This window comes from Mercenaria mercenaria, unplaced genomic scaffold (genome assembly GCF_021730395.1).
Source record: "Mercenaria mercenaria strain notata unplaced genomic scaffold, MADL_Memer_1 contig_4156, whole genome shotgun sequence".
NCBI lineage: Eukaryota > Metazoa > Mollusca > Bivalvia > Venerida > Veneridae > Mercenaria > Mercenaria mercenaria.
Window position 1 is genome coordinate 1 of NW_026462364.1, and position 61,863 is coordinate 61,863.

At 35.7% G+C, this 61,863-nt stretch overlaps 1 protein-coding gene across 1 annotated transcript; it reads right to left on the reverse strand.

Annotated features, from left to right (window-relative positions):
- Positions 1-4,481: 4,481 nt before the first annotated feature.
- LOC128553663 (uncharacterized) lies at positions 4,482-39,522 on the reverse strand. Its single transcript, XM_053534837.1, has 2 exons — positions 39,393-39,522; positions 4,482-6,166 (listed from the first exon to the last, which is right to left on the reverse strand). Exon 2 carries the CDS (start codon positions 6,152-6,154, stop codon positions 4,580-4,582), a length of 1,575 nt encoding a protein of 524 aa, XP_053390812.1. The 5' UTR covers positions 6,155-6,166; positions 39,393-39,522; the 3' UTR covers positions 4,482-4,579.
- Positions 39,523-61,863: the final 22,341 nt, after the last annotated feature.

Genomic DNA, 61,863 nt, shown 5'->3' on the forward strand with positions numbered 1-61,863 from the left:
GATCCCTGGCAGCTACTCGGGAATTTTCAGAAACGCTTTTCAGTGTTTCCCACCCAACTAGAGGTGTACTGGTCAGGAACCCAGGCAATCTCTGCGTGTATCAGAGCTATACACCGGACACGTTAAAGAACCAGACTGTCTATTCGCAACAAGCTAGGCTAAGTTAGCCGGACAAGCCTGTATCTGATTTCTGATCTATCTGTCGTGGGGGCTTTGTCTCACTCTGTCCCTCTGGTCAGATCGCTCTGTGTCTGTACTAGTAGAGGATGAATTATGTGCCCTGTGTGGCTGCATTTGAACTATGTGTGATGCCGAAAAATTCTGGGATGTCGTGTGTATGTAGAACGAACGTTTCTGTGCAATTTTACTATTTTTATTTTATCCACAATAGTTCAAATTAACAAAAGGTATAAATTTGTAACAAAATAAGTAGTCAGCTTTTTGAACACTGGTTATCCAGTTAATATAATTAGATAAGAAATTTAGTGTCACTTTCAACGTCGGTTAACCGAACTAACAAGAAATTAAACATTAAAGTATAACACGCTTGTTCTGTGGAGTCCACTAACTGTCTTTTTACCTGAATGCTGCATTATTTCTTATCTTTTCAATTTAAGATCTTCAACCAATGAAATCACAGATTAATATCTTGACAACCAGTATATTCGAATTATGTAAATTATTCTTATACAGCCTTCTGTAGATCTTATCACATTTATGGTAGTGATCGAAGGAAGTCGCAAACAATGGAACAAAGACCTTGTTAGAAATTATCTACACTTCGCGCTCTTGCATTGCATAACAAATTATCTGCTTAATTGTCTACACATATTACAGAACCTAGCAACTTAAAAGTTTACAGCAGGACATATGTAATGAAATTGATCATGAAAAGGGCGCTATATAAATCTGGTATAATAATAACAATAATAATAATTTCGCAATAAGCATCTGACATTATGTATTTCGCGTTTAAAGACCCACCACAACCTAGTGACCTACTTTTTTCTCCCACTGAAACGTCATGAAAATCATTCTTATAATACATGTAATATATAGCTATACTACAAGTTTTTAGATGAACAATTTAGGCCCTTCCTGAATAGATGTGTTTTCACATCAGTCAGACTTATCTTCATCTGCAAACGTATTCAGTCAATCTCGTTTCAGCATAGTTTTAAAACATAGATGAATAACAATCTTACACTGTATAAGCAAAGAGTGATCGAAATTTAACTAAATACACTGATTACTGTACATATTGCTGAATACAGTTATTTTGTGGTGCGTCTTTAACATTTTAGCAATAATCATGGCGAACTGATGTTCTATAATAAGCTAATAGCCTGGCTCCCTGGCTGCATGGTTATTATTTTATATAAATACTGCAAGCAAAATAAGAAAATCTTTAGCCTCTAAAATAGCACATTTTATCTGATGGCTGAACCAGAAATGCAAAACTTTAACCAGAAGTTTTATGTTCAAAAGGGGGCATAATTTGACCAAAATGCATGTCAAAGTTATGGAACGTGATGCAATGAACTAGTTTTATAACCCAGAAGCTGCATTTATTCTGCAGATAGTAACTTGCACGCAAAACTTAAACCAGAGTTTTCTAAATCTAAAGGGGGCATAATCTGCCCAAAACACATGTCAGAGTTATGGGACTTGACCCAGTGAGGTTGGTAATTGATCTAGAAAAATAAAAAATAAGTTTTAAACATAATGTTATTATATGCCTTTAAGTAATAGCTAGCAAGTATGTACTTTCATGCAAAACTTTAACCAGGATTTTCTAAGTCCAAAAGGAGGCATAATTTGGCTAAATTGTAGGTCAGAGTTATGGGACTTGATGCTATCAGCTAATTTTATAACCCCGAAGACACATGTGAAGTTTCAATTCAATATCTTCATTAGTTTTTGAGATAGTAACTTGCATGTAAAACGTTAACCAGAATTTCTAAGTCCAAAAGGGGGCATAATTTGCTCAAAATACATGTCAGAGTTATGGGCTTGACCCAGTGAGGTTGGTATTTGATCTAGAAAAAGAAAAAAAGGTTTCAAAGCTATATGCCTTTTAGTAATTGCTGTACTGTACTTGCACACAAAACTTTAACCAGGTTTTTCTAAGTCCAAAAGGGGGCATAATTTGGCCAAAATGCAGATCAGAGTTATGAGACTTGATGCTATCAATTAGTTTTATAACCCCGAAGACACAGGTAAAGTTTCAATTCAATATTTGCATTAGTTTTGGCGATAGTAACTTGTAAAACTTTAACCAGGATAATCTGCTTAAAATACATGCCAGAGTTATCTTTTTTCCATTATTTATTCAATTTAGCTAAACTTTATGACAAAATGATAAAATTTCATTCAAACTTCTTTGTAAAGTGTGCTTCATCCCTGAACATTGCTTTAAGGGCCCTATTCTTTGACAGATCGGTGACCCTGGACTAGCAAAAATTATATTGGCTTTGCATTCATGTAACTGTAATATATATTTTACTTCATATTTTCCTTTGTATATCGACGCCCCAGAATAAGAAGGGCGTAAGTGTTAGTTACGCCCTTTTATGAATCATACATTTTTTCAAACTACACACCAAGGGGCATAATTCTGTAAAAAAAAATTTTTGTCACAAACTGCTGTGTTGACCAAATTCACCAATAACAAAAGGGCGTATGTGAAAAGTTTTTCAGAATCCCAGTAATAGAAGGGCGTATCTGCACTTAATTGTTATACCAGAAAAGTCAACTTACGCCCTTAGAATTAGAAGGGCGTATCTGTCATAGACAGTGTTTTTCATTTTGCCGAAAACTACGATTTTCCACTTACGCCCTTCTAATTCTGGGGCGTCGATATATTCTGTAAATACACTGGCTTTACACCTACAATTTTTTAGACTTTTAAGTATAGCTTCACCCATTTCTCTATTAAAGGTGTAGTTTATAATGATCTAATTCTTGAAAATAGATCACAAATCCTCTGTTAAATATGCACCCTTTTGTATGAGAGCACATTCCTGTTGCCTGATAAGCCATTACAAGCTGAGGGCAGGCCATAAATCTGTAAATTAGCTTCGGCTCATTAAATAGTGGCTAGCACATGAAACCCTTAGATAACATGTCACAGTGATAGCAGCTGATTATCACTAAAAGAAATTAATGGGAATTTGTCTCACAAATTTGTGAGACACTGTAAGCCAACTTTCACCAGTCCCTATGTTCGGAGCCAGGGGCAATAAAAAAAGTCAATGTAGAAACAACCTGCTGGAGTTACTTCCCTCTTAATGAATAATCATATATATATAGAACAAACATAGGGACGGGAGCCAGTCTAATAAGCTAAATGCTTATAGCCAAATGCTACAAGTGAATGCTAATTTCCAAACAATGAATTCTAATCTTGAAAGAACCAATTGCTATATTTATTTGTTGGTGCTTATTTAGGTGAAAAGCATCACGTCATAGTGCTGTGGAATCTTTAAATTGCCAATGACCTCAATGATATAACTTTTTTCTCTCAAAATTTAGGAACTATATTCGTATGGCTTATTCTCTCTTATAGAACATGTTCTTGCTTTATTTTAATCTATAAGAACATTATATGCCTAAAGATATTGAAGATTTACATTCTTATATGGAAGGTCAGTGCACCACGCTATGACAGCGTCCTGGGAACAGCAAAACCACTATTAGTATGTCTTAAACAAGATATGCAAGCTCCATAACTTCTGATTTCCACTCCTAAATTCCACTTTGTTTAGTTCTGCCCATTGTCTTCTCATTTAGGACAAATCCATTATTTTATCAGGGGACCATACGTCGCTTTTCATTAATTGCACGGATGTTCCATGTATACCGACGTATGAATACATTTGCGGATGTCTCTAAATTTTATTTCGGTACTTTCTGTTCGAACCAGGGCTACAGGGCATTTCCACTTCATGAACAGGTCCTGCAACATTTTTATTTATGTCATGTTGGGCGACCTTTGTTTTACCACTTTTTATATTTTAATAAAATCTACATAGGACCTATTAATTCCTATGTGCGATTTAATATCTTCTCTGTAGTCGTATAAAGTCGTACCTAGAAGTTAGTACGTATTAGAACTGTATGAGTTCGTAAGTCATTAGTACAATTTATGACGTCCTACGCTAGAGTTAGTTAAGTACAAGCTAAATGAAAACATAAATGCGCAATGATTATTGCTAAATTGAAATTACACCGAATTTTAATGCAGTTAGAGTAACAAACTGGAATCCTACCTCACAAGACAAAGAACGCCAGAAATGTGATCAATATTCTAGAATTTCATAACAACTGACATTTAAAGACATGCTTGTCACTCTTTCAACCGTTGTGATTTTAAACAATAGTCTGCCGCGAAAATAAACTCGGACATCATTAGTGATTGTAAAATGCGGCAAGTTTTGAGAAACCATGAAACTCATGGTTTGCTTCTTTAAATCTACTGTGAACTTACTTACCTTACTGACGTTTTCTGAGCATAGTGCAACATCATTCCATGCGTAGTAGACATCTCCGTTACCAACATCGGCATTCTTTGCAGCTGTCAATGCCATGCAAGCAAACGCCTTTTCCAACCCAACAGACATGCGATATCATCTGAATGTCTGGAGAAAATGTTACTTTTCGAACAAGTCACATTTCTCCATCTTTCTGATATGCCTTTCGTTCCTATACAACAATATTGTACGTCAATGGATTTATTGCTGGAGTAAGTAGGACTTACAACACAAAGCTGTCCACTAATGCCAATTATTGTTAGTAGAATTATTCCAATGATGGCTGGTACAGTTAGTAAAAGCACTCTAGAATATCCCAATATGCATCCTTTTAAAGTAAGAACAGTTTCTACAGTATCTATTTGCTGTTCGGTGAAAGGTATTTGTTTTTCTAAACCAGCGCGCATCATTTCTCTGGTTTGTTCTACATTTTCCGCCGTTTTGAGCAATATGGACAGTTTCATACCAACTGCCTCAGTAGAAAGGGAATCATCCGTAATTTCTACAGGTTGTCTTAACATTGTCTTTACAGACACACATTTAGTTCCGTCAAATTTTGCCAACAAACTTTTAAGAACTTCAGTGAGGCATTCTGCAATGCCCTCTTCCGCGTTCCGACACCGATGCACGTGATCAAATATAAGCGTTTTAATTGTATATGAAGGCAAATCGTACACAATTTTTGGACTCACTTTCTTTCCAATAAAAGCTATGGAACTTGTATGTGTGTTGTCAGGTCTTCTTATGAGCATCTTTAATGTTTCATTCGCGCCGTCGTTTCCGTTGAAAACATATTTCAGCAATCTGTACACCTTCCGATGATTCTCCGTCATTGCGTGTCTTACGAAGTTCTGTTCCGTCTCGGTGATTGTGATCTTGACCTCCGTTTTGTGTTTTGGATGATCGGCTTTGTAAACCTTTATAACAAGAGCACTTCCGGTCTCTAGAATCATTTCAATCCATTCGTTACAGCATACTTCTATTTCTTTTGGCAAACACGTTTCAAAATGCCACCTCGACGCTGCAGAAATATCGAGGTAAACAATCCGTTCGCGTAACGCTGCGGCTTCTTTAAATACAAGTTTAATTTTTGATGCTGGTCCATGCTGTCCGGATAAACTGAACTGTTCAAATACCTTATCGAGTTTAAGACTAAGTCCCGATATCACGTTTTTCAGCTCTTCATGAAACAGATCTGACAAGTCTGATGTTAGCTTTTGTAACAGTGTGTAGTCCTTAGCTGAATATTCTGTAAGGACAAATATAAAGTCGAACTCGTTAGGGTAACTGTTTTTCGTACCCTCATAAAAACTTCCTATTTGTAGAAGGTTTTCTTCGCTGCATTGTTCATTAAATTGAATCAGGTCTTTTTTATCAACTGCACTTATAAAATTTTGGTATGTATCGCTATTAAGAGCTCTTTGAATAACTTTTGAAACAAAGCTTTCAACATTATCTTTTACATGCAGAATTTCATTTTGTTGCACAGTAATAGCACATTTTTCTTGAAATATTTCTTCCCAGACCTGTTCTTTTAAATAACTTCTTTGCTGCGAAGCCAACAAGGGTGTAGCTTTGTCAACACTGACGTCGTCTTCAATAACGCAGATTGCTTCTGCCATTGGCCGGCAGGCCTGAAATATTTATAAAACTGTTTATTTTATTTTGAATATGTTTCAATGTATGTTTGCTTCATTTTCGCTAAACGTTTCGCGTGCGAGATAGATCCAGATGATCAGTTTAATACTTTTATCCGAATAAATAACCATATTGTGACTTTAAAGAAACAGGAAACAAAAAGGGTTATAACAGCCCTATATTGAACTCATCTGACCTTGACATTTTGACCTAGAGTATATAACATGACATGCTGTCTAATAAATATAACAATTGCGTTAAGTACGAAAATTATTCAGTCCGGAATATGACAAATATGGCCCTGATAAATGGTTAACATGTACACTTTAGAAGTCAGTGAAAGAACCAATTGTTTCTAGTATATCTCCGATATGACATGATATCTAATTTACCTGCCCAGTATCGCGTCTCAGCCCATACTGACTGAAACAGTACTAATAAGCACTAAACTCTAGTTCGGATATCATTAACCTATATCATATGTATGACAGCTAGCATTATAGCTCAATCTATTAACCACTGCACCACCGACTCCCTGAATCAACAGATATGACATTGAAAACAATGGACCGTCATGGTTAGAAATGCCTTAAAAAAGATTTTGAAAGTATCTTGGTCTGTTTCGTCCGGTACATACTAGTGTTCCTCTAGCTTGTATGTCTTTTGAAAAAGCCATAGAGAACATGCAAACTCATCATTAAGCTCAAATTAATCTGGCAAAATAAGCTTAAAATATGCGATGCTCATAGTTTTGGTAAATAGCGAACATATGCAAAGTTCAAGAACATATTTGAGTTTGAAAACTACCTTAATGTAATTGAAAATGGGAAAGGTTCGATCCTATTATGCAAAAATAGGATAAGTGTTCATAAACTGGAAATTGAAACAGATAGATACAGTAATACACCCTAGCAAATAGGAGATAATCTGAGGAAATAGAAGATGAACCGCGTGTGATTTTGTATCCGATATAGCGAAGCTGTGTAAAACTTTCAGTAACCTGCCATCTTTGCAGCAATTTATATTATTATTAAGCAATGATGATGAAGCAGTAATTAGTTTAACAACAAAATTTATTTATGCTTGTTTAAATGCAAGAAATGTGGGTGCGTAGTTTACAGAGAACAGATATGATACTGCTAAGAGCGAATTAAGCTAGTCATACTATTATATTTTCTGCCAGTATTACATGATACCTATTTCTGATTACAAAATAGTATCTACTGGCATGTCTGTTTGTTCATTATTGTTTATCATTACTTTTTTCTATTGATTTATAGTGTTAGCGATACCTTTTCTGGAACTTTATGTATATATCAAAATTGTCATGTTCGAGAGGGCCCGAAATTGGAAATAAAAGATATTCAATTATATTCTATGATATTCTATTGCAAAAAAAAAACGGTTCGTTTTTTTTTCCACATGTATACAGTACATTTTCGTACCGTTGCATGTAGGCGGGGATTACTTTTATTTACGCTATCCTGTAACTTTGGAACATGGTTTGGTTTTTTTTAAAACTCTCCAGCGGTGATTTTGCCACTAACGATTACAAGGTAGTACATCACTGTTTTATTTTATTTGTTCATTTCCTTTATCTTTACGTTTTGTTATACATTAATCGTTATCATATTAATACATACACTGCTACCACCTTTTCGTACGATTGCATGTAGGTGGGGATTATTTGCTACTACCTCTTCGTACCATTACATGTAGGTGATGATTATTTGCTACTACCTTTTCGTACCATTGCATGTAGATGGGGATTATTTGCTACCACCTCTTCGTACCATTACATGTAGGTGGGGATTATTTGCTACCACCTTTTCGTACCATTGCATGTAGGTGGGGAATATTTGCTACCACCTTTTCGTACCATTGCATGTAGGTGGGGATTATTTGATACCACCTTTTCGTACCATTGCATGTAGGTGGGGATTATTTGCTACAACCTTTTCGTACCATTGCATGTAGGTGAGGATTATTTGCTACTACCTTTTCGTACCATTGCATGCAGGTGGGGATTATTTACTACCACTTCTTCGTACCATTGCATGCAGGTGGGGATTATTTGCTACCACCTGTACGTACGATAGCATGCAGGTGGGGATTACTTGCTACCACCCTTTCGTACCATTGCATGTGGGTGTGGAATATTTGCTACCACCCTTTCGTACAATTGCATGTAGGTGGCGATTATTTGCTACCACCCTTTCGTACCATTGCATGTGGGTGTGGAATATTTGCTACCATCTTTTCATACCATTGCATGTAGGTGAGGATTATTTGCTACCACCCTTTCGTACCATTGCATGTGGGTGAGGAATATTTGCTACCACCCTTTCGTACGATTGCATGTGGGTGAGGATTATTTGCTACCACCTTTACGTACGATAGCATGCAGGTGGGGATTATTTGCTACCACCTTTTCGTACCATTGCATGTAGGTGATGATTATTTGCTACCACCTTTTCGTACCATTGCATGTAGGTGGAGATTATTTGCTACCACCTTTTCGTACCATTGCATGTAGGTGGAGATTATTTGCTACCACCTTTTCGTAGCACTGCATGTAAATGATGATTATTTGCTACCACCTTTTCGTACCATTGCATGTAGGTAGGGATAATTTGCTACCACCTTTTCGTACAATTGCATGTAGGTGAGGATTATTTGCTACCACCTTTTCGTACCATTGCATGTAGGCAGGGATTATTTGCTACCACCTTTTCGTACCATTGCATGTAGGTGAGGATTATTTGCTACCACCTTTTCGTACCATTGCATGTAGGTGGAGATTATTTGCTACCACCTTTTCGTACCACTGCATGTAAGTGATGATTATTTGCTACCACCTTTTCGTACCATTGCATGTAGGCAGGGATTATTTGCTACCACCTATTCGTACCATTGCATGTAGGTGAGGATTATTTGCTACCACCTTTTCGTACCATTGCATGTAGGCAGGGATTATTTGCTACCACCTTTTCGTACCATTGCATGTGGGTGAGGATTATTTGCTACCACCCTTTCGTATGATTGCATGTGGGTGGGGATTATTTGCTACCACCTTTACGTACGATAGCATGCAGGTGGGGATTATTTGCTACCACCTTTTCGTACCATTGCATGTAGGTGGGGATTATTTGCTACCACCTTTTCGTACCACTGCATGTAAGTGATGATTATTTGCTACCACCCTTTCGTATGATTGCATGTGGGTGGGGATTATTTGCTACCACCCTTTCGTACGATTGCATGCAGGTGGGGATTATTTGCTACCACTTCTTCGTACCATTGCATGTAGGTGAGGATTATTTGCTACCAATTTGACTAAAGTACTTGATCTGCTAAACGAAGATCTGAGAACGACCCATTCACATACGTCTTCTGTATATTTTGGATATCCAGTATTGCTATTTTTATTTTAACCAATCAGACGGCTTGTTCGAATGTTGAAGAGCAAGAAAAATATGCAGTAATTCCAGGGCTCGAACCCGTGACCCCTCACTTACAAAGCAAGTGGCATACCGACTGAGCTAACCGGCTATCTTACACATTACCACATAAGAATTGTAAATATCAAAAGTCAAGGCTACAGGTAGATTTGCAAAATGTTGTAAGTTAAGCTCTGACTGGCTAGCGAAAGGGTCGTCAGAACGAGGCTATAAATAGGTCGTTCTCAGATCCTATGCGTAACGTAATAGGAGATGTACTTTAGTCAGATTGATTTGCTACCACCTTTTCGTACGATTGCGTGTAGCTGGGGATTATGTGCTACCACCTTTACGTACCATTGCATGTAGGTGGCCTTTTGCGTACGATTGCATGTAGGTGAAGATTATTTGCTACATGATTATGGTTTGGAGAGGCTGCGTTCTTGGCACGTGGTATTTTTCTTTTGGGCATTTATCATTGTTTCATAACTCAACGAAAACCATGAAGCGCTAATTGTGCTCAACTGTGTATAATAAATTTCGGCAGTTAATCAGGATGGTTTGCCAATAAAATTATTGCTAATTTTGCTTTGAAAACATTAAATATATGCATACTTAATATAAATGTGACTTAAGTGGGCTGCTAAGACTTCAAATAAACCGAATTATAGATAGATAGATCTTTTATTCCTTCTTAAGAAGAGAAGCATGTACATTTTTGTAGATTCTAATAATACAAACATTATCACAATCACATGCATACAAGACGTAATATACACATTAATGGTGAATCTAACATACTTCAAAAGTAATAGTTATAATTTTGCATATATACAGTTATAGACAAAAATATCAAAGATTGGTTGATATAATAAAACCTGTCTATGAACAGATATAATATACCAGCATAATTGTTTATTGTGAAAATTAAAAAAATATAAGTATACATGATCATTTTAGTGATAGAAAATATAGTTCAATGTAACTGATGAAAATTAGATGCAAAGAAGTTTAATCCTTGGTCAAAACGAAAGTGAACAATATAGACAAATGGAAAAACAAGGAAGATCTAAGTATACTGTATTTCATCGAACTTTAAATGTATATTAATTCCCGTAAGATATGATCTTGCAAAATCAAAATGCAAGATCAACAGTAGGATAGTATGATGTAAATAGTAATTACAATATACTCTCATGTACTATATACAAATATGATTTATAACATTTGACACTTAACACTTTCTTTCGGATGTAATCAACTTAACGTGATATACATATACAGAACATGTTTGTGTAACTTATAAATTGTTTCATGCATTTATGCATTGAAGTATTCACGTAACAGTTGCTACAACCTCGGTCAATTATATATGCGATTTAAAATCAACGACGAGCGAAACAGAGTCTTTTCGCCATTGTATATAAGTGGCTTAATGTGGACTTGAAACATTTTCCTCTCTTAGTATCGTTCATTTCGAACGAAATGAGTCCTGACATCATTTCAATGATCTGTTCTCGTGGTTTCTTTGCACAGAAACGTATATAATTTACGTTTCTTCAATACTGGTGTAATGTTAGCCATAAACTATATTTTATACTATTTTTGCGAACAAAACATGAGCAGATGTTCAACAATAATTCAGTATCTAAACTGCATTCAACACAAATAATTGTATATTTTCTTGAATATAACATACTTATTAGAAGTACCACCTACAGTAAGGTAAGTGATCTCTGTACAACTGACTGAAGTACCAGAATTATTGTATTCTGTATCTGATAGAATTCATAAAGGATGCAAGCTGCGCAGACACAAAAATCTAAATTCAATTTCAGGCCAATTGATCTCTTAACTATTTCTTTCCAGATATTCTGTTTTGGAAACGTAGCGTCAATTCGGAAAAATAGATTATTGTCTTTTATGCAAACCTTTCACTTCCTAATAGCCCTGCATAACAGTAACTGCCCACGCAATATAATCAGTTCTGATTATGTGGTAGGTGTAGATATGAAAGTCCTAAAGTAATAAAAACAACACTTGTATGTAGGTATCCTGTGAATTTTGCAAATTAGTGTTTGTTTGTCAAATAAATAAACCTAAAGAAATGCTCTACTTCATGTTGTTTAAATGTTGTATTTAAAAGACTGTTTAACAGTAAAAATATCTTAAGTGCATCCAGTATATTTGAGAACCGAAACCCGTTCTTAACCATTACTACGATGTCGGCTGAAAATGCTATATCAGTTACAGTTAGGCAGAACATTGAGCCGTTTCTGTAAGGTTGTACTTCTGAACCATTGCCAAGCGGCAAATAAGACCATTGCCAGTCACACATACAAGACGCCTTTTAATTTCAGGCATGTGTGTAGTTGCCTACAGAAAAACTATTTATTGTAACTATTTATCATGAAAGATTTTTCTAATTCAAAAGATGGTTTTTGTGAAAAATGTTTTATTATTTTATTAATTGCAATGTTTCACTTTCCTTCAAAATGTGGCTTTATTAGTTGGAGGTAAACATTTTGTTTTCTTAAAATGTTAAATCATTTCACTTTGAATTCAACGAAAAGTAGCTCGATTTTCATGAACACAGATTTCAGCAGTCTGAACTTTCATGTGACCAGACTCTGTACATCTTTAGTTTACAAGTTACTACACTGTAATCAGGGCTATTTCTGATACTGCCCTTACTGAATTAAAAACATAAAAGACATGTTTTGAAAAAACTATTAATGATTATAAAGAGTATGTTTTGTACCTACTATGCACTATTTAGAGTTGCATTAGACTGAAAGTATGCATTTATTCAGTCTGGATGTATTTTTGTAAGTCTACTGTTCTATGCCATAATCCAACCTCCAGTAATTAAACATTATATATATTTCTATTTTACATCTACGAATTTTCTGTGTGTTACAATAATGAATACAAAATTCTGTATTCAACTTCCGTCGGATACAGAAATAAATATTGGCGTAATTATGGCGTCTCAACGTTCCATGCGACACAAAGTTCATCGTTTCAAACTTATTTGTCTAACATTATAGTCTATTTCGGCTTATAAAGGACTGAAAATAAAGATGTCTTGGGCTCTCGTGGGATCCAGGCCTGGCAAAATCCACTCGATCAGAATGCAACATTGCACACCAAGGTTCTGTTAAAATTTAGTAGGGAAATTTTATTAGGAGAAAGAAACATCAATAGGTTTAAAGCACGCTTCTATAATGAGAAACATTTAAGAATTCAACTTATCGAACTGTCTTTTTATTAATCAATTCCAAACATCTTTGTTTTTGAAGTTGTAGAAATACTTACATATAATCTTATATAAAAGATCAACATACAATTTTTACAAAATGTGAACGGAGGTAGTATACCTTAATATTTGTATGTGCGCATGCCCAACCGGAAGCTAACGTGAGGATTTACGACAACGTATGTATTTGGATAGACAGACCACCGCTAAATCCGACTGTTCTTTATTTCATATAAAATCCGCTTTCTTTATAACGGCTTTTCGAAATTTTCTAGCATATCAGATTTCCAGAGACTTATATCCCAAAAAAGAACTATATCGCTACTTTAGAAAAACATAAAGAAAAGGGGGTGTTAACTTTTATGTAAGAAAACTGCAGTTCGTGAAATAATACCCGCTGCATTTACTCCTTTTCACTTTTTTCAGTATCTCTTTTCGAGATATTGAATTCTTACGCCGCCATTTTTACCTAGCATGCGATAAGAACATGCCGATTTCGATAGAATGCTATGTGATACATAAGGAGACGCGGCAGAGTAAAAGAAAACACGATGCTATTGAGAAAGGGCACGATGAAAGAGTGAAAGTTTAGCACTTTTATATTTGGACTACTGCGACCAGACCAGCGGAAGTGTACATTTGATTTACCCTAGAAGTAGGTATGAATAAGTGTACACATAAATATTTATCAAGAATAAGATGAAAACTAAATTTTACTAAAATAGCTATTTGTTTTAATGGCGGCCATTTTGATAATCTTCTGAATTTATAATTTAGTATATATATATATATATATAAAGATCTCCAAGGATGAAATGTTACCGGTATTACAAAATCTATTTAATTTAATGCTAAATTCTGTCTGTATACCAGAATCCTGGTGTAAAGGTGTAATTTTCCCAATCTATAAGAATAAGAAAAAATGTGACATCAACAGCCCAGATATTTACTGTGGTATAACCATTTTGAGCTGTCTTGGTAAACTTTTCACTGGTACTGAATAATAGGCTTAATAACTTTTTAGAATTGTCCGGTCTTTTAAATGAAGAGCAAGCAGGTTTTCGTAACTTTTTCACAGATTTTATTTTCTATCTCTCTTAATGATCTAGTTGAACATATTTCAGGTAAATACAATGGTTTAGTTCTTTTGTCAAATGTCGTTAAAGATAAACTAAGTGATGACACGGTCGAAGTTTACTTAAAACTGTTTTTAGTTTAAACAGTATTTATTTCAGTCAATCAGGTACACATAACATAAACATCATTGTAACAAATACAGTTAGGATTAGGAAAAAAGTTACAAGGTAACTTATATGAATCCATATCCTAATACATACAAATAAATTTTTTGTTATGACAGGTTGCAACAAGATTAGTACTGTTAAATGATTAACGTCGTAGAAAAATTAACTTAGAAGAAAATTGAAGTAGAAACTGGTAAAAACTGAGTATTTTTCAACCTAATGTAGACGGATGAAAAAAATACGAAAATAGAAGAAAGTAATGTAAAATATATATATATTCAGCTACTCGGGGACCTCCACTCACCAACCGTTGTGACTCGGATCAAAACGACCTGTCGCAGCTATAAATTGCTGAGCTTTGATTATGACATGCTTATTTTGTTCAAAAGACAGATGCTCGTTCCCGAACAGAAGGTTGTCAATCGTAGCGGGACAAGGGAGGTTAGTCAAAAGATTTTGCCTTTGCTGGGTGTAGTTGGAACAGGATAAATAGAAATGACTAACTGTTTCGACTAAGCCGCAACTACACAAGGGAGAGTCAATTAGTGAACGCCGATGGAGATCAAAGTTTAATGAACTACAACCCAGTCTTAGGCGAGTATGAAGCATCTGGAGCTTGCGCTGACCAATTTTAAACAGAGCGTTGGGTTTCAGATTGCTTCTATCATTTAAAGCATTTTTGAAAGAATGGATGGTCGTTTGGTCTGTAATAGAAGCTGGTAAACTGTTCCATTCCCGTATAGCAGAGGGTAAGAAAGATGTTCTATAGAACTCTGTTCTACATTGTATCAACGGTAACCTTTGAGAGTGTCTAAGTTCAAACCTATGATCAACTCTGGGAGGAATCAAATTGCATAAGTAGCTCGGCACTAGTTCATTTTTCATTTTAAATAAAAGGGAAAGTTTATGTTTTCTACGTCTTTTAACTAAGGGCTCAATACTGGATTCGTGGTAAAGTTTATCTATGTTACAATATTTAGTTGCTCCCATTATTATTCTTAATGCTTCAATTTGAACGGACTCTAATTCTGATTTTAAGTAGTCGGAACAGTTGTCCCAGACGACATCGCCGTATTCAAGTAGAGGACGAATAAACGAGACATATAGTCGTTAAAGATTCTGTCTAGTTAAAAGGTATTTAAAGGAACGTAGAAGTGCAAGCCGTTGCCAGGCTTTATTGACTGTGTTTGTGATATGTGCATTCCACTTGCAGTCTTCCGACAATGTTAGACCTAGATGTTTGTGTGTACTTACAGGATTTAACAAGACATTATCAAAATATAGGTCAGGATGTACAGGTTTTGTCGTTTTTCTAGAGAAGGTGAGAGTCTCAGTTTTGGAAGGATTAAAAGTGACCAGCCAAGTCCTAGACCATTTCCGAACTGTCTCGAGATCTTGGTTTAAGGTTGCTGCCGGCGTAGCAGGATCATCGACAATAATGTACATACTAGTGTCGTCGGCAAACAACCTCACATTTGAACGTAAATTGAGAATAATGTCGTTTATGTAGACAAGAAATAGAGCAGGTCCGAGGATTGAGCCTTGAGGGACACCAGCATTGATGGATGACCAATCAGACGAGGTATTGGCAAATACCACTCTTTGCTTTCGAAGAGTGAGATACGATTTGAACCACTGAAGTAGGTTACCACAGACACCAATTGTGGACAATTTAAAAAGAAGACCTTTATGCCATACTCGGTCAAAGGCTTTGGAGATGTCGCAAAATACTACTCTTACTTCTTTACCGTCATCCATAGCCTTGCAAATGTCATTGTAGATATACACAAGCTGATTAATTGTGGAATCGCTACGTATAAATCCTGATTGATAACTACTGAGTATGTTATTTTGTGTAAGAAAATTGAAAAAATGTTTGTGTGTACATCGTTCCATAAGCTTCCCAACACAGCTAAGAAGAGATATTGGTCGGTAGTTTTGAGGGTCTGATGGATTAGACATTTTGTAAATTGGAGTAACATTTGCTGTCTTCCAGACTGAGGGAAAGTACGACTTGGTAATTAGTTTATTAAAAAATATAGCAAGCGGTGCAGCTAGGACGGAGGAGCCTTCCTTTAGAAGCCTTGGACTGACCATGTCCGGACCACAGGATTTAGATGGATTAATAGTCGATATTGCATCTGTAACATCTTGTTGTGAGATATGAATAGATGAAAGAATATGGGATGGTTGTTCTGGGCTAGCAGGTAGTGAGTGATTTCTGTCGTTAATGTCTGATTGTTCGCAGAAATACGAATTAAGAATATTGACCTTGTCTGTGTCTTCAGACGCTATCCTACCATTGTAAGACAATACAGGTAAAACAGTTGACTTGGATTTATTGGTAATTTTCTTAGAAAGTTTGAACCATGTTTTAGTATCAAAATTTTCTTGATTAATTTTCTCAATGATTTTATTTTTAAAGTCGCTTTTGGCTTTTCTTAGTTCTCGAATGGTTTCATTTCGTTTTTGCTTGAACTTATTCCAAGCTAATTCACTTTTAACTAACTTTGCCTTTCTGAATAGTCTGTTTCTCTGTCTGATTAGTTTTCGAATTCCGGAATGAAACCATGGTATATCTGCAGGACGAATAGTGACAATTTTAGAAGGGATTGTTTTAGAGGCAACATCAAGTATAGTATTGCTCAAGTCTTCGGCTACGGAATCTAAGTCATCGATATTTAAAAGGGTATCCCAGTCGACTTGGTCAAGTTCTTCTCGATAACTATCGAAGTCGGCCTGGTCGTATTTCCGTATTTTTCTTTTAAAAGCGGTGATTTTTGGTTTCTGAAATTTAAAAACTACAACGGTTGGACAATGGAATCTTGTGAGATCAGGTATAAAGGGATCTGCGGTGAAACTTGATATGACATGCTGCGGATTGTTTACAAATACAAGATCGATAAGAGATTGGGAGTTTTCAGTAAAATGGGTTGGCTCAGAAATTAGTTGCACAGAACTATATGAACTCATAAGTCTTGATATTTTGTTTTACTGGTCGTTTAGTACATTAATATTAAAGTCACCTGTGATAGCGACACTATTAGAACGAAAATGGGCTCTGTCTATGCTCTCTTCTAGGAGAGTCCAATATTCGTTGTTAGAATCGGGAGGTCGATAGAAGCCCCCAACAACTGTTTTTACTTCTTTATGCGGATGACATGTTTATATTTGCAGAAAATGAAAAAGATTTTCAGTCAGCGTTAAATGCTATGCATAGTTACTGTTTTATGTGGAAGTTAGAGATCAATACATCTAAAACTAAAATTCTAATGTTCAGTTACTGTTGGCGTACATTTATTAGCGCGGCAAAAATTTAGCGCAAACGCAATTTTTGGTGAAATATCTGATTCATGCGTGGACGTAAATTAGCGAGATCGATAATTTCCAATTTTAGCGCTGTCCGAGATAAGGCTCTCGGAGATTTACGGAGATCGGACATCTTTACAATAAATTGACCGAAAATAATTTTATGATCATAATTAATGATTCATAATTTTGATCATACGATTATAATTTATAAGTATTTACGTTCTTGTAGAATTAGACTAAGAGCACGTATAATCGAACGATGAAATGCTCAAGTACTGACTTTCCTTATCGTCACAATAGAATGAATATAGTTGAATACATGTACAAAAAGAGTGGAAACGGTTTTCATCTTCGTCCATAGTGATAGAGTTCGTTACTTCACAAAAAGGAAAGTTACAGCTTGTGTTTGATAGATATATTTTTAATAAGGACGACTTCAGAAGTCGTAAGGATAAAGTAGTAAAAACGTATTGGCGATGTATCATACAAGAATGTTCAGGTCGAGCTGTAACCATTGGGGAACTACCGAATACCGAAGATGCCCGAGGAACAAAACGCTACACCACCATAGAAGCCCTTAGAATTACCGATATCTAGTAAACAAACTGAAAAAAGAAAGCAAGAACTTACTCTGGAAGTAAATCATCTTAGCAATAAGCACGTTATTATTGTATTTTTCTTACACGCGATCTGTTTCAGGCCTGTACCACCATAAATAACCGAACATGAGCGAATATTTAAATTGATCATAAACATCAAATACATGGACGATCTTTTCTGAATACATAAAATTTAATAAGTATACTAACTGAATACATCTGCTGATAGATTTTACCTGTGAGATTCGTGTTCTAGGACTAAAAATAAAAAATTGCAAACTTTGCGCTAAACAAGCTATCAAAGAACAATAAGTGAAGGTAAAAAACAAAACTAAAAAGGTATATATATATATATAACTGCACTTGCAAAAAAGACTACGTCGATTATTATGAAATGAATACTTTCCTAGGAGATAAAAACGGGTGTTATTACGCCATGAAAAGGTCCAAATTTCTTGTAAGTTACTTCACTGCGGAAAATGGTTCCGTATACGGGAGTGTACGCATTCTGTATACTCCTTATATACGGGCGTATACGGGAACATTTTTCCCGTATATGGAACATTCCATATACAGGAATCCCGTATTCTTTAATTGGACATTGTATAAACCTATTCGTCGAAAATTTAAAAGACGTCAAACAAAGGTGGGAGGCATTGATCATCAGTGGCAGGCGGATTTAGCAGATTTACAGAGGTTAATGAAAGACAATGATCAGTTTCGTTATTTGTTGTGTGTCATTGATGTGTTTTCAAAATACGCTTGGGTTGTTCCAATTTATAATAAAACAGGTCAAACCTTGATTCAAGCGTTTGAGTCTATTTTGAAAACTTCAGGTCGATCCCCAAAATCCTTGCAAACTGACAAAGGATCTGAATTCAAAATTAAAAACTTTCAAAAGTTTTTAAAGTCCAAACATATTCATTTTTTCACTACAGAAAATCCTGAAACTAATGCAAGCATTGTTGAAAGACTTCAAAGAAGTTTGAAAAGTCGCATGTGGAAGTATTTCACACATGAAAAAACGCGACGTTACATCGATATTTTAGATGATTTGGTTCATGCCTACAATCATAGTTTTCATCGGAGTATTCAAACAACATCCGCATCGGTCACTGAAAAAGAACCTGAAGTATCACAACACTTGTACGGATCAAAAACAAAATTCAAACCTATCTTGGTCAAAGTGTATGATTTAGTTCGCATCAACAAAACAAAGCGAACTTTTGACAAAGGGTATCTCCCAAACTGGACCAAAGAATTATTCAAGGTCATTCACATTCGCCGTTCTTTACCACCAACTGTTCAGTTAGAAGATTTGGGTGGGGAAAAATTGAAGGACCCTTTTATTTGCCTGAAATTCAGACTATAAAAGACAAAGATATTTACGGAATTGAATCAGTCCTTGCTCGTCGCACAAGGAAAGTGGGTGGAAAAAAGATCAAAGAAATTAAAGTTCACTGGGAAGGTTATCCAAAGAAATTTGACAGTTGGATTCTAGAAAATCATTTGGTATAAAAGACACTACATATTAACAGGATGGCTCAGTCAGATTCGGCTAGCGTGGAGGTGGCAGACAATACTACGACGCTTTGTAAAACTCGTGAGCCAAAAAATCGCCTCACTTACATGTCACGGATTTTTGCCATTTACTTTGTGCTGGTGGTTTCCATCATTCAACTCTGTCTGAAATCTGAAGATAGGATTTGGTTAATTCTGCTCAGTAGCACACTTGGTTATATTTTACCCACCCCAGGTTTGAAATTCATAAAACAACCTACGTTGCAAAATCTAGCTATTGGTCACCAACGATGAATTCGTTTTACATAACGGTGCTCAGTGACAGCTCTATGAGCATGTTTTCTAACAATACCCAGAGTGAATTCAGGACAAAATTATCCAAACCCATTTATGTCAATAAAGATGATTATAAAATGGCTTTGGTGGAACTCATCATTCCTTCTCAAATTGTCAATGTGACAAAGGAGGGCTCTCAATTTCAAATTGTTACAACCCATGCTAAACTAGGCAAGGAATTTAGTAAATTTCCTTCCAGCAAGTGTAGGAAAATCAATGATCAGTACACGTTTCATTGCTGTATAAAATCTGGGGTATATTCTTCCCCAGAGCATCTCATTACTGAAATCGACAATACTATTCAATAAGAACTGGAAGACATTTTTCATAAAATGTCCATAGTGTTTCATATGGGTTATTCCCAATCAAGGAGACGTATCAAATTCAATACCGATACACAGCATGTGGGTATAAATTTCCATCCTAGTTTATTACTTAAGCTAGGGGGAAAAAGTCAACATCTGGGAGATGTTTATCCAGGGGATGAAAATCCTTTTCCTTACGGTGTGGATTTGAATGTGGGCACTGATCATTTATTCATTTATTCTGATCTGGCAGATTTTACTTTTCTGGGAGATATTGAGGCACCAATATTTCGTGTGGTTCCATTTGAACCGAGCAAGTTTTTGTCAATTTGCATTATGTCCCCATCTCCATATCCAGTTTTGATGAAATAGGTATAAATATAAGGGGTGACACTGGACAAACCGATCAGTTTGTTGGTGGCAAGTCTATGGTGAAGTTGCATTTTCGAAAGAAATCACGACTTAACTTATGATCACAATGTATCCCGTGTATCATGGTGTTCCTCGCCAATACGGTCATGGACTTGGGTCTATCTTTAAATAAGCTATCAAAACAACATCTCCTTTGGTGAAACCCATGGTTAGATCAGCACTTAGGGCCCTCAAACATGAAGGCCTGGGTGCAGTCAAGGATATTATGTTAGGAAGAAATCCAAGACAGGTGTTAAAGTTTCGTGGAGCAAGGGCGGTGAAGTCTGTTAGAAAAGCAGCAGCTTTATCCTTGGGAGAATCTTTGATCAAACCTATAAAAGGTTCAAAACCAAGGCGTCGTCGTCAGTACTCATTCCGACATCGTGAAAGAAGGGTGGTGGTGATACCACAACGTGGTCGTGGAAAAAAACGTTCACAAAGAAAATCTAGACCTCTCGATATTTTCGACTGAAAAATATGAAGCAACACGGTTCTTGCGAGTGTAGCAAAACGGAACTTGATGTTTCTGCTGTACCTCCAACAATGTCAGCCATGCAAGATGGACAATGGACGGAACATAACCCGATTTCAGCGCCCATCGAATTTATTATTCCTCCACAAACGGAAAAATGGACAGATTTGAATCAGTCCTTTTTGTACGTCAAATTCAAAGTGACTAAGGCTGATGGAACAGACCTGGAGGCTGGCACTGAAACTTCTGTGGTCAATATTTTTTTCCACAGTATGTTCAGTAGCATTGACCTGTATTTGAACAATAAACTGATTTCGACCAACACACACACCTATCCGTACAGAGCCTACATTGCAAATCTCTTATCCTACAACAAAGAATGTAAAACACACAACTGCGGGCGTTTGAACTCTGGGATAAAGATACATCCGGTCATATGCAGGCTAATACACGAGCTGGAGCTAATAGTGGATGTAAAGGTCGCAGAACTCGTATTGCCGAAAGCAAATCCTGTGAACTCATTGGAAGATTACATCTGGATTTATTCCTACAAGAGAAATACCTCCCAAATGGAATTGAAATACGCCTCAAGTTCAACAGAGCCTCACCCAACTTCTGTCTCATGGGCACAGCCGAAGGAAAAGTTGATATTCAGCAAGTGGGATTCAATGTGAGGACGGTTGATTTGCTTCCTGTGGTGGCCAACGATTTGAATCAGGCCATTAGCAAGCATAACATGAAGATCCCGATACGACACGCTGTAGTGAAAACATTCACGATCCCCGATGGACAGAGATCTAAAATTGATGGTCACTTGTTTCTTGGACAACTTCCAAAACAACTCATCATTGGTATGGTGAGAAATGCAGATATGAATGGAGACCCCGCCACCAACCCATTTGATTTCAGACATTTCCAATTGGCTAAACTAGAAGCCAGTATCGACGGGAAAACCATTCACAACAAAGCCTTCCAACCAGATTTTGAAAATGGAGAATGTTTGCGATCCTACATGTCACTCTACCAGGCAACAGGAGCTCTTGGACTCAACAGGTCGATAGGATTGACTATGACAGAATATAAAAGTGGATACACTCTCTGGGGATTTGATCTCACCGCAGATCAAGGCTGTGAGGAAGGTCAACTTCACCCTATAAAAACGGGGAACCTGAGGATAGATCTCCAGTTCGTCGCCTGAGTGGAACGATGCTCTATCTACCATTTTTTAAACGTGGTGAAAATCGCTTCCAAAGTTTAACTCTCGTCTAGTTTCTTTATTTCTGGGCGAAAACGATAATAAATATATCTACTTGTTCCTTGCGCTTAGTTCTTTCAGACTGTAAATGCTTTTAAATACATTTCGTTTTTACTTTTCTGCATTTCTACATTTTTCACTTCGGAGATAGAGCAAATATGACAAAAATAGAAAAAAATGTTAAAGGTGTATTGCTCTGTCGGGAGATAGAGCACTGTGAATTTACAAAATTGGACATAGAGCAAGATGGATTAAAAGGATGGTAGTGGTTTCGTCAAATCACCGGTTCGCCATACTTAATTTATATAGTAAGTGAGAAGTGGTTTCGTCATACTTATTGTTATAGTGTAATAATGATTGTTTGTTGGTCGTTTTATTGTTGATGTACTTTGTGTGGCAAACAAGTTGTTAATTATTTATACAGAAAATGAAAAGAAAAATAAATGATATAATTGCCGATCGATAATGTTTATTACAATTGTATATTGAAAAAAGAGCGAGAGCTCTTAAACAGTAATGACAGCCACTGTACTCATTTTGAAATTAAAGAAGGATTGGATCTGGTTTTTGTATCATCAAACTGATACAATATTATAGGCCATATTGCTTTCAAGATTTTCTTTGAGGAGGAGGACTCTAGGTGCATTATTTTTGGCACGCGCGGATACCTAGGTATATGACTTCCGTCGTGTCAACTGGATGGCTTACTCACATGAAAAAGCGAGGTTTAAAACAGTGGTGAGGGGCAGGTTTTCAAAGTCTGATTTGCCATTTTTTTACCATGCTGTCCGTATTGTTCAGGGTTAACTGAACTGCTACGCTATAGACATAATTGGCTATTAAACTAGGCACATTGGTCCTACTTATTTGCAGATGGGTATTCGCGACTATATCGTAGTATTGTGTTAAACAACAACAAAAAGATTTTGAAGTTTAATTACTCAGTAACCGCAATAATTATTGTCAACAATGAACAAAGATCTAAAATCTTTTTTAGTCGTAACTATTCTATTTGCCAAATACAACTAGCTTTTCATTACGTTGAGTAGGATTTTCCGTGTTTTGTTATCAGTTGGCATTAAGTTTGACATAATACTAAGCATTATAACAATACCTAATAACATTGTCTTTGCAACTAAATATTCTCAGTAATAACTGTATTCTTTCACAAAACGACAGTTTTTATATTGTGTTCAATTTTTGCATGTAACTGTACTTTTCAGTCATACCACTTCTCTTTTACACAACACAATCAATGTTATATTCACGTCTCTTTTTAGCTATTAGTATAGGCGGATTGTACGGCGTCCATCGTCCGTCTTCCTGCGTCAACATTGTACTTAAATTTTTTCTCCTCTGAAACTACTAGTTACATTTAAACCAAAACTTGGTCAGTAGAATTTTGGGATAGACCTCTATCAAGTTTGATCAAATGGTTAATCATGGCCCCTTAAAGGGCAGCTAGAGCAAAAAAATAGGAAAAACATTTTAGGAACTTCTCATGAACCGCTTGATGGATCTTTATCAAACAGTCTGTAGCATCATTATAACATCCTCTCACAAAATGATTCAGATGGAGACGATTGGCCCCTTTGAGGGGTTACCAGAGCTAAAATTAGAAATGCCTTTAAATGCTTTTATCTCATGAACCATTCAATGGTTCTTCTTCAAACTTGATTTGTAGCATCATTATAAGAATCTTCACCAAAATTGTTCTGTTAGTGGCACTTGGTCCCTTTCAGGGGCTATTTGATTTCAAAATAGAAATACCTTTAAACGACTTCCGATGAACCACTTGATGGATATTCACCAAACTTGGTCTAGAGACCAGTATAAGGTCCTTTCTCAAATTTGTTTGATTAAGGGCACTTTGCCCCTCTTAGGGGCAACTAGAGCTACAAATGGAAATACTTTCTGGTCATGAACTGCTGGACGGATCTTCATCAGAGATGGCCAGTGGCATCATTAGAGGGCTCTCTCTCAATTTTATTCAAATGGAGACTGTTTGCTCATTCTAGGGCTAAAATTAAAAATACCTTTAATGACTTCTTCTAATGAACAACTCAATTGACTGTCATCAGTCTCGGTCCGTAGCATCATTATATTGCCCCCTCCATTTTTTTTAATTGTGAGTTGGAGTGGGGGAGCGCATGGCCCCCTAAGGGGCCACTAGACCAAAAGCTACAAATGCCTTGAAATGACTACTTCTAAACCGCTTGATGGATCTTCATCAAACTTTTATTAGGTCCTTTAACTAATTTATTCAATTAGTGGGGCCTCTTTGGGGCTGCTAGAGTTGCAAAATAGTGATACCTTTTACTAAATTCCTCTCTAGATAACTCCTGAATGGGTCTTCATAAAACCTTGTCAGGAGCATCATTATAAGGTCCTTTACATGTTATGTCTTATATCAAATCTATTCAAATAGGGACACTTTGGCCCTTTTAGGGGCCACTAGAGTTGAAAAAGAAATAACTTTAGATGATTTCTTTCGATGGTTATGTGCTTTGCCAGTTTAGTGCGTGACAGCAAAATGATAATAAAAAAATAATGAAACAGGTTAAAGGATTTTCACCAAACCTAGTTAGAAGCAAAGTCAGATGGTTAAGGCTTTCTTCAGTTGAAGGACTTAGGCCCATTTAGGCCTCTTGTTAACTTTTCGCATAATTCTGACAATTAAAGTAAGGCTCAAAGATATTACATCGCAAATAATATGTCCCGGTCATACCTTTCATACTAATCTTATTGTATATATTCAAATTAGTTTCTGCATGTCGTTCTCAAATATGGTGGCATACATTTCAACTTAATACTGAGTATCATAACAAGAATTCATAGCATTTATTTTGCAACTAAACATTTGCAGTCACAGCACACATGTTTCATATTCGGTACAGTTACATCATGTGATACTTTAATAGTTTTGTGGCATTGATTTTGATTCACACCAACCATTTGTAATAAGTATTGACTACTAAAAATTCTAAGAAACATATATATCTATTTTCTCTCACAAACACAATTGTTATTTATATTTCTCACAGTTTCTTCATGTACGTACTTTTATTTAGTGACTTGGATTTCAGCATTGCATTCCTTGTTTGATATTTGTCCTTGTTTTTTAAGTATTTAATTTTCAATTTTCTCTGTTGTCAAGGGTTGAAAGTTTAACGATAGGATTTTTGCGTCTGGAAATAGGGATATTGTACTGCCAGTTCTTGTTGTCTTACGAATACTGCATTCAGCAAAATTTGCATAGCTAAAAAAAGTGATCAACAAGAAAATTAGTTGGCGCCTTACTGTAACTTTGTAAAGTAAAATATGTTCTGTTTTTGGTTTTTTTCTACTGCTCTTAACTTAGACAATAACTTACTATCACAAATTTGCTTCTCGGAGACATGTTTGCAAATACCGTTGTTATTTTCAGTAGTATTTCGTAAGAGACAGCTTTAGAATGACGAAAATAGTTTCTATCCGAAATACACATCAATACAGGTCTGATGCAAATCTTGCATGTATTTTCCTGCCTATAGCTTGACAATGTTATGTGTTTGTATAAGTAATAAAATGATAAAATAACCTGTATAAGCAATCTCACCTATGCATGTCGTGTAGATAGGCATTTTAAGTATATTTCAAACATGCTACAACTATGCCTATCCGCCATATTTTGTTGTGATCACATGCATGTAACTGTGCATTCTATTGGTTAAAATGGAGTTAGAGCAATTCTGGATTGAGTTAAATGGAGATAGAGCACTCCTTTACAAAGTCTAATGATGATCACATGATGTTAGTTTATGTGTATGATTGGTCAGAATAATTTTAAACATTACAGTGCTTTAAGTCCTGGAGATAGAGTACTTTAATCGTTACTGTTACATTCAAACAGAGGACATGGAGCAAAGTATTACGCAGGATCTTTCTCTATGACGTCAAAAGTTACATTTTCTTGCTCCAGAACGATAGAGCTCGGCGAGACAAACAAAATGATGTAAAAATCTCATTTTTTTTAAAAAATGGAGATAGAGCACTATAAGAATCAGGCGACGAGTTTGCACAACAACTTCCTAGCGTCGTGAACGTGATAGTGTACGCAGAATTCGACAATCAAATTGAAATCAACGGATTGAGAGAAGTCGTCACAGATTATTAAACATGGATGGTCATGCCTATGCCAGACAACTCAGAGAAGATGCTGATAAAGTAAAATACCAGGAACCGATATTTAAAAGAAAACTGATGAATATGCGAGACACCTTAGAGGTCCAATACTAAGGAAAGTGAACATTTTAATTTCATTTAAAAAGCACAGAAACTATTTCATTTTATTGGAAAATGAAAGTTGGTATGTAGAAATTCGAAATAAATCGCAGTATATGTACAATTATTTTTCTATGAAGTATGAAGAAAGTTAAAAAGACCTGGGGGGTCATTCTGTCGATTCATTGAAATTTCAACATAATACACATACATTTCTTTGAGTTCCAAAGACCTTCTGTAAATTTTGACCTGCCAATCTTCATTATTTAGTGTCTTGCAGAAGTCTATGCACTGGCTATGAAAAAAATTGCCAACTCACTTTCCCTTAGTAATGGACCTTTAAACGAATGTGTTGTGGACGAACTTCAAACACTCATCTTCGATGAAGTACATAAGAACTATTATGGATGTATTGTGGATCATCCCAGTCAGTTAAGGCATCAACTGTGTTTGTTCACATCTACAGACGAGTGGGCGGAGTTGTACATTGAAAAAGCTCTCAATCAACTGAATCATTACAATGTCATGGAAAAATGGTATCCAAAACTAGAGCTCATGGACGTGCATGGCAGTGAGAAAGTACAAGCCCTGCATATGTGGATAGATATAAGGGACAAGTTAGCCCGTCATCAATCAGATCCACGGGAAAGCTGGATGAGTATATGGGCAGATCGAGTGAAAGACGCCTGGAATCATGAATACCCATGAACTTCAATACATGTACATCTTGAATAAATCGTTTATATTGAGAACACTCAATGGAGAAGTGTGTCCTAAGGATCATCTACCGAAGCAGAAACTCTTTCATGTGAAAGCTTACATAGTGAACACACATGACTCAGATAAACCTGGAGAACATTGGGTGGCTATTTATTTCAGAGAAAATTCAGCCATCTACTTTGATTCTTATGGATTACCACCCTTAGAGGAAGCTATTCGACCCTTCTTGGACAACAACACCCGAAGCTGGACTAGGAACAACATACGACTTCAAAGTGGAAGCAGTGACATGTGTGGTGTTTACTGCATAACTGCTTTTGACGCTTTAGTCAGAGGATATGATTTAGAGACTATACTGACTATCAAATTTCGTTTAGAGCCACGATATTGGTATCTCAGTGATGTAGGAACGTGGTTTAAACAGTTCTATGGACACTTGTATGCAAAAGCTAGATCACTAGCTAAACCTGAACATTGTCAGTGTTGAACAGCAAATCAATACTTGCTTTAGCTTTGTTTAAATTGTATGTGTTAGACCATGATTATTTGTATCCTTAATGTTCTTTGTTAATACAGTTACTTGTTCAATAAAAAATGTGTACACAAAATATTCTTTGTTATTTTTTCCCTATCTAGGGGTAGTAGTAAAGGTGCCATAACCCCATCCCTAAAAAAAGACCAGTAGTCCTGGTCTTTTTTAAACTTAGCCATGTAGATGTTGGTCCTCCATGTAAGATCAAATCTCATTGGCTAATATATTGATTCTCTATCCGGTCCGCGCGATCCTTATATAAGCAAGTACATTGGTCTACAGTTCATCTACATAAACCATATTGGCTGCGTAGCGATAAGACGTTATTTTTATCGGTGCATTGACCGTACGTATGGTATAGCAAAGTATCGACAAGTGTCATACTTAGCTTCGGTAGGTTCTCGAGTAGGGCAAATAGGCTCGTCCTGTGACTTATTCCTTACAACGGTATGCTCATAGAACCACTCGATTAATTGGCCGTTGTTGGAAATCTGCGTTGGACACCGGACAACTGCCACTTATAAGGTATTTAGGGTCTATTTATCTACGTGAAGGATCAAAATACCTGATCGTAAAGCACTCTAACTAACACTTAAAAATAGGTTAAATTCATAACTTTCACATAAAAATCGTGCGCGTCGCTTTACATTGTTAGGCCGCAGGCGATATAAGGTTAACTGATCGTGTAGGTACAATAGGATTAACTAACACCACTGCACTTTACTGTTAGTGTAGGTAATTTATAAGGTTTATACTGACTTATAGAGAGTCAGTATCTAGGACACAATATAGAAAATTGACGATTTGGCATATAGTGTGCATTTATAAATAAGATAAATAATTAAGCAAACAGTTCATAAGTATAGGTTTATTAAATAAATAAATATGCATATTTACGTATTTCTTTTTCAAGAAACACTTAATAAACAATGGGTAAAAAGGCAGGAAAAAATAAGTCACCAGGGACATCATCACCCGGTACAACCTCTAAGGTTAAAGCAACAGGGACAGCTAGAAAGCTGTTAAGTGCTGATTCTGCACCAGTGGGAGGGTCTACGCCTATAGACTCAATGCAGTCAACGGGCAAAATAACAGGGAAAAAGAGGTCGAGAGAAACATCTCTCAACTCATCTACAGGGAGCCCCGTTAACAAAGTGCAGGCCCTCTCCGATTCCACGGATGGATCTCTGGATATGTCCAGTACAATGTTAAATCCCTTATGCAACGTCACATACCCTGTCCCAAGCCCGGTGGGAGTGGACCAGTCCAACTCGACCGGAAGCCCGGGGAGGCTAATAATAGATAGTACCCCCCCCCCCCTCCACCTCCCTGTCAGCGGATAGCCATCACCCTGGTCAACCGGCCGCAGACAGGGATGGTATGCCAAAATCACCGGTAGTGCTCAAAGCAGCTGACCGGGAAGGTGGTGAACAAAGCAGTAAGCAAGGCCCAGACACTGACACCAGGGCATCACCACCCTGTACAACTGGTAACAGTCAACCAGAAGGATCCGGTAACAATCACCCTGTTTCACCACCAACCCAGGGGAATGACATCATTGATACCCCTCCCATCCCATCACTACCAAGACTCCACCAGATACAACCGGTCACTGATAATGGCGGAGACCCACCCTGTACAACCACCCACAGTGAGGTGCACACGGCAGACATGTCGGTACAGGATGACACCGATATACCCTCAAGCAATCCATGGCACACCAAGGGGCCAAAAAGTTCATCTGGGAAAACAACGGTGGGGGAGGCCCTGAACATGTGTTATGTAGCGATGACGCTGCGTACAGTTGCATGTGCTTTCCCAAAGCAAAAGCTGCATGAAATCTCTTCTGCATTCATAGCCTATGTAGGGGGGGGCTTTCATTAAGGATCCATCCACCGAGGGAGGGTGTCCTACTTTTAGGATACGCAATGACAAGTTGGACCAGGCTAAGTAGTTTACGTTTGATAAATATGATTTCACTCTGGAACCGTTGATATCTGACAAACGTTCCAGTCAAAACACAAATAAAATATCAAAAGGAGTCATACAAGTTAAAGACATAAACTACAATGACAACATAAAGCAGTTTGCCAGCGAAAATAATATCAAAGTTTATCACCGGGGATTCGAAATAATTAATGGAAGGAAGGTTCCGTCGGCAACATTTAGTTCAGAAAATGGACCGTTGAAGGTGAAACTGAATGACGGAACCAATGTACCAGTCTACCCATCGTTGTTATCTCCCCTCCGGTATAATAAATGTCAAAAACACGGGCACTCTGCAAACAAATGCACAGGAAAACCAATATGCCCACACTGTGCGGGCCCACACTCACACTATGAATGTCAATACCGCGATATAAAGAAATGCGCTAACTGCAATGGGCCACATAGCGCTACATAAAAAGGCTGTGTAGTGTACACCAACTACTTGCAAAGCATCCATAACAAAACATAGCAATTAAACATGAATATGAAACCAGAATGAAAGATGCTGGTCTCACATCAACAGAAGCACCGAACCATAAAACACAATCACAGCAACCACAAAACATAAACGAATATATACATAAGTCAAAGGTTAAAGATATCATTATGCAACTAGCAACTAAGATACAAGGTCAAGATATTGATGGCCAAACAACCGAACAAATGGTTGATGAAGCAATATCAAAGGGCGACATCACACCAGAACAACAAGACCAACCACAAGAAACTGTGGCGGGGCAAACACATACCCCACCCACTTACACACAAACTACCAGTGCACCCAGATACCACAATAGGAGGGTATCTGGACCCAGACATTATAATAACGTGAACAGAAACGTAAGGCCACAGGGTGCAATAGGTCGCAGACGCCCTCGGTGGGTCCCACAACCACCCCCCCCCACCACCACCCCAGTGGTATGCCGGATATGGTCCCTTTTAGGTGACATCACTGTTAAGTAAAACGAAAATGTAAAACAATGATCCCCATCTAATTAACTAATTAATAATGTCCGGTGTAGATTCCAAGACGGCAGGTAATCGTAATTTTAATATTATGTCTTGGAACGCCTGGGGGTTTGCAGGGGACAAAAATACAAAGGTCACCGAATTAAACAGCTTCCTTAAGTCATCCACAGATACAATACATGCCGTGTGTATTCAGGAAGCGTTTAGATATGGCAAAAAAATAACACTACCAAAGCTTTATGACTATGAAATTGCCACATATCAAAAACGCACAGATCAAGAAGGAGGCGGTACAATAATATATGTCAAACAGGGCATCAAATTCACAGTCGAAAGATCAATAATTCACAATGAATATGAAATTAACGGCATAACTATATATGGTCACAGCAAAAAACATAACAATTTATAATTGTTATGTAGCATATGAAAAACATTACACCGAAGAACACTATCAAAAAATGTTCTCTAACAAACGAAACCACTCAGTAATTCTGGGAGATTTCAACATTAAAAACCCACTCTGTAATCCCCCGGACGATCCAAGGTGTGACTCGGCCTCTGAGACTATGTTAAATCTATTTTCAGAGAAAAATCTAGTTGTATTAAATGATGGAAATATAACAAGGCTAAGTGATTCACCAAATCAAAAAGACTCAGCAATAGATTTGGCAATAGTTTCTCATACTTTGGCACAATATGCATTCTTTGGAGTTATTAATAATACTTTTGGCAGTAACCATTTTCCAATATTGCTGGGATTAGAATTTTCAATAAAAACAGAGGCGATTCATACCACCCGCAAATATAATATAGGTAAAGCAGACTGGGACCAATATCATGACTTCGCAATCAGGCATTTCCATTATAACACTGAGGGCAAGACAGTGGATGAAAATCACACACAATTTATAAATGATATCTATAGTATTAGTAAAAAGAGTATACCAATGGTCAAAGGCAACAGCAAAAGGAAAAAGGTTATACCCTGGTGGACTGAGGAATGCACAAATGCAGTTAAACAAAGGGAGAATGCTAGGAAAATTATAGTAGAAATAAGAATGATGAAAATCTTCAAAATACAGGTCACTCCGCAATAAGGCTGTAGAGATCATTAAAAAAGCAAAATGCACCAGCCTTGAAAAGTACATAACGCAAATAAATCACAAAACAACATCAAAAGAAGTATGGGACGTTGTCAATAAATTTAGAGGCAAATCATCTAGCTCTATTGGTACACTTCTAAACGACAACGATCCGGTGGTTATGGAAAAAGATAAGGCAAATTTTCTGGTGCAACACTATAAGAAAATCAGCAGTAATGACAATTACAGTGCTGAATGTTTGGCAAATAAACAATATAAAGAGCAAGAATACGATCTCTACAATGAAAATAACACAGCCCCACATGACGATATTGAGTATAATAAACCATTCTCCCTCCTTGAATTAAACATGGCCCTTGATCAATGTAATAGTTAATAGGCAGAAAAATTAAGGTAAAGGTCAATGGCCAATTGTCAGATACAGTGGAACCTGACAATGGCACACCCCAGGGAAGTGTGATTAGTCCGCTGATCTTTAATCTCATCATGAACACTCTAAACACGGCTATAGATACACACAACAAGAATTACCCTCCCGGTGACCGGACCGAACTTGCCCAATTTGTAGATGATGGAGCCACATGGGTAACATCACCAAACCCTCATAGTACATTACTAAAAGGTCAAAAGGTCCTTGAGGTAATAGAAAAATGGAGTAATGAATGGGGATTCACCATCAACCCTAATAAAACACAAGTGCTAATGGTGTGCCGGCAACCATATCTTAAAGTCCTAGCAAAATCGAATAAAGTAACGCCGTAACTTAAATTATGTGGTAAAACCCTTGATAGCACCGACCGCCAAATTCTTAGGAATGTATTTTGATCAATATTTAACGTGGCACCATCATATAAATAATCTAGTAAATAGGTGTGAAAAAGATATTAACCTCTTAAGACTAATATCAGGAACAAACTGGGGAGCTAATAAGAAAACTGAACTCCTGTTATATAACTCCTTAATTATGAGCAAAATTAATTATGGTAGCACAGCATATGCGTCAGCCTGCAAATCACAATTAAAAAAGCTAGATGTAATACAAAGTAAGGCCCTAAGTGTAGTCATTGGAGCATATAAAACAACTAATAAAATGGCAGTACTAGTAGAAACGGCCCAGCTACCATTAGATCTAACAAGAGAGGTCAATATGCTCAAATATTGGGCCAGATCAAGCCGCCTAGGTGAAAATCTGCCCATAAATAATACAATCAAAGCACTGAAAGACTGCCCAAGTACCATCGAAAGGGTTAGAAACGGTCACACTGGTAGGAAAGAGCTTAGAACACAACCGTACACTCGAGAGGTTAATAGGTTACTAGATAAATATCAATTAGACGAAGTAAATGTACAAGAGCCGGTGTTTTCATATAATGCTGGGATCAAGGTCATAATCCCCGACTTAAGCCTTAAATGCTTCATTAATAAAACAGAAGATACCACCCAAGCCAAAAATATAACAGAAATGCATATAATGGAGCATTATAGGTCACATCATCATATTTATACAGTTGGAAGCTAAAATCCCAGCGAAAATAAAGCGGGCGCGGCCTTTGTTGTCTTTGACCCCTATGGCAAAGAAATTTGCTCGTCGGCCCTTAAACTAGACCCTAGGGTCTCCATATTCACGTGTTAGGCAATAGCCATCCAAAATGCACTGAAATGGATACCCGAAAACATGCCCAGTACCATAGCTATATTTACAGATAGTTTGTCTGTGCTACAATCAATAAGCACAGGAAGGTCACAATCAAGATCTGATATAATAGTTGACATTATTCATAAAATCATCCATCTCAATAAAATAGGTATACATATTTCCCTAATATGTGTCCCGAGTCATGTAGGCATTATGGGAAACGAAAGGGTCGATCAATTAGCAAAGCAAGGGTCCGAAAATGGAATCCCAAAAGAGGTCAAATTAGCAGTATCTGACGTTAATAGCATAATAAAGGCCAAATCAAGGGAGTTTTTTAGACAAAGATGGCTACAACAAGACACAATGCGCTGCGCCCTCTCAGAACATATCCCCAGTAAAATGCAAATTTATAGCACAAACACCGGCCATGATAAGATCATTACCAGATTAAGGCTGTGGCGGAACGGTCTGGGCTGGGAGATCTATTCAGATAAACATCTATGCCCACACTGTCCAGAATACGAAACATTCAACCATGTATTCTTTGACATACACAAAGAGTGTACACGAAATGCAGAACACAGATTAGAACTTGAATGTGGACTCCTGAAACTCGGGTTGGTCTGTATTGACAAAAAAACCTCCTCTTCCCTCCAAAGGAAGTCGAGCAGCAGGTCTACAGCCTCCTAATACATTTCATCACCAAAATAGGTTACTTGAACAGAATATAATCAAAACATAAACATTACATAGGTGGGGCCTGACCAAGCAACTAATTTTATAACTTTGGCATTAATTTAATATCACAAAGTACCAGGGGGTTTGAATCTCTATATGCACCCCGTCTGGGGGTACCATGTAAGGCTTATCGGCACTGGTGCGGTCAATAGAGATAATATAATCTCAGGGGAAACGTGTATACACATATTAAAATCATAAACTTTGATCAAAAGAGTTGGCGTCAATAACCAGGGGGGTTGAGCTTGTATATGCGCCCCGTCTGGGGGTACCATGTAAGGCTTAACGGCACTGGTGCGGTCAATACAAGCGATATATCCTCAGGGTGAAAGGCGCTATCTAATAAAGTTTGTATGGTCGGGCCGCAACTGTGAATAGCAATTAAAAAATAACATAGTATCAGGAGCTGATTGTCTATGAACATACTAAAGAAAAGCCCGAAAGAGGTTTAATTATTATAAATTTTATTTGTTTACCGACTTTAAATTTTAGTTATAGTTAAATGTACATATATAATGTTTATTCACAATGTTTTATTTTACATAATAAAAAGGCCAAAAACTTTATTACCATTTTAAAAAATACTTTTAAAAACAAAAACTTTTAGATTTAAACATATACACAATTTTAAGCCATATCAAGGCTAATTTTAGACTATAATTTTAAAAACCAGGGGGCATATCCTTGCACATCCTTTATATTTTCGGTAAGGATGGTCACTTGTTTTTATCCAATTACTTTTAATATAATTTTAAAATAAAATTTTAAAACCCTTTTGGCATAATAAAAACCAGGAACAAAAGTCTTTGTGTTTTCGTTTTTCGGCAAAGGCCGATTCTGATTTTACCAATTTTACCAATTTTATCAAACTTTTATCAAATTTTACCAATCTTAACAAAATTTTAAACAATTTAAATATATGTTTTAAGACAGAGATAATAAAATCATGAAAAAAAATTATCAAATTGTATTCAATTTAATTAAAGTTAGGCCAGCAGTCTATATATATGAAGTAGGGACCTATGGTGGCATAAACAACACCCGGTTCGAGAAAGCATGTAATAGAAAGACGCCACCATAGGAAAATCCAGTAGTGATGATAATCCGGAAACATACAGATGGCGACACACAATGGTAAACAAACAACAGGTAAACTTTAAGTAAAAATTCCTACGCGTAATTTAGGTGTCGGGTACACAGGATTTGCGTGTAAAACATTTATTAATCCATAGTTTATCTTCAAATTCTCAGAATCGCTAAAGAACACATATAGCTATAATGCTAGAGCATTTTAGTAAGATAGTATAATAAAAATAGAAACGGTCGAATTTTGATAAAACCAACCGCAAAATTTCATACAGCGCGATCGTAAATATCTTTTCTATACAATAGGTAAAGTAATTAATATCGATATAATCATTAGATTTAGACTTTGGGCTATAAAGTGCAAACACAGATATGAAAAACATTAAAAAATGGCAAAATGACAGCATTTTAAAAACATAGAGTAAAGTACATTGAATATAGAATAAGCATATTTATCGATAAGACACATTTATGCAGTAGGCGTGGCGTGTAATCTATAAATAACCTGTGTACTGGCAACAATCGGACTTATATAAATGTTTTGTAATAGATGTGTTTTTAAAGTTTTAAAAAGTTTATGGTAAATAAAGCAGTAGAGTATAGATGTAGTCCATGGTCAGTGGCAGTTTTTCTTAGGCGTTTCAGGAGTGTAAGCAAGGTAATCGCGGCTCTTACCCTGGATGACCAAATTTAATAAATTTAAATATGTATCTCATAATCTATTTATTTTTTGGCAAGTTAGACATAATTTAGTGGGGTATAACATTTCAAAACATTACAATAACAACAAATACTCCAGCCAAGACCCAGACATGTTCAAAAACTAACACCCAAGCCTTGAATTAAGGCCCCCGTTTAATTATATCATATGAATCTAATTCTTTGGAAACAATCCAGACTTCGACCTGTATCTGGCAACGGGTCTCAAAATTCAAATCTCGCTGGGCCTACGATTGATTAGCTTGACTGGAAACAGTCATAACTACGCAGCGCAGCGTAAACAAATAAAAATGAATAAAACAAAACAAAACAAAACTACAGTTCATCATTCGTTCACAATAGAGTCCAATGCCGAGCAAATAGAAGAGCTACAACAACTTGAAGCAGAGCTGCTGTTCTTCAGAACAGTATCCTCAATACACTTAGGAGGGAAGAAGAGAGGTGGGTGGACACCCAGCGAAGAACGAATGAGACATTCAGGATCATCCGATCCTTAAGAAATAGAGAACAGTGGAGACGGGCAGAAAGACAGAGAATGGAGGAGCGATACATGGGTCGGCGCTACGTTAGGGTGGTCAGGGTTCACAAGCTTGTCTACAAAGTTCGGACAAGATGGTTATAGAAAGTTTGTCCGGTACCGATTTAAAAAATATGTATGAGACTGTGCCCGTACTTTGAAAGAAGTGAAGTTTTAAAGAACCTGACTCAATTTTTGAAATATATACCCTTAGTAGCCTATAAAAGATCGTACTGAGTATAACTAGAAACCTATGTAAATGGCTTACTTATACTTCAAACATTTAAAGAAGTAAGTGGGAGGATGTGTAGTGAAAACGTATCATAAATGCAGCTGATATTTTTGAAGATATATCCCTACAGTAGATGTTTAAAACTTGTAAGGAGCATTACTTGTGTAGTATAAGAGACGCTCTTAATTATAAAACACATTGAGGACAAATGAAAAGGCACAAATCGCAACCATATATTATTAAAATCTGTGTTGCATTTTATTCAGTTTTAAAGTTTATTCAACTGAATAATGTCGATTGGAATATGCTGAAAATGGTGAATTGTAAAACTTTTTTTGTCTGCCTCAGTGTTAAAGCGGTCATTCTTTACTTTCACTTATCATTTTGATTTCACATACATATTTTTTTCCTTTCATCATTTACGACTTTGTTTGAAAATTTGGAATTTCTTCCTCATTTTGGTCAGGCATATATGTAAGGTGTATTTAATAACAAGAACTGTTAATACACTTATGCGCTTTATTTTTGAAAATCCGTTTATTTAACACTCACTATTTTATGAGAAAATCATGATCAATCATGATAAACTCGCCATAAAAATCATGTGATTGAAACATATTTATGTGTTTGATAGATGGTATTTAATCATTTTTCACGAGCTCGGGTCTGGATCAGAACAGCTAGACCCCACGTAAATTCTTTTGTTCAAAGAGGTCTTTCAGAAAAATATAGACCTCTTTCTAACAAAGGAAGAGGTATGTAAAATTATCATTTAGTCCATGGTCACATTGTTGTAGAGTATAAAATCCTATAGGAATCAAGTAATTAAATCCGATTTAATCTTACGCTATTGCCCCACAAGTCTCAAGATACTACAGTAAAATCTAGTTCACAGAGAGATAAATATTTTCTTTCTTTTATAATTGATGATTACATATTTTAAAGGCGTATTAAATAGCTAAATTATATGTAATCATATTTCAGAAGACGTTAAACTACATTCTTAAAAACAATCAGATCAAGATTTCAGTGGTTTTAGATTTGTTAAGATATATCAACTGTCACGCTAAGATTTCAATATTTGTTTTACGAATCAATATGTTAGTACAATGTCTACACAATGCTAATGTTAAAGTCTCGTATAAAACTTCTAAAAAAAAGACTTTTTGGGTTCGCTAAAGCTTGATATATGTTATTTCAATGTATATGTTAACATTGGGACATGAAAATATGTTCCTTACAAACCATGTTTGTTTACATAGATCAAAGAAGGGCTAAAATAGGGACATTTTAAATTGTTCCTTCTATATGCATGGAGGGATTTTGATGAAACTTGGCACAGTTGTTCACCATCATTAGACGGAGTGTCATGCGCAAGAACGAAGTCACACTTAGAGATCAAAGGTCAAATTCAAGAATGACTTTGTCCGGAGCATATCTTCTTCATACATATGGAACCGCAGATGTATCACCACCAAGACAAAGCTCAGCGTTTATAGAGCTGTTGTGCTGACGTCACTTCTGTATGCAAGTGAGACCTGGACAGTGTACCGGAGACATACAAAGAAGTTGAATCACTTCCACACCTTCTGTCTACGCAAAATCATGGGCATAAAATGGCAAGACAAAATACCTGACATTGAAGTGCTGGATCATGCCAACATGTACAGCATTGACACCATTTTGCGTCAAGGACAACTCCGTTGGGCAGGTCACATAAGGAGAATACCAGACTCACGGATTCGAAAACAGCTCTTCTATAACGAACTGCAGAATGGCTCACGTATGAAGGGTGGACAACGAAAGCGCTTTAAAGACTCTCTCAAGTCGTTCATCAAACTGTTTCAAATAAGTCCAGACAATTGGGAGGAGCTTGCTGAGAACAAATCCTTATGGCGCTCAAAAATCAAGCAGGGAGCCAGAGCATATGAAAACCACCGTGTCAGTCACGCTAAACAGAAAAGGCATCAACGAAAATCTAGAGTAGCATCAGTCACTGTACCAAATGGCTCATCTTGTATAGAGTGCGGTCGCGTGTTCCATGCACAAATAGGATTGGTCAGCCACCTACGCACACACAACAACAAACAAAGACAACATGCTTCACAGAGATGAGATGGCCATCTTCGCAATCGAAGGACGAACTATTAAGGCAAGATATGCTCCTAACAAAGTCATTCTTGAATTTGACCTTTGACCTCTAAGTGTGACCTTGGCCTTAGACCTAGGGACCTGGTTCTTGCGCAGGACACTCCGTCTCATGATGGTAAACAACTGTGCCAAGTTTCATTAAAATCCCTCCATGCATGTAGAAGATATGCTCCGGAAAATGTCTGTGGACGCCGCCCGCCCGCCCGCGCGCACGCCCGCCCATCCGCCGCCAGGGTGTTCCCAAAATACGTCCCGTTTTTCAAACGGGCGTATAAAACCTTGTCTTACCACACATTTTGAGTACACGAAAACATTTACATATAGATCTGAGATCTATCTATATAACTGTAGCTAAAATAAATTACATTATTATATTAAGATTCAGGTGCATATTATACAGTACTGATACCTTTTTAGTAATATTCCATGTATGTATGTTTTAAATAACATAAGCTAACCACTGTTTAGCGTTTAAATTTCCATTAGTCTGCATTTAAGTGGATCGTATCGTCTATATATCAAAGAGCCTCCAGCGGACCTGACCCATGATGACATATACTTCTATAAATAGATTATGGGGAAATCTATTTTCGGGCGCGTTCGGCATACATACTCGATCTTACTCGAGTCACCCTGTGTATTACTCGAGTATAACTCATGTAACCCGTGCGATAGTAGTTGTGTCACCCGAATTCTGCTCACCTCCTGAAGCTGGGAAAGGCGGGTGACCGTAACCGAATGCACTTTAAACATGGCGTCGTTGGTAGCCTGGTAAAATGTTGGATGCAATTACTATCAAGGCTTTATCTCAATAACCACAGATGATATTGAATTGAAACTTAAACAAGCCTTTCTACTCATTAGACCTCCCAAAATAATCAAGTTAGGAAACTCTTGATCGAATCTAATGTAAATTATGGGTCTCATTTATAGACATATCGCTTTGAATCCTATTTGTACTTTTTAAGGTCATTAACTAACCACAGATGATCAAGTCCCATTACTCTATATATATTTTGACAAAATTATGCCCCTTTTGGACTTAGAAAATGCAGTTTTGAGTTTTACATGCAAGTTAGTATATCCAAACTAATGCAGATGGAAAAATGGACTCTTTCGCACCTGTGTGGCAATGGTTACCGTCCAGAGTGATTATTATGCCCAGTGTCCTATAAATCTGTCTTGGGGCTATATTCATAGACAATACTCCAACACCTCTCATTGAGTACACTCAAATAAATTGCCTAACGGTCACGTCTTTACTCAGGAAAGATTCCATTTGTATTCATAAATGTGAGTGACAGTCGAGTCAACTCCCAAGTGTGAGTGACTGTTGAGGGAGGTCCTGGGGACCCTTGAATGTTTCTCAATAATGTAAGTTTAGATGATAAATTTACAATATTTAATTAATTTGAAGGTAAGATAACAGTGTCATGTTAAAGCGGAAGTTCATATTGGTGTAATGTATTTTGGAACAATATAGTATGTTCTTTTTTAATACATGTTGTTGAGGACGACGAAAACGCAAAAAAGACCCGACAAATTAAAAGACTGTTTAATTAATAAAAACGGTTGAAAAAGACATAGGAAATCAAATATACATCTACGAAACCTAGCCTAACGGGGCTCATCAGTCACTTGTAGAAACACACGACGTAGTAACTAAGAAACACTGATGAAAATAAACTCAATCTGAAAGTTCAAAGTAAAAGTTACAAGTCTGTTCTAAATAAAACTTTTAAGAATTGTATGGCTTCAAACGCTGAAAAACTTAAAAATCTCAAAGCGGATTCACCTAGAAAATTTTGGAAGATACTTAAGGGAAAGAAGGGTAGCAATGTAAATGCTGAAATAAATGAATTGCACAATTACTTTAAAAATTTAAATTATGATCATCAAGCAGGAAATACAAATGATACTGAATTTCTAAATCCCGAAACTAATGAGATGCTAAACCTTCCCATCAACATGGATGCAATTGAAATTGCTATTAAACATTTAAAAAACAAAAAGGCTTGTGGAGATGATACTATCCTAAATGAACACATAAAGTATGCACTCCCAAAAATTAAAGAAATACTGCTTACATTTTTTAATATTATTTTAATAGGGGAATGGTACCAAAGTCTTGGTCTGATTAATCCAATATTCAAAAACAAAGGAGACCCTACAGATCCAGCAAATTACCGCCCAATCACTCTTCTGAGCTGCCTAGGGAAACTTTTTACATTAATACTAAATAATAGACTCCAGAAATACTGTTCTGAAAATAACATCATCGATAGATCTCAAGCTGGTTTCCGTAAGGGATATTCTACATCAGATAATCTATTTGTTTTAAATTTGTTGATTCAGATCTTAAAAAACAGAAAAGGATGTTATTTTGCGCTTTTGTAGATCTAAAAGCTGCTTTTGATACCGTGTGGAGAGACGGACTTTGGTCTAAACTGATCTTGAACAGTATAAATGGTAATTTTTACAAGTGATTAAAAATATCTATGAAAACGCGAAGTCATTTATTTTTGTAAATGGGTTGCGGTCAGATTATTTCCCTTGTAATGTTGGAGTACGTCAAGGGGAAAATTTATCTCCCTTGCTTTTTTCCCTATACGTGAATGACCTAGCTGCTTTTATTCAAAACTGTAATCGAGTATCGGGTGTTACTTGTAATAAGCATGCAAGAGAATCACTTGCCATTAACTTTCTAAAACTCTTCGTTTTGTTATACGCAGACGACACTGTTCTGTTGGCAGAGTCTTCTGAAGATCTACAATCAATACTGAATATATATAGTGAGTATTGTGATGCATGGAAGCTAAAGTTAAACACAACCAAAACAAAAATTCTTGTATTTTCTAAAGGAAGACAACGCAAATATGATTTTAAGTTCAAGAACACTTCTATTGAAATGGTATCTGAATATAAGTATCTTGGTATCCTGTTTTCCAGATCGGGATCTTTCTATAAAACTAAACAAGATATTGCCAAACAAGCTACGACTGCTATGTATGCTCTAATAAAGAGATCAAAAAATCTTTGTTTGCCAATTGATATACAAATTGATCTTTTCGCCAAAATGACAAAACCTATTTTATTGTACGGATCTGAAATTTGGGGTTCTGGTAATGTAGACGTTATTGATAGAGTGCAACTGAAATTCCTAAAGCATATCCTTAACCTCAAAAAAGTACACCAAATGTTATTGTTTATGGCGAGACCGGTGTTAAACCTATCACAGTTGATATAAAAGTAAGAATGCTTTCTTTTTAGGCTAAATTAATTGTTTCAGACCAAGGTAAATTATCAAGTGAAATGTTGAATAAATATAATCATATTGAACCGAACCTAAATATTAACTTCCAGTGGTTGCACTGTATCAAAACAATACTTATAGAATGTGGAATGTACAATATTTGACTATCTCATGATTTCCCAAATGTTAATTGGTTTGCAGAGGCTGTAAGACAGAAACTTTCAGATATATTCGTAAATGAATGGTACTCCGGCTTGTATAATTCTCAGAGCTGTAAAATATACAGACTTTTCAAAAATAAATTTGGATTTGAACAGTATCTTACTAAATCACCTCACAAATATTTGAGTTTTATGATCAAGTTTAGAACAAGAAATCACCGATTACCAGTAGAAATCGGAAATTGGCAAAGAATACCGTTGGAACTAAGAAAATGTACGTTATGTAATGGAAATATCGGAGACGAACTTCATTATTTGCTAGAATGCTCAATGTTTAATAACAGCAGAAAAAGACACATTAACAAATATTTTTATAAAAACACCAATATCATTAAGTTTGAAAAATTAATGAATACTAATCCTGGAAATTTTGTTACATATAAAAAATTATGTATGTTTGTGAAAGAAATTGCAGTCAGATTTCAGTAATACGTATAAGATATGTTATTTTGTATGGCTATGCGTGTATATTTTTGTTCTTTAGCTTAAGTATTTATTATGTTGACATCCAATACTGTATCTATGTTGAATGCAATTCTAATTAAATGATCAGCGTATACTTCTGTAATATATGTATCCAAAGTATATACTCATCCACAGTTGACCTTGTGTTTTCGTTTCGTGCAAGGTAAACACAGCTGGATACGTTCTTTTACGCAGTATACGCAAGTATCAATTATTGTTGGTCTTATAGTTTTGTTTCGGTAAGATTAACAAAGGCACACAGTTGCGAATGCTTGCATTACGTTTACCATCCATCTATCCATACATTCGTCCACACATCCATCCATTCATCTACCCACCCATCCATCCATCCAGCCATCCAGCCAGCAGTACAGTCACCCAATGTAACAATTTTTGGAGTTATTATTATTTACGAATCATTTTGCTATTGTTTAATTGTTCATCGTAAACAGTAACAGCTGGGACTTGTGTTGCATGTAAAATGTACTAAGTGTATATGAATAAATCTTGAAATCTTGAGTAACAAATATTTACATTTCACAAGCCAAGATATACGTTAATTCATACTGAAATATATACAATCCGTCAAATTAAATGTTATGAAGAACCTATCATTATTAAATCTCATTGTTTAAATAACAACGGAAACATTTATTTTAAAAAAGACATGAGCCGCGCCATGAGAAAACCAACAAAGTGCGTTTTCAGTTTGATCAGGATCCATGCTGTTCGCTTTCAAAGCCTATTGCAATTAGAGAAACAATTAGCGAACAGTATTGATCATGAGCAGAGTGCGCCGATGCGCAGGTTGATCTGGATTCATGCTGGTCGCAAACGCACTATGTTGATTTTCTCATGGTGCGGTTTAATTATGTTTTTAGTAATTGCAATTTAAAAAAAACATACGCGGGCTGGCATTCGGGAAACACCAGCAATTAATGGCAGAGTTAAAAATTCAGTTCTTTAAATAAATCTATATATTTCTCAGTATTAATTAAATTCTACTATTGCAGATGAGTAGATTGGCTGGTGGACGGACGGAAGGACGTATTATACAACGAACGAACGGACGGAAAAACATACAGACGAGCATTAAGATAAAAAGTTCCAACTATAAAAATAATGATCAGCACTTTTGCATGTCATTGGTGTTATTGTCATATAAACCGTCATAATCCTCTAAATCCATTGTGTACAATTAAACCATTACTCGAGCTGTCCTTCCTAAAGTTAAGATTGAGTGGAATTTATGAATATGACTTTCGAACTCCACTCACACTCCTGCAAGGTCTACTCGAGGTCCACTCGAGTGATACTTACCCAAGTTTGAGTCAAGTGTGAGTTTGAGGGACGACTATGAATATAGCCCTTGGCAAGAACACCACAAAACAGATCATGTGATCAGGGTCTCCGCTGTTTCCTTAAGAGAATTACAGTCACAACAATGAAAAAAGAAATAATTACACCAAACACCCTTTTTAATTTGAAATGGTTCGGGAAGTAGAGTCATGTGTAGACATAAGAGGATTAAGTTTTACTTGATAGTCGATTGATAATAATCCAGTCTGATTTTTCACTCTGACAGATGTCATACCAATTCATCTCTAACAACGATACCAGACTGTCTGTCCTCATTATTGTCATCAAACATCTCTATGTTAGGTTCTTAACCAAAAACATTTATTTCATTTTAATTGAAAATGCAAACATCATGTAAGATACACGCAGCGACTGTAACGTAGCGTGGCCATTTAATACAACAAACATAACCTTTTATAACCAGTTTTATTTAACATAGCAACAGTCTTTAATATTTAAACATAACATTTTTAGCTAGATATTATCAAGTGAAGGTGACCTTATCAATCTAGCATTTCTAACCCATCTTTCTCTCTAACTCTAAATCTAACTCTCGATGATTATATTTCAGCATATATATTTAATTAAGCAATCTAGCCGCTATGTAAAATTACACAATTCGTCGTGTCTTTTCCTTAACATATCTAACTTTGATCCCGGAAGTAAATGATATAAACAACTAAGTATACCTGTTTAACCCTTGGGCTACATGTTTTGTGACAGGTTTGATAATTCAGCAACTTTCAATATTTTCAATTTAGATTCAAGTATCACAATTTATCACCTTTCTCCGTAGCATATTAAACAATGATTTATAGAATATACAATATTCCGAACCTTTCAAACCTGTTACATTGCAAATCCCTTCATTTCTTCCACAACAAAATAATAAAAAAAGATTAATAGTAAATCTAAGCTATAACAAATCCTTAGAAATGTTGCCGAGGGTTCGCCAGGTATAATTTTAGTAAACGTAATTAACTTTTGAATGCACGACTTAAACAGTTGTGTAATTTTACACATACATATTAAAAGATAATTTAAAGTACATAATATTACAGATAGATACAATTTCTTAGTACTTAGGCATCAGAATAGTTAGTGCAAGCATTGCACAAATATAAATTAATCGAGGAATTTCCTGAAACGTGATGATTTCTTTCATACAAATAAAGTGCATTATATATCTTTTTAAAACTTTCGTCTGTAGTTTTACAATATTGCAACATCATACATTGAAATTATACAGTATTTCATTTGCGAAAGTCACATCTGTCTATATTTCACGATTACATGTATATAACAGAATATAGATATATTATATAACTGCACAGTATCACGTTTATCAGATAAGCGTCTGTTTGTTTCGTTTTACATTCATTGTGTGGAAATTCCGTCTTTCTGATGCATCTATCAGAGCTTGCCATACATATAAAACATAAATGATTCTGAAATTAGAAAGCAAAATTACATATTTGGTTTTAAAATACTACATGTACATGTTTACAGATATCAACAGCCGTGAAATCACATCTTCTATAGATACGATATATCTTTTGAAACATGCTGTATTTTAAAATTAAATACACGCACATGTATAAAGTGCAGGTTAAAGATCAAGGTATTTATATGCCTTGAACATGTATTTTTTTAATTGCGCTCATGCTACAAGTGTATACGCCGAAAGTCGGATATCTAAAGCACACAATTAAAAATACCGAATATTCTTTCAAAAGTATAAATTCTGAGAGACTTGTATCTAGAGTATACATTTTGTATAGAGTATACATTTTATAAATACATTTGTAAGCACCGAAAACATTTATTTATTTATTTATTTATTTATTTATAAATTTCCTTTCTTTCTTTTAAATATTCAAATGAAATAAACAATAAATGATACAAATTTTAAACAAATCTGCCTCCAACATCAGCCATTTCTCTGCAGCGTAGAAACATCAGTTGTCGGTCATGTGGCACCAAGTCTGCTGTTTCGCGTTGTTCACATCGGCGTCCCATAGTTCCGTAATAATTCCCTGTTGTTGTTGAATTCTATATGCACGCATCTCGTTGCGGAGTAGCGGAGCAGGCCGTGTGATCCTGAATTTGCTAATCACTAAAATTGTCTAAAGCACTTCCAGTTAGTTTTAATATGTTAATTCTTTACAGTTTTCAGCTAGAACAGTCTTCAGCTAGGGCAAAATATAGTCTTCATATCAGCTTGGTAAAATAGTCTTCATAATCAATTGAATTGCAAACTGCGTCGGGTATTTTCAATAAGAATTGCATGGGGAATAAAAGTATAATACTCTGACGAGAATATGACATCGTGTAAATATATCTGTTGCTAAAATGTTTCTTGTTTGTCTTGTTTCTTTGTTGTTTTCTACACAGAATTTCAGACTTTTTTCATTTTAACATGGTTCATAAATTCTATCTTAACAAAGTTTCTTCAATTGTAGATGGAGAGAAAGATTGATATATCATTATAGCTCGAGGTTATTTTTCGTTGATTGTTGTATTATTCATGATTTTATCTTTTATCACTTTGGCGTTCCACCAGGAAGTTGCTGATATAGTTGACAGATAATAAGTCCTTGAGGGCTGTTATTGTTACGCAGTTTCTCATTGGTCAATATCGTGCGTTCAACCGTGACTTTGTCAGTCCCTTTTTGCATTTGTGGCAGAAACTGTTAGCTAACTGGCATTGTATTTCTTGCTTGTATTGTGTGCAGACATGTTTTAGAAATTTTGCTTGAAATTTAATTAAAGTTCCACCGTAATACGAGCACTCAGATATAATAAAAGGATATAACAATGGACAGAAGGAATTATTACACGTATTCAAGTTATTACAAGTCAAAAGATTTCCTGCGGCCAGAAGTTATACAGACCAGAAATTGTTATTAATGTATGTGTGACCATTCCGCCTAAAAAAGAAACGTATGGGTGAATAACGTGCTTGTTTTTTTATCATACAATTCCGCTTTAATGTAGGAAATATTACTCCATTCTACATGATTTACAGGTAGATCTATGAATTATGTATTTCTTAATTCATGAAGGTTATTGTTTTGAGCAAAAATAACAATATTCCCTTTCATGTATAACATAAATTTAAGCTCTTGACTATTGAAATACTTTACTAGAGCTATCACAAATGTGATTCATGCCTTCACCTGGAATTCGTTAACATATCAATAATCAAGGAAACTAAAGATCCATTTAAAATATCCTTTATGCACAACTAGGTATCAATATTTATCATTGCTGAAAGTTTGAATAAATTATATGAAATAATGAAAGAGGAATTCAGGTCACAAATATTTCTCTATATAGAGTGCCAGCTTTATTGCAAAAACGGCGTTCCATAAATGCGATAAGCCAATCGCATATCGGTAAAAAGTCACGTGAAATCACCCAGTCCCCATGTGCTACACTACTTGTTGCATTCCAATATACCTGCGGCCTTTAGGCCGCAGGCAATAAGGTAAGTACTTTATATATTTATCTTTTAACTGATATAAATTGTTTTAAATAAAAATACTCTAACATTTAATTTGCATTTGCAAACAGACACATATTTTATAAATTATTTCGCCAAAATTATTCGGGCAAGTGAATTTGATACAAAGTTAAACGAATAACAATTTTTGTGTGTACTGGTTGCCGCATTTTTGTTTTTATTTCACAGCATCTGTGACCATGTTTACTTTATTAATTTAAAGATAGAACAATACATGTATAACTTTAAAATGAATACTTTAAGGATATGAACCTTGAAACATGTATATTTGATACAAAAAATAGAATTAATACGATTACAGCAATTCATTCATGTTGTGGACATGTATCGCGGTAAATGTGCTTTAACTATATTGGCTAGTAAAATAATGTGCTTGTTCTCACAAAAAAAGGTATGAGAACACTAAATCTAAATCAACAAAATCATATGTGCAATAAAAGTAATAACGTTTTGTAATCCTTACTTATTCGGCTTATTCTAGGATATATTACTAAATTGTTGTTATGCCTCTAAATTTTAGTCATATCTGCATTTTACTATTAAGAAAAAATACGTGTAAAAATCCAAACGTCATTAGATACTGGCAGAACATACGTGCTTTAATAAAACATAAAAATCTCGTATAGAAACTTCAAATGGGTTGAATATAATTATTTCTTTTTCTTAATCTCAACTAAAATCTTCAGAAATACGTTTAAACAGGTGCTAGGAGATATTTACCATGACACCGGATTTTGTAACAGGTGCGTGTATAAACCTTTCATGACACCGGTTTCTGGAACATGTGCGTGGAGAAATTTATCATGACACCAGTTAATGTAAACAGGTGCGTGGAGAAACTTATCGTGACACCGGTTATAATACTCTACAGACTGCAGCTGACATAAATTGCAGAAACAAAACACAAAATATACATAAGAAATGTTAGCCAGGCAATATTTTTTTTATTGTAAACATTAATCAATAACCATTATTGTAAATCTCACATTATGACTGTTTTCATGCGTCTTACAATACTAAAGTATGCTTAAACTAGTGAACCTCGCAATATAATTGTTCTCACAGGTCTCAGAACACTAAATGATTTGACATTAAAATATTCTAATAACAATAATTTTAAATGTGAATAACAGCATAGGTGTTCTGTTTTAAACAGAATTAAAGAAACAAATGTTACTTTGAGGTTCTATCTTGTATTTTCTACTAGCCTTTTACTATGCAGAAAATATAACTTTGTGCATTAGGAACTTAACCAACACCGAACAATTATAATAATAAATGTATGAACAATAACTTTAATTGAAGATATTTACAAAAACAATACACCTTGGTGAAGTCATTTGGATTTATCAGCGTCATCATATAGCGCTACTTTTCTTACCAATCTCTTGTGTATCATGTTATGCTATAAATTAGCAAAGTAAGATAGGACCTTCGTTTAAGCCCTGTAACAATTGTCTAACAGTTAAAGTCTAAAACAATGTCTTTAGCAGACCTTGCATCATGTCATTTTTGCTTTTTTCATTCTCAGCCATTTGACTTAACATCATATTTTTGCTTTTTTCACTCTCAGCCATGTGACTTAATATCATTTGCAGATATTTTTGTTTGTCATCAGTATCATGTTTCATAACAAGATTAGGTGGTTTTGTGCGTCTTGTAACATTTTCAATACCCATGTTACTTTGATTATTTTCAGACTCGTCTGACAAAGACTGTGTATCCATGTCATCCGTCTCTATGGACTGAACAAAATGCGAAGCACCTGATTCCATACGGGATTCATTATCAAGGTAATTGTTTTCTTCTTTATTGTTACCTATACTAGCTGAACTTTCGCCAGTATTGCTTGCTTCTTGTTCAGTTTCTGAGTCATTTTGTTCCCTACTCTGTTCTCTAAATGTTTTCTTAACTGAGCTAAAGGAATGTTATCTTCTGAGGAAGAATTTTCACGTTCTTGACGGACCCTATTTGTGCTTTTAGGCATTTTAACTTTTCTGATTTTGTCTGATATTTCAGAAATATCAGATTCATCATTACTGCTTGAGCTAGAATCATCTGGAGGTATTACATAGTTAACCCTTCGTCTTGGATAACCTTTGACAGCTTTGCGTTCGGGCCATTCAGCAATGTCAGCAAGCCTCATCTGATCTGCATGTACTTGAACAACAGAGTTATCAAGCTGGTTCTTAATAAGGTATGTAACTGGACCTTTTTGTTCAAGGATTCTGTAATGCGATTTCCAGCGATCTTCAAGCTTGTTTTTTCTTTGATAGTTCTTATAATAGACAGGATCATTTATTTCGAACTTTATGTCTTTTGCTTTCTTGTCTACTTGTGCCTTATGTTTTCGTTTTGAGCGTTTTAAATGTCTATAAGCAGTAAGGAAACTTGAATTTTGTTCTTGAAGAACTATCTTGTGAAACTCTTCGCCATGGTATTTAGCCCCAGGCTTTAGCAAATTATCAATAGGTAAAATCGGATCTCTGTTGTAAACTAAATAGAAAGGAGTGAACTTTGAACTTGAAGAAACATTGTGACGTATGCCTGCTATAGACGTATTAAGATGGAGATCCCATTCTCGTGTATTACCTTGAACTCTTTTTGCTAAAATATCATGTAGAACTCTGTGCGTTCGTTATTGTTTTGCATTGCTTTCAGGGTGGTATGCTGTACATGATACATTGTCAATATTTAAGCCATTCAGGACCTCCCTAAAGGCAGAACTCGTAAATTTTGACCCTCGGTCAAGAATTATCTGGAGAGGACATCCATATCTAGGATATATCTCATTCAAAAGTAAGCCTATTACTGTATTTGTACTTTTATCAGGAGCTGCGAAAACTTCTGGAAAACCACTGAACATGTCAACAAAACAAATGATGTAACGATTGCCACTAAGTGTTTTCTCATAAGGACCACATATGTCTATTGAAACAATAGCAAATGGAAATGGTGCAATATTTGTTTCTCTTAAGGGCGCTTTAACCTTTGTCAAATTTCTAGACTGGCAATCAACACAAGTTGTTACATATCTATGAAGTTCTTTAAACATATTTGGCCAGTAGTACTTTGTTTTTATAGTTGCAAACATACGCTGTGAACCAGGGTTACCATTGTTGTAATATTCTGTTATAACTAATGATTTCAAATGACTAGGAACATATAGTCTCATAACTGGTTCCTCATCTGGGTTCGAAATATAGTATAGAACATTGTCTACTTCTAAATACTTCTTCAATTCAACCTTACTTGGGTCACCATGCTTAAGTTGCATTTTCATCTGAACAATTGCAGGATCTTTATCATGTTCTAATCTCATATCTAAATCTGCAAATGCTGGGACAGATTCTACTAAAGAATCTTGTTTCTGATATTCTTTGTTAGCTACCTCCTTTGGATTTAAGTTGTTAGAGTTTATAACATTTATGCTTTTCATTGTATTTTTGTCAGAAATTGTGTAGGTATTGGTATTTATATCTGGTTCAATTTCTTGCTCACTTTCTGTTTGTTTATTTTCAGATTCTGGTGGTCGTGAAAAGAAATCAGCAATAACATTTGCCTTTCCTGGAAGATACTCTATCTTGCAGTTGTAACCACTAATAGACAATGCCCATAACTGAATTTTCCTGTTTTGCATTTCACTTTTTAATAAATACTGCAGCGGAGAATGGTCGCATTTGATTGTAAATTCAGCATTGTGTAAAAAGTAATTTAAACGTTGCAAAGAATAAAAGATGGCGTACGCCTCCTTCTCAATAGTGCTGTATTTCTTTTGTGTTTCACTTAGTTTATGAGACAGAAAATATATAGGTCTTTCTTTATTTTCATCTGATTTTGGTGAATTACACGCTTGAGTTAAGCAGGCTGCCACGTGACTATCGCTGGCATCGGTATACAATGTATACGGCTTGTTTGGATCTGGGTAAGATAAGAAAGGAATAGCTGTTAATTGTTCTTTAATTTTCTCAAAACTTTTCTGACATTCTTCTGTCCAAATAAATGGAGACTTTTTCCTTGTAAGGTTTATGACAGGTTCTGCTATTTCTGAAAATGAGGGGATGAACCGTCGATAAAACGAGGAAGCCCCGATTATTTTTCGAACTTCACGCACATTTTTTGGAACCGGAAGTGACCTAATAGCTTTAACTTTATCAGGATTTGGTCTGATGCCATCTTCATCTATGACAAAACCTAAGTATTCGGTTTTAGGCTGCCTGAATTGACACTTATTCAACTTAAGTTTAAGTTTATGCTCTCTTAACCGTTGAAAAAATAATGTCTAAGTGACGTTTATGTTCTTCTAATGTTTTACTGAATATAAGACAGTCATCTAAATATGCCACAGCAAAATCTAATCCCTCTAAGACTTAAGACATTAATTCCTGAAACACCCCAGGGGCATAAACTAATCCGAAGCACTTAACGTTAAATTCGAATGGACCTCTGAATGTTTTTATTTTATTTTTGTTGGGTTTAACGTCGCACCGACACATTTAGGTCATATGGCGACTTTCCAGCTTTGATGGTGGAGGAAGACCCCAGGTGCCCCTCCGTGCATTATTTCATCACGAGCGGGCACCTGAGTAGAACCACCGACCACCGACCTTCCGTAAGCCAGCTGGATGGCTTCCTCACATGAAGAATTCAACGCCCCGAGTGAGGCTCGAACCCACATCGATGAGGGGCAAGTGATTTGAAGTCAGCGACTTTAACCACTCGGCCACGGAGGCCCCCCTCTGAATGTGGTAAATGCAGTTTTTTCTTTATCTTTTTCATCAATCGGTATTTGCCAAAATCCTGAGCGACAGTCTAGGGTAGTAAAGTATTTTGATTCACCTAAAAGAGCCAATATATCATCGATATGAGGTAGAGGGTATGCTGTGGGTCTCACCAGAGAAATCGACACAGAAACGACGACTATTGTCGTTTTTCTTTTTAACCAGTACAACAGGACTTGCATAAGGACTTTGAGAAGGTCTTATTACGTTAGCCTTAAGCATTTCATCTATAGCATCACTCATAATTTTCCTGTCATTTAATGGCACTCTATATGGTCGCTGTTTTATCGGTTCATGTTCTACAGTAGGAATTTTCATTGTAATCGTATCTGTCTGTGACAATTCTGAGTCATTATTCGCAAAAACGTCCCTATTTGTTTGAACTAATTTTTCTACATACTGAAAGTGTTCTTTTGGTGCTTTTATTTCTTTTGTATTTATACTTGATTTTTCACCCTTATTGTTAGATAATATATTGACATCAGACACAGAAGCTATACATGTTTCATCAATTTGTTCAACAGTTGCGACAGCACATCATTTTCTTAGTTTAATTGTTCTGTTTGTAGAATTTACTAACATAACAGGAAACCTACGATGTTTTCGTAATTTTATGACTGAATTAGCTACCATTAAACCAGGTTCTGTACTAAGATAACCATCTTCAACACTTTTTAATTCATAGGTTTTAAAATTCTTTAGTTTAGAGTCTTTTCTTAATTGTTCTAAACAAATATGCACTGTCTGAGGTTTAATCACAGTATCTTTTTGCAACCTAACTACTGAAGCAATACGTACATCTTCTTGTAATGTGACATAGCTATTTTTAACTCTCATTGATAAAAGATCAAAATAAATTCTGCATTTGTTCTGAATGAGAAAGTTCCTTCCAAGTATTGCTTTTCTATTCATATTTGAGACCACATAAAATTTATGTTCTATTTTTTCACCACCTATTCGAAAAATAAGATTGGTATTTCCATCTACATGCAGTGAATTACCATTTACAGACTGTAATGAAACTTTATGATTTTTAAATAGTTTTGGCTTTCTATTTAATGATTCATATGTCTTCCTATTAATTAATGAGACTTCTGCTCCAGAGTCTACTAATGCCCTAATCTTCTGTTTCCCTATTCTAATTGTACAAGAGTTTGGATTTCCTGCTAGCGCTATAAAATACGTTGATAAATCATTATTCCTACCATCGACTTCTTTATGACAGGAAGATTTTAGTTTAAAGGCCTAAATATATTCCTTTTAGGTCTCAATACACTCTTACATTCTCTCATAAAATGTCCTAATTTTCCACATTTCCAGCAATCAATATATTTTTTCCAATCATAATTGTTTTGAAATTTAGTTTGGCTTAATTTCTGCATATGTCTAGTGGCTTTCTTTCGTAATAATACTGCATGAACATATTTCTGACGTGTCCTACATTGCTTGACATTATGACCTTGCCTACGGCAATATTGACAACGAATTTGTGGCTGGGTGTGATCTAAGTCTTTAGCTTTTTGACAAGTTTCTGAAAAATTGTGCTGGCAAGTAACATTTCCGAATCGTAAATTAAACCGATTTCTTAAATTTTGTTCATTCATAGCTGACGTAACTGCAGCCTGTAAAGTTTCCGGCGAATCAAGCATAACTTTCATTTTCAGGAAATTTTCTGTTAACCCGTCAATAAAATGACCTATTAACTGTTTCTGAATAATTGCTAAATTAACAGTACGATTTTGACCTTGATCCTGATTTTCACAGGCATCTTCTGCCAGAGTTAATAATCTTTCAGCATAGACATTTACATTTTCATCAGGTTTTTGTTTTATATTTTGCAAAAGAAATAAAGCATGCTGTGAGTCATGTACTGTAGAAAATCTAGTAAATAAAGCATTTTTCAAAGCAGCCAAAGTACAATCTTGATTTTCGTTCATAAATCTATGTATAAAATCTGACACTGGCCCTGTTGCAGTCTGATAGCAAATTAATTTCTTTCTATCATCATTTAAATCATTTGAAATAGAATATCTTTCTATTGATTTTACCCACGACTTAAAATCTTCAGAATTACCATCAAATTTTGAAATCATATGTTGTACGCTCTGGGTTCCTATTGCGGTGGAAACATTTTTTAATTGAATAGCCAAATCTTGAAAAAATTGCTGAATTGAAGCGTTGTCTTCCATTTTAGAATAAATTATTTAACAAGCAAATAGAATAGACAGTTTTCTAACCTTGTTTCTCGGCGTGACCTTCTAATGGTATTGTGTACTTCATCATAGTGCCCTGACAACATTCCAAAGGTTCATCCTGGTCTGCGGCTCCAGAAACGCGCGTTGTAACGTAGCGTGGCCATTTAATACAACAAACATAACCTTTTAACCTGTTTTATTTAGCATAGCAACAGTCTTTAATATTTAAACATAACATTTTAGCTAGATATTATCAAGTGAAGGTGACCTTATCAATCAAGCATTTCTAACCCATCTTTCTCTCTAACTCTAAATCTAACTCTCGATAATTATATTTCAGCATATATATTTAATTAAGCAGTCTATGTAGTAAAATTACACAATTCGTCGTGTATCTAACATTGATCCCGGAAGTAAATGATATAAATAATTAATAGCACTTTAATGCATACATAAAACATATACATGTAGTCCACTAATTCAACACAATTTCTGATACGAGGGATACTGTCTCGTCTGATCAGCTATTTATTTTGGAAAATGAAGTCATTATTTGTCAAAAGTAGCAACCATTCTTTATTATTATTGTTACAGCTCAGAAGCTTAAATGCGCCCTTCATTTTCATTTACATGTACATACGGACAGGAAGGTCTAAGGTTCCAGATACGGACGAGGTCGTTGAACAAATTGTACCTCGAGGGATAAAAATGTAGTCTATCAAATGTAACTTTTCGCGAATGTAAATCAAAATGCTTATTTTTTTATTTGCACATGTTTTAATAAATCCGAAAAATTTGAAACAAGTTAAACACGGTGCCTATACCATGTGACTTTTATGGCTATGTGTGGGTATAAAAAACATAAACAGCCGTCGATTCAAGGAATATTTTTCATAATAACTTTCTTAATCCTGCACCAATTTTATTCAATTAAAGACGAGGGTCCGGCCATAAGAAAGATACAATCACGGCCCATCAGTTTGAGAAGAATAAATTCGTATTTTTGTCGAAAAGTGCATCCGCACATTTTTCAGTCAGATTGCCGACGTGCTATGTGTGGGTGCATTCTGTTAAAATCGTTTATAAAACTCTTAAAAATGCGTTCAGCGACAGGGCAAATGGAACCGAGAATGTAATTTAACCTTGTTTGACAGTTGCAAAATGATCGTTAAGAAATATAGCGTATTCCTCTCGTTTTTTAAATAAATAAAAACATGCTATGTGTGGGTGCCGCTAAATTTATGCTATGTGTGGGAGTAAACTCATAAAAATGATACCGTTGCTTGAGATACTTGCACTGAGTGAGTTTTAACTTACTCGTGTTACATTTATAGAAGAAATGAGTATCCATCTAGCATAACTGATCTTTTTTATTTATTTTTTAGAAAGTCGCTGTGTTATAGAGAATAGCGCGTCAGATTCATTGTTGTTATTGATTACGAGCGCGTGTTATCAAACATAATTATTTAAACGTTAAAACTCGGAAATATGTTTGAAGTAAAATTTATGAAAAAGTTATTTCCAATCTCCTTCAGTTGTATTAAAGTGTTTTTTTTTTTTATCTTGATGCATAAACAACGTTTTTCATAAACACGCAACTGAATCAGTGTCCCTAAGGTAGTTTTAAAGGGCAGTATGTGTGACAATATAGTGTAGAGCATAGATCGTAGCCTTGGATGCTGCTCCATTGTAAATTCCACTGCTCATCTAGTTCGTGGTTAGTTGCAGCTAAAATGGTATTTATTGTAGCTTTGCGCTATACGTTTGAAACAACACAAATTACTACTATTACAGGGTTGTAGTTCAAACCACTTTTCAAGCATAAAGAAAGGGCTTCAATCCCTCCAACGAAAGTAAAGTACCTGCGATAGTGCATGTAAAAAACTGCTATTAAATTCATACCACACACATAACACATGGAGTCATTTCATCAGAGTCGTTATTCATACTTAGATCACTGTACGTCAGTATTGCGTCTTAACTGTTCACACGAAAATATAAACACATAGTTAAGAAATGATATTTTGACAAAAGTTTATATACAGAAACAGTAAAAATGTAAGACAATATGGTGAACTCTTCCGTGCCAAACAACAAGGTGAATCATATTGCATGGAGAGTTTACTTGCCTGATTACCCATTTTACTATTGAAAATATTTTGTATATAAACAATGTTCAAAATATCGTCTGTGAATATAACTAATATTAGGATTGACATGTATGTTGTGATGCAGTAAGTTTGTTTGTTTATTCGTTTGATTTCAACGCCCTGTTTCAACAGTCGGAGTCATATGAAGTTTTTGAAGTTTGAAGTTTATTCAAATATATTCCACTGGGCTATAAGTCCACGGTGGCACACATATACATAATATAAACGAACAGTGGTGATATACAATATATATGGGGAAAGTAAGACAAACATAATTTTCACAAATATATAAAAACGTTACAAAACAGAAAGTTGTATACCAAAAAACAAATCTATGACATCATATAGAGAAATGCATGAAACACTGGCCGTATTATATTTGATATCCCAAATTGATCAGTTAGATCTATCAATTTAATGAATTCCATATACATAATTATTTACAACTCAAATATAATTATAATTATGACATATGAGGCGGGCAGTTCACCTAACCATCATTCCTGGGAAGTACCAGTATACTAGACTCCCATCCTCCGTAAGCAACTGCATACTTTCTCACAAATAGAGACATAGTGGGTAGCTGGGGCTCGAACCTACGGTCCTCTATCAATGAGAGGTTACAGTGGTTTGAAGTCAGCGACTTTAACCACTCGACCACGGAGGCAGGTCACAGTAGATAAGTATAATGGAGTGTCCTTTATCACTAACAAAGTAGAAGACAATCAAAATACTGGTAAAATTATGTCTGTTAGATCATTTTAAGAGAAGTTCCTTGGACAGTTCACCCCCTTCATAACAAACAATTTTATTCTTAATTTGTTTGATAATTTCTTTGGAGCCTTATTTTCTGCAATGGTCTTGTTAGAATGAATGTAGGCGCTTACAAAACCAACACAAAAAAGCAAAAGCTATGAAAGATATTATCTCACAACAGACCTGTGACGAACTCTTCTAAAATCACAAACTGAAATTTTAATTATCAAGAAATGTAATTGATTGAGTGTTTCTTTAAAATTATTTGGCTGTACTTTTAGCGACAGACGCGCTACAGATTGGTTTTGTAAGCGCCTACATTCATTCTAACAAGACTGCGCCCTCGTTATATAATTCCTTTGCATCTGAATTCCAAACAATAATTTATTCAGCGACAAATCACTGGATGAGATATATTATTTCTTAAATAGGCTAGCGGCTCTGATGAAATGACTCCATGTGTTATGTGTGTGGTATGAATTTAATAGCAGTTTTTTTACGTGCACTACCGCAGGTACTTTACTTTCGTTCGAGGGACTGAAGCCCTTTCTTTATGCTTGAAAAGTGGTTTGAACTACAACCCTGAAGTAGTAGTAATTTGTGTTGTTTCAAACGTATAGCGCAAAGCTACAATAAATGCCATTTTAGCTGCAATTAACCACGAACTAGGTGAGCAGTGGAATTTACAATGGAGCAGCATCCAAGGCTACGATCTATGCTCTACACTATATTGTCACACATACTGCCCTTTAAAACTACCTTAGGGACACTGTTCAATTGCTTGTTTATGAAAAACGTTGTTTATGCATCAAGATAAAAAAAACACACTTCAACACAACTGAAGGAGATTGGAAATAACTTTTTCATAAATTTTACTTCAAACATATATCAGAGTTTTAACGTTTATTCTAGCATAAAACTGCTGTTATTGTCACTTTTCGGGGGTGTTTTAACGGGAGAGAAAACGTGTGTTAACAGAGAGATTCTCGCGCTCACGTGCTGTTATAACACCTTTATATATATGCACGTTCCATGGCAGAGCGTAACGCATTACCTGATTACAGCCCCAAGACGGATAATTCAAAATGAAATGACGTCAACGTGACAAAACAACGTAGACTTTACCGCGCATTTCATGGAAATTCAATGACATTGAGGAACAATATATATTCAATTTCCCGTTTTTAACGCGTTTTATGCTAGAATAGCGTTAGCGCATATTCTTTTCGTGTTATAACATCTTTAGAATCCCTTGGAAATCGTTGGTACCCTCGCCGTAACGGGCTCGGGTACCAACCAATCCCTCGAGATTCTGCAGATGTTATAACATGAAAAAACATGCGTTATCCCTACAAAGATGTTTGATAACATGCGCTCGTAATCAATAACAACAATGAATCTGACGCGCTATTCTCTATAACACAGCGACTTTCTAAATAAATATAAAAAAGATCAGTTATGCTAGATGGATACTCATTTCTTCTATAAATGTAACACGAGTAAGTTAAAACTCACTCAGTGCAAGTATCTCAAGCAACGGTATCATTTTTATGAGTTTACTCCCACACATAGCATAAATTTAGCGGCACCCACACATAGCATGTTTTTATTTTTTTAAAAAACGAGAGGAATACGCTATATTTCTTAACGATCATTTTGCAACTGTCAAACAAGGTAAAATTACATTCTCGGTTCCATTTGCCCTGTCGCTGAACGCATTTTTAAGAGTTTTATAAACGATTTTAACAGAATGCACCCACACATAGCACGTCGGCAATCTGACAAAAAAAAATGCGCGGCTGCACTTTTCGACAAAAATACGAATTTATTCTTTTCAAACTGGTGGGCCGTGATTGTATCTTTCTTATGGCCGGGCCCTCGTCTTTATTTGAATTAAATTGGTGCAGGATTAAGAAAGTTATCATGAAAAATGTTACCTGAATCGACGACTGTTTATGTTTTTTATACCCACACATAGCCATAAAAGTCACGTGGTATAGGCACCGTGTTAAAGCATAGCAAAAATTTCTTCTAGCACGGTGTATATGCATATCGGATCCCTTTCTGTGGAATATGAGAAAACGGATCCCTTCGTGTTCGCGCACAGGACTCTTTGTGGTAAACACTGACATCCAACGTCGGCACTTTGCCAGGGAGGTCGGAAAATCAACTTTTTCGTCCCGAACACGGGTTTATGCATGAAAATATATATACCGCGGAAAGACGTAGCGATCTACCATTCGCGGGCTTAGCGCAAAACGGTTGTAACTTATATGAAATAAATGAGTTACAACCATTTTGCGCTAAGCCCGCGCATTGCTTTTTTATCCATTACATTTGTTTTATCAGTTGACAGAAGTCCAAACGAAGATGGAATGTATACCGAGGGTACTTGCTCGGATAAACATCGTGCCGTCAGGGGCGTAGCTTGGATTAAATGAATGTGTAAGCCAAATTCAAGGGGGGTCTGGGGGCATCCCCCCTGAAAAGTTTTTGTTCCTAGAGTGTCGGAGGTGCGTTTTGGCGTATACTTTGTACAAATAAAAATGTTTCTTATACCATATATCATTACATTTTACTTGGATTTAAGGCTCATGACTGGAATAAATTTGACAGCAAATGAACGTTGATTTATTATTATTAATTAATACACCATTTGATGGCTATTATTACTAAAACCCGGACACAGGTTCCGTAGTGCCTATTGTACATTTTCTACTTGACGATTAATTTATTTTCTGTATAAACATTAATTTAAAATAATCTGATAAATCAAATAAACACAGAGTTTCAAATAAGCTTTCAGCTTCCTACTCAATCCTGTATGCCTTTTTGATACATGTACATGTTGTAAATGAATTGTGATCAACAAAATATTGCTCAAACCAAAATGAACACAAGAAACGAAGTTGCCTTTTGCAACATAAATAGTTGTATATACGAATATGGTGAACTCCAAGCTTTAATGGTGTAGAATATGTTTTGGTGTTCTGGTTTATGCAGTTCCATTAATATGTAATTTCTCGCAGCTAGCCGAACCAGTGTCCAGGATTCAGTACCAGAAATAACCTGATCCCAACAAGTAACCAACAACTTCTCCACAAGATTCAAAGGTGGAGGATGAAAATTTCAGACAGCATTATTGCCTTCAATCAGATTGTCTCAGAGAACATACATCTCGCCAACGGATCAAACTATCAATCCTTCAATTCACAGACCTGGTTTCGTATGATCGGCAAGCCGTTCAGTAAGTGAATACTGAACTCTTAATGTGACAGGAAAAAACGACAAAGTCAATGTCTATTTGTTATTTTAGATTTTTTATTATATATCATGCAAATATACAAATGTTAATATCACAACGATGTACTATATAGAAGTGTTTGTAAGAATATATGTCAGAAATACAAAATACAAACAAGAGGACCATGATGGTCCTGAATCGCTCACCTCTTCCCACATGACCCAGTTTTGAGTATGACGTCGTTTTTTTCTATTATTTGACATAGTGACCTAGTTTTTGAGCTCATGTGACCCAGTTTTGAAGTTGACCTAGATATTATCAAGATAAAAATTCTGACCAATTTTCATGAAGATCCATTGAAATATATTGTCTCTAGAGAGGTCAAAAGATTTTAATAATTTTAGACCTACTGACCTAGTTTTTGACCGCAGTTGACCCAGTTTCAAACTTGACCTAGATATCATCAAGATGAACATTCAGACCAACTTTCATACAGATCCCATGAAAAGTATGGCCTCTAGAGAGGTCACAAGGTTTTTTTATTATTTGACCTACTGACCTAGTTTTTTACGGCACGTGACCCAGTTTCAAACTTGACCTAGATATCATCAAGGTGAACATTCTGACCAATTCTTATGGAGACCCATTCACAAGTATGGTCTCTAGAGAGGTCACAAGGTTTCTCTATTTTTAGACCTAATGACCTAGTTTTTGACCGCACATGACCCTGTTTCAAACTTGACCTAGATATCATCAAGATGAACATTCAGACCAATTTTCATACAGATCCCATGAAAAATATGGCCTTTAGAGAGGTCACAAGGTTTTTCTATTATTTGACCTACTGACCTAGTTTTTGACGACACGTGACCCACTTTCAAACTTGACCTAGATATCATCAAGATGAACATTCAGACCAATTTTCATACA

What these genes read in the sequence shown, in the direction of transcription:
- LOC128553663 (XM_053534837.1), bottom strand. Translation starts at nt 6,154, where the DNA reads ATGGCAGAAGCAATCTGCGTTATTGAAGACGACGTCAGTGTTGACAAA.